This window comes from Chlorocebus sabaeus, chromosome 5, assembly GCF_047675955.1.
Source record: "Chlorocebus sabaeus isolate Y175 chromosome 5, mChlSab1.0.hap1, whole genome shotgun sequence".
NCBI classification, from domain to species: Eukaryota; Metazoa; Chordata; class Mammalia; order Primates; family Cercopithecidae; genus Chlorocebus; species Chlorocebus sabaeus.
In genome coordinates, this window is record NC_132908.1 from 27,225,936 (window position 1) to 27,296,404 (window position 70,469).

The window sequence follows — 70,469 nt, forward strand, 5'->3', positions numbered from 1 at the left end:
AGCTGTACATGGATGGGTGCAGCTTCACCAACCCCTGCAAAGTGACTCTGAAAAAGACGACAAGCCCTGCTCCAGTCACACCCAGAAGCTGACTGGTCCACGCACGGCCGAAGCATGAAGAAACTCATCGCGGGATTCATTTTCCTTAAAACTTGGACTTGTACTGTAAGGACTTCAACTGACCTTCCTCAGATTGAGGACTGTTCCCAGTATATACATCAAGTCACTGAGGTAGGACAAAAGATTGCTACAGTCCTATTATTTTATGGTCATTATAAGTGTACTGGGACTCTAAAAGAAACTTGTTTGTATAATGCTATTCTATCCAAGGTATGTAGCCCAGTCTCTAAATGTTATGTTTGTGGAGGAACTGTAATAGGAGATCAATGGCCGTAAGAAGCCCAAGAATTAGTGCCTACAGACCCAGTTCCTGATGAATTCCCAGCCCTAAAGAATCACCCTGATCATTTCTAGGTTCTAAAAGTCTCAATTATTGGACAATATTGCATAGCTAGAAAAAGGAAAGAATTCACTCATTCTGTAGGATGACTTAGTTGCCTAGGACAGAAACTGGATAATGGTACCACAAAAACAGTTACATGGTGGAGTTCAAACCACACAGGTAAAAATTCATCAGTAAATTTCCAAACTTGCAGACCGTTTAAGCCCACCCAGAATCCCACCGGGACTAGATGGCCCCCGACTAGGCTATACTGGATATGTGGACATAGAACCTCCACTAAGCTGCCTGATCAGTGGACAGGTAGTTGTGTTATGGCACTATTAAACCATCTTTCTTCCTACTGCCCATAAAAACAAGCAAACTCCTGGGCTTCCCTGTCTATGATTCCTGCAAAATGAAAAGCATAGCTGTAAAAAAATGGAAAAATAATGAATAGCCCCCTAAGAGAATCATACAATACTATAGGCCTGCTACTTAGGCACAAGATGGCTCATAGGGATACCAGACCCCCATTTACATGCTCAACCGAATCATATGGTTGCAAGCTGTTTTAGAAATCATCACTAATAAAATCGGTCAAGCCTTGACTGTTCTAGCCTGGCAAGAAACTCAGATGAGGAATGCCATCTATCAAAATAGACTAGCTCTCGACTACTTGCTAGCAGCTGAAGGAACGGTTTATAGAAAATTTAACCATACTAAATGATGTCTACACATGATCAGGGCAAGTAGTTGAAGGCATAGTTAAAGATATAACAAAACTGGCACATATGCCCGTGCAAGTGTGGCATGGATTAGATCCTAGGGTCATGTTTAGAAATTAGTTCCCAGCACTAGGAAGATTTAAAACTCTTATAATAGAAGTTATTATAGCAGTAAGAACTTGCTTACTGCTCCCTTGTTTGCTACCTGTGAACTTCTTCAAATGGTAAAAAGCTTCATCGCTACCTTAGTTCACCAAAATGCTTCAGCACAAGTGTACTATGTGAATCACTACCAGTCTATTGCACAAGAAGACATAAGTAGTGAAAATAAGAGTGAGAACTCCCACTAATAAAAAGTGAGAGTCTCAAAGGGGGAAATGAGGGAAGAGAGAGGCCCTCTTGTTGTTTTATACTCAGAAAAGGAAAGAGAAGCAAAATTAAAGGCAGGTAGCCTGGTGCCTAGGAACCAGACCTGAAACCAAGGAACCAGACCCAAAACTAGGCCTGGGCCTGCCTGACCTAAGCCTGGTAGTTAAAACTCGACCCCTGACCTAGCAACTGATGTTATCTATAGATTATAGAAAGACATTGTAAAATGTCCAGGTCTGTTCTGTTTCACTCTGACCATCGGTGCATGCAGCCCCTGTCATGTACCCCCTGCTTGCTCTAGTCGATCATGACCCTCTCATGCGGACCCCCTTAAGAGTTGTGAGCTCTTAAAAGAGACAGGAATTGCTCACTCGAGGAGCTCAGCTCTTGAGACAGGAGTCCTGCCGAAGTTCCTGGCTGAATAAACCTCTTCCTTCTTTAACTCGGTGTCTGAGGAGTTTTGTCTGAGGCTTGTCCTGCTACAATACCAATAATCTAAAAATGTATTCACTATAATCCTCCACCTAAAAGACTGTCAAACTGCAACAAATTCCCCTTCTGGTTCACAGCTTATTAAGAAAACTAAGTAGATCATGCAAAAAATAAAAATTAAATATTTTTTGATTCTTAGTGAGATTATAGTTAAGGGGCTTTTTTGAGACAAAGTTTCGCTCTTGTTGCCCAGGCTGGAGTGCAATGGTGTGATTTCTGCTCACTGCAACCTCCGCCTCCTGGGTTCAAGCGATTCTCCTCCCTCAACCTCCTGGGTAGCTGGGCTTACAGGCATGTGCCACTACACCCAGCTAATTTTGTATTTTTAGTAGAGATGGGGTTTTTCCATGTTGGTCAGGCTGGTCTTGAACTCCTGACCTTGGGTGATCCACCCACCTCGGCCTCCCAAAGTGCTGGGATTATAGGCATGAGCCACTGCACCTGGCCTCAGTTAAGGGACTTTTTACATTTTTATTAATAATTGCTATTATTATTATTATTTTTTTTTTTTGAGATAAAGTCTCGCTCTTATTCCTCAGGCTGGAATGCAATGGCACAATCTTGGCTCACTGCAACCTCTGCCTCCTGGGTTCAAGCGATTCTCCTGTCTCAGCCTCCCGAGTAGCTGGGATTATAGGTGCCTGCCACCATGCCTGGCTAATTTTTGTATTTTTAGTAGAGATGGGATTTCACCATGTTGGCCAGGCTGGTCTGGAACTCCTGACCTCAGGTGATTGGCCTGCCTCAGCCTTCGAAAGTGCTGGGATAACAGATGTGAGCCACCACACCTGGCCTTTATTTATTATTTTTGAGAAAGGGTATCTTTCTGTCGCCCAGGCTGGAGTGCAGTGGTGCAGTCACGGCTTGTTGCAGCCTCAACCTCCTGGGCTCCAGCAATTCTCCCACCTCAGCCTCCTGAGTAGCTGGGACTACAGGTAGGTGCACATCATCATGCCTGGCTAATTTTTAATTTTTTTTTGCCAAGACAAGGTCTCTCTATATTGCCCAGGCGGGTCTCAAACTCCTGGCCTCAGATAATCCTCCCTTTTGGGCCTCCCAAAGTGCTAGGATTATAAGTATGAGCCACCACCTCCAGCCTTTCTTTTTCTTTGTTTCTTTTTTGTTGCCTAGGCTGGAGTGCAGTGGCATGATCTCGGCTCACTGCAAGCTCCGCCTCCCGGGTTCACGCCATTCTCCTGCCCCAACCTCCTGAGTAGCTGGGACTACAGGCACCCGCCACCATGCCCGGCTAATTTTTTATATTTTTAGTAGAGACGGGGTTTCACTGTGTTAGCCAGGATGGTCTCGATCTCCCGACCTCATTATCCGCCCGCCTCGGCCTCCTGAAGTGCTGGAATTACAGGCATGAGCCACCGCGCTTGGCCTTTTTTTTTTTTTTTTTAAATGCGGAAAGCATGATCTGTATCCAACCTTTAAGAAGTCATTGTTGTCCAACTGGTATTGTCTGAATACCTGCATATATTGATATATTATTCCAATAAAGAGGCTTGTTTATTCCTTTGGTTAAAAAGTATCCAGCCAGGCACGGTAGCTCACGCCTGTAACTCCAGTACTTTGGGAGGCTGTGGTGGGTGGGTCACCTGAGGTCAGGAGTTCAAGACCAGCCTGGCCAATATGGTGAAACCCCATCTCTACTAAAAATACAAAAATTAGCCAAGTGTAGTGGCTCACACCTGTAATCCCAGCTACTTGGGAGGCTGAGGGAGAAGAATCTTTTGAACCCGGGAGGCAGAGGTTGCAGTGAGCCAATATCACACTATTGCACTCCAGCCACAGTGACAAGAGAGAGACTCTGTCTCAAAAAAAAAAAAAAAAAAAAAGCATCCAAAAGCCTGCTACGGTGGCTCATCGCTGTAATCCCAGTTACTTGGAAGGCCAAGGCAAGAAGATCACACTTAAGGAAAGGTGTTCAGGACCAGCCTGTGCAACACAGCAAGACCCCCATCGCTTAAAAAAAAAAAAAGGCCAGGCATGGTGGCTCACGCCTGTAATCCCAACACTTTGGGAGGCCAAGGCGGGTGGATCACGAGGTCAGGAGATCGAGACCATCCTGGCTAACAGGTGAAACCCCGTCTCTACTAAAAAATACAAAAAGTTAGCCGGGCGTGGTGGCAGGTGCCTGTAGTCCCAGCTTCTCTGGAGGCTGAGGCAGGAGAATGGTGTGAACCCAGGAACCAGAGCTTGCAGTGAGCCGAGATTGTGCCACTGCACTCCAGCCTGGGCGACAGAGCAAGACTCCATCTCAAAAAAAAAAAAAAAAGCATCCTAATATCTAGAATAATGCAACTTGTAGGATAGCTCCTTCTTGTTACTAAGGCTCCTGAATCTTTTAGCTAAAGAACTAGGAGAGAGGAAAGAGGTTATCCAAGGACCCACTGAACTAGAGGTATGTATTATGATTTCTTTGCCCTTAATAATTTTCTGGGGGTGCTGTACTAGGGTCCCATGATCTGAAGCACAAGGCATACCTGAAATAAACAAAGCCTGCATTGTCTGGCCTAAATCTGATGTGTACAGTGATGGATGGAGATGTTATTCACAGCCACACAGGCGGATTTTCTTCAGTACTTCAGTCTTACAATGCTGAGCTACTTAGGGCCTCCGGAAGCAGGTCTTAAATGTTGCTGAGTAATTGGCAAAACAATCCATTACTCAGGGAGTCACTGGAACAAAGTATAGAGGCGGTGAACATTTATATAATTTTACCCACCCGGTTGTCTTGAAGGGCTAGCCATAAATTAATGTATGTATCCACAGCATAATGCCACAGCGGAATTCTTTTAAAGAGCCGACGTTGAATTGTTCGCAGGTAGTTGGTTTGCTAAGAATGTCTCGGTGTTGTGTTTTTTGTTTGCTTGTTTTGGGTTTTTTGGGGGATAGAGTCTCACTCTGTCGCCCAGGCTGGAGTGCAGTGGCATGATCTGAGCTCACTGCAACCTCCGCCTTTGAGGTTCAAGTGATTCTTGTGCCGCAGCCTCCTGAGTAGCTGGGATTGCAGGCGCCCGCCACTAGGCCTGGCTAATTTTCATGGTTTTTTCTTTTTTGATACGGAGTCTCGCTCTGTCACCCAGGCTGGAGTGTAGTGGCGCAATCTCGGCTCACTGCAAGCTCCGCCTCCCAGGTTCACGCCGGTCTCCTGCCTCAGCCTCCCGAGTAGTTGGGACTACAGGCACCCGCCACCATGCCCGGCTAATTTTTTGTATTTCAGTAGAGACGGGGTTTCACCATGTTAGCCAGGATGGTCTCGATTGCCTGACCTTGTGATCTGCCCACCTCAGCTTCCCAAAGTCCTGGGATTACAGGTGTGAGCCATTGTGCCTGGCCTGTTTTTGTTTTTTTGAGACAGAGTTTCGATCTTGTTGCCCAGGCTGGAGTGCAATGGTGTGATCTCGGCTCACTGCAACCTACGCCTCCCGGGTTCAAGTGATTTTCCTGCCTCAGCCTCCCAAGTAGCAGTAGCTGGTACTACAGGTGCATGCCACTATGCCCAGCTAAGTTTATATTTTTAGTAGAGATGGGATTTCACCATGTTGGTCAGGCTGGCTTTGAACTCCTGACCTCAGGTGATCCACCTGCCTTGGCCTCCCAAAGTGCTGGGATTACAGGCGTGAGCCACCGTGCCTGGCCTTGCTGTTTTTAAATGCTTTTACCTTTCATGGCCTCAGCACACTAAAACTCATATCCACTGAGGCGACTCACTGTCATTCTGGTTTGACCTCTTGCCATCTTTGACCTCTAGATTGAGTGCCCCAGCTCTGGGCTTCTGTAACATCGGATGGTGGGTGGGAGGAGGGGTGGGAAGAGGGATGAGTGGATGGAAGCACAAGGGGTGGACAGGATGGGTCGGGAGTGGACAGGATGGATGGGGGGTGGACAGGATGGTTGGGGGTGGACAGGATGGATGGGTGTATTACCGAAACACCAGGGGTTCAGTCTAGGTCCCGTTGCTTACCACACAGAAAGCTGATCTGGGATCCTGGGACAATGAGTATTGCCAGGAAAGAAGGCTTTATTCAGGTGACATCAGCCAAGGAGACAGGAGATTAAGTCTCAAATCCATCTCTCCAACAAACTCCAGTTGGGGGTTTATATAGTGGGGAGCAAATGTAGCTGCGTGCGGAAAAACAGGAATTAGAAGGGGGTAAAGAAAAGGAGTTTCAGTTCCTTGATGATATCTAGGAGGCCTGAAGGTCAGTTTCCTGGGGAAGGAACTCAGATAAGGCAAATTTAAGTTTCAAGCTTTAGGACCAGGAAGGTCAATTTCTGTGTTCATACAAAAAAAAAAAAAAAAAATCTGTGGGACAATTTGGCCAGTTTCAGGTGGGCAGGACAGCAGGTGGAAGGGGCGCGGGTGGGTGGGTGAGGAGGAGGAGGACAGGCATCAGCTGAGCGGATGGATGGGGTTGGTGGGTAACCCAAACAGTATTACAGTATTTGGGAGGGGATGGGTGGCTGGGAGTGAATGTGAGTCGCTGGTGAATCTGGAGTACATGGGGCTTTGAAAAGTCACTGGGGTACCCTGGGCAGTTGGATGGGGGTCTGATGAGGGGATGAGACTGGAAAAATGGGTGGAGGAAAAATTGCTGCCAATGCCTCCTCGCACTCGTTCTTAAGTAGATGCTATGCAGGGTATTCATAGCCTCTCTGGCTATTTGGAATCCGGAAAGGGAGCTGGAATTAGAGAGGAACGGAGGGTCGCGTGGTTGCAGTGCCCTCTGGTGGCCATGAAGGAGTTGACAATTGGTGTCTGCATATTTTCCTTAAGTATTTTTTCATTGTCTATTCTTCCTGGCTCCCACCCCAACCCCAACATACAGACTCCCGGAGGACAGATATTTTTATCCGTTTACTCGTTGTATGTCTATTGTCTAGAATAGTACCTGGCACATAGTAGATGCTCAGTTAAATATTGAATGAATGAATGACACAATTCAAACTGCTCCACCACTTTTTTTTTTTTATTTATTTAATTTTTTTGTTTGAAACAGGGCCTCTGTCACCCAGTCTGGAGTGCAGTGGTGCAATCACAGCTCACTGCAGCCTCAACTGCCCAGGCTTAAGCGATCCTCCCACCTCAGCCTTCTGAGTAGCTGGGACTATAGGTGTGCACCACCACAGCTGGATAATTTTTTAAAAAATAAAAATGGAGTCTCACTGTGTTGCCCAGGCTGGTCTTGAACTCCTGGGCTCAAGTGATCCTCCTGCCTCAGCCTCTCAAAGTGCTGGGATTACAGGTGTGAGCCTCCGTGCCTGGCCTCCACCACTTTATTGATAAGTGACTCTAAGCAGCTCTCTTAACTTCATAAAGCCTCAGTTTCCTCTTGGGTAAGTGGAGAGGCTAACGCCCACCCCCACGAGCATTAACTGAGGGAAGGGGACCTGCATACCTTGGATGAAGGTGCTCCCTGCTAGTTCCCATCTCATGCAGTAGCCAGCATTGCTGGCACATCATGTACTCAAAACAGCACATCATTTTCATTAAACCAACTGCTAGGATGGGCACATCCCGCTGGGTGTGGGGCATCCTGGGGAAAATGATCCCAGCTTGGTCCTAGGCTGACCAGGCAAAGAGGAAGTGTAGCCAGATGGACAAGGGACTGGGAGGTGATGCATGAGAGTCCTCGCGTGCCATCCACGCCCCATTTCCCCACTCCCTCAGTCACACCCAACTCTTCCAACTGCCTTGAGCCATCGGACTCCCCTTGACTTCTGAGGCTCTGAAGACGCTATATCACTTCTCTCCAAACCCCATGGTCATGACCCACGCTCAAGTCCTCTTCCACAGCTCCTCCTGGCCTCCCTGCAGCCTCTCTAGCCCCCTCAAATGCATCCTTCTGCAACGGACTGGATTGAAGCTGTAAATAAGCTTATCTGATTTTCCAGTTTGATTTCCAGCTCACTCCTGGGACAGAGTCCAAATCCTCTGACCTACCATTTTGTGGTCTGGACCCAGCCCATCTCCTAGTCACCTCCTGATCACAGCCTCAAATCTTACAGTAGACAATTTGAGCCGTTTCCTACCTCTGGGCCTCTGCCCATGCGTCTCCCCTGCCTGGAAATCCATTTCCCTGCAAGGAGGGCGTGTGTTGCCCTTGAGTGCCCAAGATCCATTCCTTCTTCCCCCAGTAATGGAGTGCCCTCCCCAGCTCTCAGATCTGGAGGTTCCTGGAAGGCTAATCCATTTCTGGGCTCAGGGGGAGCTTAAGACTCAGCCAGGCAGGTTCCTTTTGCTTTTTTAATGGAATGCTGTGGTTGCAACGAGCATTTTCCAGTTGGCCACAGCTCACGCCCACTTTGTCTTATTCCAGTTCTACCCATTTATTTTATCCAAACGGGTCCTGGAGGCACTGAGTTTGCACCTCCTGGGACCCTCTCCTCACTTCTGCTCTATCAGGCCCCGGTGCCTGCCTGGATCCCACATGTTTTCCCTTCCGGTTCCCAGATCACCCCTGGGCTCAACTTTCCTCCCTTGATGCCCAGTGGTGCCCCTGATCCCATGGGGCTTCAGTTTCCCCAGTTCAGGCATGAGAAGCTGGGGTTCACCTGAGCGTGTCCATGTTTCTCCCAGAGGAAGGACGGGAGCAGGCAGGGTGGAGCTGGGATTAGAGGGGATGGGGCAGCCACAGGTGGCACCTCTGGGCTGTGTCCTGTTGTAGCAGGATGAGCCGCAGACAAAACTTCTCAGGCACCAGATTAAAGAAGGAAGAGGTTTACTCGGCTGGGAGCATCGGCAGACTTGCGTCTTAATAACCGAGCTCCCTGAAAAAGAAATACTTGGCCTTTTTAAAAGTTTACAACTCTAAGGGGTCCATGTGAAAGGGTCACGATATTTTGAGCAAGCGTGGGGAACGTGACTGGGGGCTACACACATCAGCTAACAGAATAGAAAGTTTTGCAATGCTTTTTCATATGATGTCTGGAATTTACAGATAACACAAGTAGTTTAAGTCAGGGGTTGATATTATTATTGTTACTTTTTTTTAACTACCAGGGCCCGGTGGTGGCGCCAGGGTCTTCTGGCTATTTATCTTACTTCTGTATTTTTTTTTTTTTTTTCCTAACATTTTGCTTTCTCTCTTTCCTCCTGTCTTGTAAACTAGGCAAGGTTGGGGGAGGAGGGCAGCAGGAGGAGTAGTGGTCTCCTTCCTTACTGTGGGACTGGCCCCTTTTGTTTAGGGTATCACCAAAGGCAGCATCCAGGTCAGCCCAGCATCTCTGCCCAGCAAACCTCCGTCTGCTGTGCATTCAGAGCTGGGTCATGCTGGTGTTTGGTTCAGGTTGGGTGCATGAAGGGTGCCGGATGGCCTGTCTGGGGCTTTTGCCTGCCTTTCTTCCTTTCTTTCCAACCTTCCTTTCCCTCCCTCCCTCTCTCTCTCTCTCTTTTTTGGAGACAGAGTGTTGCTCTATCACCCAGGCTGGAGTGCAGTGGCACCATCAGCTCACTGCAACCTCCACCTCCTGGGTTCAAGCGATTCTCCTGCCTCAGCTTCCTAAGTAGCTGGGATTACAGGCACATGCCACCACACCCAGCTAATTTTTCTATTTTTGGTAGAGATGGGGTTTCACCATGTTGGCCAGGCTGGTCTCAAACTCCTGACCTCAAGTGATCTGCCCACCTCAGCCTCCCAAAGCACTGGGATTACAGGCGTGAGCCATCGTGCCTAGTTGTCCTAGGTAACTTCTGACATTTGCTGACCCCTCACTATGTGCTCATATCACCGCAGAACCCCATGTGGTTGATCCTTTAGTAGACCTATTTTACAGATTAGGAAACTGAGATGAGCAGAGGTGAAGTCAGCCCTGCCGGGTCACAGGAGCAGCAGGTGGCAGAGCCAGAGTTGGGCTCAAGCTAATGCCAAGTGTGTCCCATTGGCCACTGACCCTAAAGATGTGTGACCCGGGCCGGGTGTGGTGGCTTACGCCTATAATCCCAGCACTTTGGGAGGCCGAGGCGGGCGGATCACAAGGTCAGGAGATCAACACCTTCCTGGCTAACACGATGAAACCCCATCTCTACCGAAAATACAAAAAATTAGCCGGGCGCGGTGGTGGACGCCTGTAGTCCCAGCTACTCAGGAGGCTGAGGCCGGAGAATGGCGTGAACCCGGGAGGCGGAGCTTGCGGTGAGCCGAGATCGCGCCACTGCACTCCAGCCTGGGCGACAGAGCGAGACTCGGTCTCAAAAAAAAAAAAAAAAAAAAAAAGAGATGTGTGATCTGGAGGGTCCTGGTGAGCCACGTTAACCCATGGCTGGTGTCATCCTCTTCCTGTTTAGGACCAGTGGATTTTGGGCACTGGAGCCGCCTCTTTGGCAAACAGCTTGAGGGAGAAATCAAGGGCTGGGGCCGCCTGGGTCAGCATCCCCATGGAGATGACATCTATGTGCGGCCCGCAGAACTGAGGGAGGTTGTCCAGGGTGATGCCCCCACTGGCTTCCACCGCCACACTTGGGAACTGGGCCTTCAGCGCGGCAGCCGTGGGGTGCAGCTCCTGCGGGACACAAGTGGAGGGGAGGTGAGAGCCCACCACAGACCCCTCCCCGGAGGCAGAGCCCAGCTCACCTTCGGCTTGAAGTTGTCCAGCAGGACAAGGTCGGCACCCGCCTCAGCCGCCTGCACGGCCTCCTGCAGGCTGCTGCATTCCACCTCCACTTTCAGAGCGAAGTCGGCTGCCTGCCGGGCAGCCCGCACCGCCTGCTGGGCAGCCGGGAGGACGAGGGTGAGGACTGGGCCCAGCGCCTGGCGCTGGGGCGCAGGGAGCTGGGAGGGCGAGGGTGAGGATAGGGCCCAGCACTGAAGCTGGGGCCCAGGGAGCCAGGACTGGCATTTGAAAAGCTCCGGATGGACCATGAGCTTGGGGTTAATAAGGAAACCAGACGTTGGGGTTTTTTGGTTTTGTTTTGTTTTGTTTTGTTTTGTTTTTGCGACAGGGTCTCATTCTGTCGCCCAGGCTGGAGTGCAGTGGTGCAATCATAACTCACAGCAGCCTCCACCTCCTGGGATCAAGTAATTCTCCCACCTCAGCCTTCCGAGTAGCTGGGACTACAGGTGCGTCCACCACACCCAGCTAATTTTTGTTATTTTTAGTAGAGAGGAGGTTTCACCATGGTGGCCAGGATGGTCTCTAACTCAGGACCTCGTGATCCGCCCGCTTCAGCCTCCCAAAGTGCCGGGATTACAGGCGTGAGCCACCAAGTGGCTGGGACTACAGGGGCTTGCCCACAAGCATGGCTAATTTTTTCATATTTTGTAGAGACAGAATCTTGCTATATGGCCCAGTCTGGTCTCAAACTCCTGCCTCAAGTAATCCCCCCACCTGGGCCTCCCAAAGTGCTGGGATTACAGGCATGAGCCACTGAGCCAGGATGTTTTATTGTAGGCCAAAATGACCACTTTTGTGGGTCAAAAAGCGGAAGAATATCAGCAATATTTGGCATTTGGACCTGAGTTCAATTTGACTCAGAATATTAAAATTAGAAGGGGTCTTTAAGGACATTTCACAGATGGGAAATTAGGTGCAGAGGGCTAGAGAGATGGGCTCAAGGCTGTGGTGCCAGTGACACTGGCTTCCCCCGGGTTGTCCTTTGTTCTCGAACATTACACCATGCAGCAGCAGAAAAAAGATAAAGAATCAATTCCAAAACCAGGTGTGGTGGCTTATACCTATAATCCCAGCACTTTGGGAGGTCAAGGTGGGAGGATCTCTTGGGTCCTGAAGTTTGAGACCAGCCTGGGCAACATAGTGAGACCCCATCTCTTAAAAAGAAAAAAAGGCGGCTGGGCACAGTGGCTCACACCTGTAATCCCAGCACTTTGGAAGGCCAAGGCAGGTGGATCACCTGAGGTCAGGAGTTTGAGACACGCCTGGCCAACATGCTGAAACTCTGTCTCTACAAAAAAATACAAAAATTAGCTGAGCGTGGTGGCTGGCGCCTGTAATCCCAGCTACTCGGGAGGCTGAGGCAGGAGAATTGCTTGAACCCAGGAGGTGGAGGTTGCAGTGAGCCGAGATTGTGTCACTTCACTCCAGCCTGGGTGAAACAGTGAGACTCCATCTCAAAAAAGAAAAAGCAAAAATTAGCCAGTGGGGTGGAGCATTCCTGTATATCCAGCTACTGGAGAGACTGAGGCCCCATCTCCAGAAAAAGAAAAGCAAGCCCAGCTCCCCATTTAGCTTAGCTGGATGAGCTCAACTGAGCCCAGCTCAGATGGAGGAGCTGAGGTAGGAAGAGTCTTGTGTTGCTGACTCCAGGCCATGGCTGTTCACCAGGTCATGGCTGGAGGCTCTGGGGAGGGGAGGGGAGGGGAGGGGTGTGCTGAGGGTGAGGTTGGACCAGGGACAGGCAGGACCAGCACCTTCTCCACACCACCGGCGGCCACCACATGGTTGTCCTTCACCATCACCAGTCCTCCCAGGTCGTAGCGGTGCGAGGCGGCCCCGCCCACCAGGAGCCCGTACTTCTCCACCAGCCGGAAGCCTGGTGTGGTCTTCCTTGTGCCGGCCACGTGCCCAGTCCAGCCGGCCCCCCTGGCAGCCTCCACTGCAGCGGTGGCAGCACTGGCAATGCCACTGCAGCGGGCCAGCATGTTGAGGGCCACCCGTTCCCCCAGCAGCAGGCTGTGGGCAGGGCCCCGGACCTCGGCCACTCTGGCCACCGGCACCAGCTTCGATCCCTCAGGGAGGAACCAGGAGACTTGGCAGTTGAGTTGGGTAAAGATGGCATCGAAAAAAGGCTGCCCTGCCAGTACCCCAGGGGATTTGGCCCACAGCACCGCCTGCGAGGGGCCTGCCCCGCTGACCAAGGCTGCGTAGTTGAGCCCTGGGCAGTCCTCTCGGAGCCAGCTGTCCACCAGGGCTGCCAGGGTGACGGGCGGCAGCAGCAGTGCCAGGCCTGGGGGGAAACAGAGAACAGCTGTTGAGTTTGGCTGCCTCTGCTGCTATCAGGGATTATTGTCAAAATATTTAACAACCAGTGAAACTGGGCACTGGCCCATCAGCCTCAAGATCTAGGGGTTCCAGTGGAGGGACTGCAGGGAGGAAAGGGGGTGTGGGGGGAAGGGGGGTTGTGGGGGCGAGGATTGGGGAGTGCTGTGGGCTGGACGAGGTCACTGGGCACCTAGTTAAATTTAAACTTCTGGGCCGGGCGCAGTGGTTCATGCCTGTAATCCCAGCACTTTGGGAGGCCGAGGCGGGCGGATCATGAGGTCAGGAGATCGAGACCATCCTGGCTAACATGGTGAAACCCCGTCTCTACTAAAAATAAGAAAAAATTAGCCAGGCATGGTGGTGGGCGCCTATAGTCCCAGCTACTCAGGGGGCTGAGGTAGGAGAATGGTGTGAACCTGGGAGGCAGAGCTTGCAGTGAGCAGAGACTGTGCCACTGCACTCCAGCCAGGGTGACAGAGCAAGACTCCATTTCAAAAAAAAAAAAAAAAAAAATTTAAACTTCTGGTCAGGTGTGGTGGCTCATGCCTGTAATTCCAACACTTTGGGAAGCCAAGGCAGGCAGACCACTTGAGGTCAGGAGTTCGAGACCCACCTGGCCAACATAGTCTCTACTAAAAATACAAAAATTAGCCAGGCATGGGGGCGGGCACCTGTAATCCCCCCGTATCAAACTATGATAAATAAACATAGTTTGTTTATCCAATACTCATGAGTTGTAGCATTCAAATTCACTTTTAAAAAAAATCAGTCTGGCCAGGAGCGGTGGCTCACGCCTGTAATCCCAGCACTCTGGGAGGCCATGGCAGGCAGATCACCCAAGGTCAGGAGTTTGAGACCAGCCTGGCCAAAATGGTAAAACCCTGTCTCTACTAAAAATACAAAAATTAGCCAGGCGTGGTGGCAGGCGCCTGCAATCTCAGCTACTCGGGAGGCTGAGGCAAGATAATTGCTTGAACCTGGAAAGTGGAGGTTGCAGTGAGCCGAGGTCGCGCCACTGCAATCCAGCCTGGGTGACACAGCAAGACTCTATCTAAAAAATAATAATAATAAAAATAAAAAATAAATAAAATGAGGATGATGGGGCTGGGCACAGTGGCTCATGCTTGTAATCACAACACTTTGGGAGGCTGAGGCAGGTGGATCACCTGAGGTCAGGAGTTCAAGAACAGCCTGGCCAACATGGCGAAAACCTGAAAAAAAATTAGCCGAGTGTAGTAGGGCATGCCTGTAACCCTAGCCACTGGGGAGGCTGAAGCAGGAGATTCACTTGAACGCAGGAGGCAGAGGTTGAAGTGAGCTAAGATCGTGCCACTGCACTCCAGCCTGGGGTGACAGAGCAAGACTTTGTCTCAAAAAAAAAAAAGGATGATGATGGGAAGGTGGGGAATGTTAATAGGTACAAAAAAGAAAATAGAAAGAATGAATAAGACCTACTATTTGCTAGCACAACAGGGTGACTATAGTCAACAATAACTGTACATTTCAAAATAACTAAAAGAATGCAATTGGATTATAACAGAAAGGATAAATGCTTAAGGGGATGGACACCCCATTCTCCATGATGTAATTTTTTTTTTTTTTTTTTTTTTTTTTTTTTTTTGAGACAGAATCTCATTCTTGTTGCCCAGCTGGAGTGCAATGGAGTGATCTCGGCTGGCTTCAACCTCAGCCTTCTGGATTCAAGCGATTCTCCTACCTCGGCCTCCCAAGAGGCTGGGGTTACAGGCACCTGCCACCACACCCGGCTAAAATTTGTATTTTTAGTAGAGACCGGGTTTCACCATGTTGGCCAGGCTGGTCTCGGACTCCTGACCTTGTGATTCGCCTGCCTCTGCCTCCCAAAGTGCTGGGATTACAGATGTGAGCCACTGTGCCCGGCCTAACCTGATTTTTATTTATTTATCTATGTTTTTGAGACAGAGTCTCGCTCTGTCGCCAGTGTGGTGCCTGCAGTGGCCTGGCGACTGCAGAGGTGCAATCTCGGTGTGAGCCACCGTGCCTGGCCCATGATGTTATTATTATGCATTGCATGCTTTATCAGTATGCACCCGGCCGGGCGCGGTGACTCAAGCCTGTAATCCCAGCACTTTGGGAGGCCAAGACGGTCGGATCACGAGGTCAGGAGATCGAGACCATCCTGGCTAACACGATGAAACCCCGTCTCTACTAAAAAATACAAAAAAATAGCCGGGCGAGGTGGCGGGCGCTTGTAGTCCCAGCTACTCGGGAGGCTGAGGCAGGAGAATGGCGTAAACCAGGGAGGCGGAACCTGCAGTGAGCTGAGGTCTGGCCACTGCACTCCAGCCTGGGCGACAGAGCAAGACTCTGTCTCAAAAAAAAAAAAAAAAAAAATGCACCCCATAAATATATACACCTACTATGTACCCACACTTTTTTTTTTTTTTTTAAATAAGGATGGTGGACATGGGGAAGGTCCCTCACGCCCTAGGCATAGTCCGTGATGGGCCCTGCATGGCTGTGGGCAGAGGCAAACCCAGGCGCGGTGCAACAGCGCCATCTATCTGCGGGGTGAAGATCTGCAGCCTCATGGGCCTTCACCGTCCGTGGACTTGGCTTCCCCTTGAGGGGGACACAGAGCCAGCGAGGGTGTTTGATTTAGCGCGCACACACGTGCACGCACACGCACATACACGAGCACACAGCACACTTCTGCTCCAAGTGGAAGTGAAGGCCAGACATCCTGGCTTGGTCTGCTCTCCGAAGCAGGCCCTCTCTTGTCTACTTCCCCAGAGCCAACCTGCTGAGTCTCCACTCACCCCACCTCCCCTCCGAGCCACAAGCCTCCTTGACTGCACCGGGCTCTCCTTCGCCACGTTCTCTCCCACATCTGCCCCAGATGGCTCCTGCCCCTCCACTAAGAGCCAGCTACATGTACTGAGGCTGGGCGCTGTCTCTGTTGGTCACATCCAGCTACGGAAAAGGCCTGGGAGCAAACGGCCGGGAGTGAGAGCCTAATCCCCCACTCCCACTCCATTCAAACTAGGTGCAGTGCAGTGGCGCGATCATGACTCACTGCAGCCTCAACTGCCCAGGCTTAAGCAATCCTCTCGCCTCAGCTTCCCAAGGAACTGGGACTACAGGCACACAGCAACCATGCCTGGCTAATTTTTGTATATGTTTTGTTGTAGAGATAGGGGTCTCACTATATTCCCCAGGCTGGTCTTGAACTCCCAGGCTCAAGCAATCCTTGCACCTCAGCCTCTCAAAGTCCTGGGATTACAGGAGTGTGCCACTGTGCCAATCCTGACTTTTTTTTTTTTTTTTTTTTTGATCCAGAGTTTCACTCTTTTGCCCAGGCTGGAGTGAAGTGGTGTGATCTTGGCTCACTGCAACCTCCATCCTCCATCCCCCGGATTCCAGCGATTCTTCTGCCTCAGCCTCCCAAGTAGCTGGGATTACAGGCGCCCACCACCATGCCAGGCTAATTTTTTATTTTTAATAGAGACAGGGTTTTACCATTTTGGCCAGGCTGGTCACAAACTCCTGACCTCAGGTGATCTGCCCGCCTTGGCCTCCCAAAGTGCTGGGATTACAGGCGTGAGCCACCACACCTGGCCAGCCTGATTTTTTTTTTTTTTCAGGCTGATTTTTTAAAAGTGAATTTGAATTCTGCAACTGGTAAGTATTGGTTAAACAACCTGTGATGCAGGCTGGGCACCATGGTTCACACCTGTAATTCCAGTGCTTTGTGAGGCCAAGGTGGGCGGATCACAAGGTCAGGAGTTCAAGACCAGCCTGGTCAACATAGTGAAACCCCATCTCTATGAAAATACAAAAACTAGCCAGGCGTGGTGGCACGCGCCTGTAATCCCAGCTACTCGAGAGGCTGAGGCGGGATAATCACTTGAATCAGGGAGACGGAGGTTGCAGTGAGCTGAGATCATGCCACCGCACTCCAGCCTGGATGACAGAGTGATAATCCATCTCAAAAAAGGAAGAAACCTACTACTGATACACACAACAATAGGGACCTGTCTCAAATGTATCATTCTAACTAAAAGGAGCCGGATCCAAAAGGCCGTATGATCCCATTCACGCAGCATCCTGGGAAAGGCAAAACTGTAGGCACAGAGCAAATCACTGTTACCTGGGGAGTGGGAGGAGTTGACCACTGAGATCTGGTGAGGTTGCAGAGAAAAAGGAACACTTATACACTGTCGGTGGGAGTGTAAATTAGCTAAACCATAGTGGAGGACAGTGCAGCAATTTCTCAAAGACCAAAAACCAGAAATACCATTCGACCCAGCAATCCCATTACTGGGTATATACCCAAAGTAAACCATTCTGTTATAAAGACACATCACAGCACTATTCACCATAGGAAAGACGTGATTCAACCTAAATGCCCATCAGTGGTAGACTGGATAAAGAAAGTGTGGTACACATACACCATGGAATACTATGCAGCCATAGAAAAGAATGAGATCACGTTCTTTGCAGGGACATGGATGGAGCTGGAAGCCATTATCCTTAGCAAACAAATGCAAGAACAGAAAACCAAATATCACATGTTCTCACTTATAAGTGGGAGCTAAATGATGAGAACGCATGGACACATAGAGGGGAACAACACATACTGGGCCCTATCAGAGGGTGGAAGTTTGGAGGAGGGAGAGGATCAGGAAAAATAACTAATGGGTACTACACTTAATAGCTGGGTGACTAAATAATGTGTACAACCCCCATGACATAAGTTTACCTATGTAATAAACCTGCACATGTATACCCCTGAACTTAAGATAAAAGTTAGATTTAAGGCTGGGCATGGTGGCTCACGCCTGTAATCCCAGCACTTTGGGAGGCCAAGGAGGGTTGATCACCTGAGGTCAGGAGTTCAAGACCAGCCTGTCCAACATGGCAAAACCCCGTCTCTACTAAAAACACAAAAATTAACCAGCCGTGGTGGCAGGCACCTGTAATCCCAGCTACTTGGGAGACTGAGGCAAGAGAATCGCTTGAACCCAGGAGGCAGAGGTTGCAGTGAGCTGAGATTGCGCTATTGCAATCCATCCTGGGTGACAGAGCGAGATTTGGCCTCAAAAAAAAAAGTTAAATTTAAAAACAAACAAAAAGCTGAGTGCAGTGGCTCATGCCTGTAATTCCAGCACTTTGGGAGACTGAGGCAGGCGGATCACCTGAGGTCAGGAGTTTTAGATCAGCCTGACCAATATGATGAAACCCCGTCTCTACTAAAAATTCAAAAATCAGCTGGGCATGGTGGCATGCGCCTGTGATCCCAGCTACTCGGGAGGCTGAGACAAGAGAATCGCTTGAACCCAGGAGGCAGAGGTTGCAGTGAACTGAGATTGCACCATTGCACTCCAGCCTGGCCAACAAGAGCGAAACTCAATCTCAAAAAAAAAAAAAAAAAAAAAAAAGAATAAAAACAAACAAAAAATTAGCCTGAGGTCAGGAGTTCAAGACCAGCCTGTCCAACATGGCAAAACCCTGTCCCTACTGAAAACACAAAAATTAGCTGGGTGTGGTGGCAGATGCCTGTAATCCTAGCTCCTTGGGAGGCCGAGGCACGAGAACTGCTTGAACCTGGGAGGCAGAGTTTGTGGTGAGCCGAAATAGCACCACTGTACTCCAGCCTGGGTGACAGAGTGAGACTCTGTCTCAAATAAATAAATAAATAAAGTAAGTTTGATGGGCTCACTCGGACAGAGGTTCTGTTTATAACCAAACCTCACTCAGGTTCCCTCAGCTCTTTTCCAGTTAGGCCTTGGACTTCCGTGTTTACCTCTGCATTGTCCAATTTTAGCAAGAATCCTGCTAAGTCAGCTTAGCCAGTCCTTCATCCTCCACATCTGATTGCCCCTTGAACCCTGATGGGGGTCCTCATCCTCCACCCTCCCCCAGGCGCTGTCTGACCACCTTGGCCTGCCTTCAGCAAGAATCCCTTTAGGTTGTTCTTGCCAGAATCCCCCCAGCCCCCAGTGCTTTCTTGTGGTAATGTCCCATCCACTGTCCCCCACTTTGCTCATTGGCTATAACCCCCATGGTGTACTCAGAGTTCAGCTCAGTTCTGATCTAAGGTCACTCTTCCCCTACAGCAATAGTCTGGAATGCAATATGTTTTAGTTATTTTAACAACTGTCTAGTTCTGGTTTTCTTTGATCACTCTCCTGCTGAAAACTAATCTTTCACAGTTTCAGTTCCAGTTCTCTTGACTTTTTTCTTTCTTTTTGAGACAGAGTGGACTGCAGTGGTACAATCATGGCTCACTGCAGCCTTGAATGCCTGGGCTCATATGGTCGTCTCACCTCAGCCTCCTGAGTACCTGCTCCACCATGCCAAGGTAATTTTTTTTTTTTTTTTTTTTTTTTGGTAGAGACAGGGTCTCAAACTCCTGGCCTTTTAAACCTTTTTTTTTTTTTTTCTTTTTCTAGAGACAGAGTCTCACTTTGCTGCCCAGGCTGGAGTGCAATGGCATGTGATGGAAAAGGGATGGAGCCCTGAGCTTTGGCAGTAACTGTAGACTCACTGCAGTCTCCGCCTCCTGGGTTCTCCTGCTTCAGCCTCCTGAGTAGCCGGGATTACAGGCACGTGCCACCATGCCTGGCCAATTTTCGTATTTTAGTACAGATAGCATTTCACCATATTGGCCAGGCTGGTCTTGAGCTCCTGGCCTCAAGTGATCCACCCACCTGGGCCTCCCAAAGTGCTGGGATTATAGGCGTGAGCCACCATGCCCAGCCTCCAACTCCTGGCCTTGTCTTCCTCCCACCCTGGCCTCCCAGAGTGCTGGGATTAACAGACATGAGCCTCCACACCTGGCAACTTATTTCCATTTTTCACTGATTCTCTGACACATCCTCATCAGCACCTGCACTGTGCGGGGCGTTAATAATTGCTAGGCATGAAGGCAACAGCGTGGGCAGCTCTTTCTCTTACCTGTCAGGCTTTAGCCTATGCTGTTGCAGGACTGTACCTCGGCCTGGAAGTCCCTTCCCTTGTCCCCAGTCTCCCCCTTCAGCTCTTATTCCACTTGCAGGTCTTCCCTTAAACATCACTTCCTCAGCAGGGGCCTCACAGACACCCCACCCCCCATATTCGATCCTGGTCCCTCTCTGCTTCCTGTTCTTCCCCCATCATCACAGTCTACAGCTGTTTCCTCTCGATGGGCAAAGACTGTGTCTGGCCATTGAATTTTCTGCTATATTCAAGTGCTTCGCATACTGAACCATACAACCATTGCTGCTTTTATTGGTCAAAACGGCCAAATATTGGCAATTTTATATTGTTTCGCTTCATAGTATGCGAGCTAGGATACTTACCTATCAGAGAGGTCGTATAGCACAGTGAATCAGAGCCTAGGCTCTGGGACCGCACACCTCAGGTCCAGCCCTGGCTCTGCCACTTGTCACTAAGTGATTGTGGACCAGAGACTCAACCCTCGGGGGCCTTGGGCTCCTCATCTGTGACAGGGATGACAATAATGACCTCCTCGTGCTGTTATAAAAACAAGAAAGTGGCCAGGGGCAGTGGCTCATGCCTGCAATCTCAGCACTTTGGGAGGCCAAGGTGGGTAGATCACGAGGTCAGGAGTTCAAGACCAACGTGGCCAAAATGGTGAAACCTCATCTCTACTAAAAATACAAAAAAAAAAAAAAAAATTAGTCGGGCACCTGTAATCCCAGCTACTAGGGAGGCTGAGGCAGAAAATTGCTTGAACTTGGGAGGTGGAGGTTGCAGTGAGCCAAGATTGTGCCACTGCACTCCAGCCTGGGCAACAGAGCAAGACTGTCTCAGAAACAAAAAACAAAAGACTTTATATTTGAAAACCCTTAGGAACACTGTCTAGCACAGGGTAGGCGTGTTCACTAAGAAATGAAACGTTTCTCAAGTGTGGTGGACTCACAGAATAAATGACTAATAATAAATGTCTCTGAGGACGGGTGAGTGATGTTTGCCAGGCAGAGGTGTGGGGTGGGGCCGACAGTTGGGGCTGAGAAAACTGATCTGTTCACCCGCAGACAGTGGCGGGGTGGAGCAGTGTGAGATTCACAGGTGACATGGTGGGAGAGGAGGCCACAGGGAGAAAAAACTAAACTGTTTAGCTGAGGAATTTGCCAGATCGCAGGAGCCATCATAAAATTTCATTTTATTGGCCAGACACAGTGACTCATGCCTGTAATCCCAGCACTTTGGGAGGCCGAGGTGGGCTGATCACCTGAGGTCAGGAGTTCGAGTCCAGCCTGACCAACATGGTGAAACCCCATCTCTACTAAAAATACAAAATTAGCCGGGCATGGTGGCACATGCCTGTAATCCCAACTACTCAGGAGGCTGAGGCAGGAGAATCGGTTGAACCCGGGAGGCGGAGGTTGCAGTGAGCTGAGATCCCACCATTGTATTCCAGCCTAGGCAACAAGAGCAAAACTCCATCTCAAAAAAATTTTTTTTTCATTTTATTTTATTATTTTTAAGTAGAGATGGGGGGATCTCGCTATGTTGCCCAAGCCGGTCTTGAACTCCTGGGCTCAAGCAGTCCTCCCACTTCGACCTCCCAAAGTGCTGGGATTACAAGTGTGATCTACCATGCCTGACCCATCACAGAATTTTAAAAGAGATTATGGTTTTACTCCAGAAGGGTCACTTCAGCCACCAACTGGAGACAGATTGGGAGGCAAAAGAAGGCTGAGGTAGTCTTGGCCAGACAAAAAGTATCTCTAAATTAAACATTTTTTAATCGAAAAAATAAAGTTAAAGAAAGTTTTAAAGGCTTAAAACATATACTAACTAATCACAAAGTGTAGATTCTACTTAGATCCTAATTCAAACAAACCAAAAGCAAATTAGGCTATTTATGAAACCATTGGAATCTGGACACTGACTGAATGTTTGATAACACCACGGAAATTTTTAGAGTTTAGTTTTGACAACAGTATTGTGGTTGTAGTAAAAAGAAAAAGTCTTTATCTTTTAGGAAAAAAACATGCTGAGTCTGGGCACAGTGACTCACACTTGTAATCCCAGCACTTTGAGAGGCCAAGGCGGGTGGATCACCTGAGGTGAGGAGTTCAAGACCAGCCTGGCCAACATGGCAAAAACCCATCTCTACTAAAAAAAAAAAAAAAAAGGTAAAAAAATTAGCTGGACATGGTGGTGGGCACCTGTAATTCCAGCTACTTGGGAGAGTGAGGCAGGAGAATCGCTTGAACGTAGGAGGCAGAGGTTGCAGTGAGCCAAGATCACGCCATTGCATTCCAGTCTGGACGACAAGAGCGAAACTCCATCTCAAAAAAAAAAAGAAAAAAGAAGGAAAACATATGATCACATATGAAAAGATTTGAGCCAGGCATGGCGGCTCATGCCTGTAATCCCAACATTTTGGGAGGCTGAGGTAGGAGAATCGTTTGAGGCTGGGAGTTTGAGACCAGCCTGGTCAACACAGCAAGACCCCATCTCTAAAGAAAAAAAAAAAAAAAATTTAAATTAGCCAGGTGTGGTGGCACACGCCTGTAGTCCCAGCTACTCCACAGGCTGAGGCAGGAGGATCGCTTGAGCCCAGAAGTTGGAGGCTACAAACAGTGAGCTATGATCATGTTACTGCACACCAACCAGCCTGGGCAACAGAACAGGACCCCATCTAAAAAACAAAGAGGCTGGGCGTGGTGGCTCACACTTGTAATCCCAGCACTTTGGGAGGCCGAGGTGGGGTGGATCACCTGAGGTCAAGAGATCGAGACCAGCGTGGCCAACATTGTGAAACCCCATCTCTACTAAAAAAATACAAAAATGAGCCGGGTGTGATGGTGCGGGCCTGTAATCCCAGCTACTGGGGAGGCTGAGGTGAAAGAATCACTTGAATTGAGGTTGCAGTGAGCCAAGATTGTGCCACTGCACTCCAGCCTGGGTGACAGAGCGAGACTCTGTCTACAAACAAACAAACAAACAAAGAGTTCGAAAGCTGGTTTGCTTTAAGATAATACTGGAAGGTAGAGGGAGGGAGGGTGAGACTGGGCTAGCCGCACATTGATGCTTTTTGAGGTTGGTGGTGGTTTCGTGGGGGTTCACCATGCTTTTCTATCTACTTTTGTGTATGTTTGAAATTCTCTATAATAAAAAGTGAGAAAAATAAGGAAAGGAGAGAGAGGGTCCCCACTTGAGACTGGGTCATGGAACGTTATTTTAGGGTGACGTAGATTAAAAAACCAACAGTGGGCCGGGCGCGGTGGCTCACGCCTGTAATCCCAGCACTTTGGGAGGCCGAGATGGACGGATTACGAGGTCAGGAGATCGAGACCATCCTGACTAACACGGTGAAACTCTGTCTCTACTAAAAATACAAAAATTAGCCGGGCGCAGTGGCGGGCGTCTGTAGTCCCAGCCACACGGGAGGCTGAGGCAGGAGAATGGCATGAACCCGGGAGGCGGAGCTTGCAGTGAGTGGAGATTGCGCCACCGCACTCCAGCCTGGGCGACAGAGCGAGACTCCGTCTCAAAAAAACAAACAAACAAACAAAAAACAAAAAAAAAAACCAACAGTGTTTCTTTTCTGTATGTTCACTCAACACAGAACGCTTCTGCGACCAGTGGTATGGCATTTCTTTTTCCCACATCAACCAATTCTCCAACAGTAGCTGCGTGTCCTACAATTCACTTCAACTGTGACCATAACCAGAGTTAGTGCAGACTTCATAGCAAAAGGGCTCAGTCCCACAAGACTGTCCCCCACTTCAGACGTCAGCCTCAAGTAGTAAGAGATTCCCAGGCTACCCACAACTTCTGTGTGACTTGGCTACAAATCAGACGTTCCCATGACTCCTGCTTGTATTTGATCTTTTTTTTTTTTTTTTTTTTTTTGAGACAAAGTCTTGCTCTGTGCCCCAGGCTGGAGTGCAGTGGCGCAATTTCGGCTCACTGCAAGCTCCGTCCCCCCGGGTTCACGCCATTCTCCTGCCTCAGCCTCCCGAGTAGCTGGGACTACAGGCGCCCGCCACCTCGCCCGGCTAATTTTCTTGTATTTTTAGTAGAGACGGGGTTTCACCGTGTTAGCCAGGATGATCTCGATCTCCTGGCCTCGTGATCCGCCCGCCTCGGCCTCCCAAAGTGCTGGGATTACAGGCTTGAGCCACCGTGCCCGGCCTTATATTTGATCTTTACTAAAGCAGTGATCCCAGGAAAACAGTTTACTTACTATTGCTGGTGTATTACAACACTTTTTTTTGTTTGTTTTGTATTGTTTTGTTTTTTATGTGTTTATTTATTTTTGAGACGGAGTCTCACTCTGTTGCCCAAGCTGGAGTGCAGTGGCGCTATCTCAGCTCACTGCAACCTCTGCCACCCAGGTTCAAGCGATTCTGCTGCCTCAGTCTCCCGAGTAGCTGGGATTACAAGTACACGCCACCACACCCAGCTAATTTTTGTATTTTTAGTAGCAATGGGGCTTCACCATGTTGGCTAGGCTGGTCTCGAACTCCTGACCTCAAGTGATCCACCCGCCTCTGCCTCCCAAAGTGTTGAGATTACAGGCGTGAGCCACCGCTCCCAGCTTGTTTTGTTTTTTGGACAGTGTCTTTCTTTGTTGCCCAGCTGGAGTGCAGTGGATATTCACAGGTTCGAGGATAGCACACTACAGGAGCACTCTTGAGCTCCTGGGCTCAAGTGATCCTCCTGCCTCAGCCTCCTGAGTAACTGGTACTATAGGTGCGCTGCCACACCTGGCTTACAAAGGCATTGTCAAATGACACAAATGAACAGTCAGCTGGAAGAAATGCATAGGGCAGGGTATGGGGGAAGGGGCTTCCATGCCCTCTCCTGGGTACCACCCTCCTCCTGGCACCTTTATCTGTCCTATAACACAGGAGCTCTCCTAACATCTTATTTCAGGGATTTCTATGGAGGTGTCATGTCACAGGCATGATAGTTAAATCGATCTCTAGCCCCTCTCCCCTTCCCAGAAGATGAAGGATACTGCTGAGGGTACCAAACTTCTAATCATTGCAGTAGTATCTCTCTGGTGACTGGCCCCCTTCCAGAAGCCCACCAAGAATCATCTCATTGGAACAAAAGACCCTCTGATCAGCCAGAAATTCCAAGGGATTAGGAGCTCTGTCAGGAACTTGGGTCAAAGATCAAGTATTAGGCCCAGTGTGGTGGCTCACATCTGTATCCCAGCACTTTGGGAGGCTGGGGAGAGGGAGTCGCTTGAGGCCAGGAGTTCAAGACCAGCCTGGCAACATGGCAAGAGTCTATCACCACGTACATTTTATTTTGTTTTATTTTATTTTTTGAGACGGAGTTTTTGTTCTTGTTGCCCAGGCTGGAGTGCAATGGCGCAGTCTCAGCTCACTGCAACCTCCGCCTCCCGGGTTCAAGTGATTCTCCTGCCTTAGCCTCCCAAGTAGTTGGGATTACAAGCGCCCGCCACCATGCTCGGCTAATTTTTGTATCTTTAGTAGAGACGGGGTTTGACCATGTTGGCCAGGGTGGTCTCAAACTCCTGACCTCAGGTGACCCTCCCCCCTCGGCCTCCCAAAGTGTTGGGATCACAGGTGTGAGCCACCGTACCTAGCCAACTACATAAATTTCAAAAATTAGGCATCATGGTGGCTGACGGCAGTAATCTCAGTACTTTGGGAGGCCGAGGCAGGCAGAACACTTGAGCACAGCAATTCAAGACCAGCCTGAGCAACATAACAAAACCCCTTATCTACAGAAAAATTAGCCAGGTACAGTGGTACACACCTGTAGTCCCAGCTACTCAGGAGGCTGATGTGGGAGGATCCCTTGAGCCAAGGAGTTTGAGACTGCAGAGAGCCGTGATCACACCACTGCACCCCAGCCTGGATAGCAAAGTGAGATCCTGTCTCAATTTTAAAAAGCCAACAACAGCCGGGCACGGTGGCTCACACCTGTAATCCCAGCACTTTAGGAGGCCAAGGCGGGTGGATCACCTGAGGTCAGGAGTTCGAGAGCAGCCTCAACTTGGAGAAAGCCCATCTCTACTAAAAATACAAAATTAGCCGGGCATGATAGTGCATGCCTGTAATCCCAGCTACTCAGGAGGCTGAGGAAGGAGAATTGCTTGAACCTGGGAGGCGGAGGTTGTGGTGAGCCGAGATCACGCCACTGCACTCCAGCCTGGGCAACAAGAGCAAAACTCTGTCTCAACAACAATAACAACAACAGCAACAACAACAAAAAAACAAAGATCAAATATTAGAACAAAGGATTCTCCTTGCCCCTCTATTGTTCAGGAAGTTTCAAGGATTCCAGGAGCTCTATGCCAGGAACCAAGGATAAAGAGTAAAATACATATTTCTTATTATAAATCATAACACCATTGGGTAGAGCAGTGGTTCTCAACCTCTGCTGCACAATGGAATCATATGGGGGAGCTCCAGTTCCCATCCCTAGAGATTCTGATATAATTGGTCTGAAATATGGCAAAATAATTCTAATTTGTAAAAGAATTGAGAGCTTCTGAGCCACAGGAAGAAAATAATAGCTACCATGCATTGGTGCCTACTGCGTGCCTGGCGCTTATCATACCTCCTCCCAAACCTCACCTACAGGGCCTCAAGGTGGATGCCGTTTGTATTTATAGGTGGAAAACCAAGACCGGGCGTGGTGGCTCACGCTTGTAATCCCAGCGCTTTGGGAGGTCGAGGTGGGTGGATCACTTGAGGTCAAGAGTTCGAGACCAGCCTGGCCAACATGGTAAAACCCCATCTCTCCTAAAAATACAAACAAACAAACAAACAAAAATCTGGCGAGGCGCAGTGGCGCACGCCTGTAATCCCAGCTACTCAGGAGGCTGAGGTAGGAGAATTCCTTGAACCTAGGAGGTAGAAGTTCCAGTGAGCCGAGATCACGCCATTGCACTCCAGCATGGGCGACAGAGCAAGACTCCATCTCAAAAAATAAAATAAAATAAAAATAAATAAAAAATATAGGTGGAGAACCATGGCTCAGAAACATAAAGAGGAATTATCTAAAGAATAGAGCTAGAAAATGATGCAGCTAGACAATGGTAAATATGAGCCCAGGTCCTCCCTTTCCATAGCTGGGTACTGTAGAACATCACAGCTGCTGGCTGGGCATGGTGGCTCATGCCTGTAATCTCAGCACTTTGGGAGGGCGAGGTGGGTGATCACTTGAGGTCAGAAGTTCAAGACCAGCCTGGCCAACATGGTGAAACCCCATCTCTACAGAAAAACACAAAAATTATATAATATAAAATTAGCCATGCCTGGCTAATTTTGTGTTTTTCTGTAGAGATGGCATTTATATATATTTATGTGTGTGTGTGTGTGTGTGTGTGTGTGTGTGTGTGTATTAGCCGGGCATGGTGGCATGCACCTGTGGTACCACCTACTCGGGAGGCTGAGGCGGGAGGATTGTTAGAGCCCAGAAGGTTGATGCTGCAGCAAATCGTGATTGCGCCACTGCACTCCAGTTTGGGCAACAGAGGGAGATGCAGTCTAAAAAAAGAATAATCAAATACATAAAATTAAAATTTAAAAGATTAGCCAGGCATGACGGCGTGCAGTTGTAGTCCCAGCTACTCTTGGGAGGCTGAGGCAGAAGGATCACTTGAGTCTAGGAGGTTGAGGCTACAGTGAGCTCGGATCGCACCACTGCACTCTAGCCTGGGCAACAGAGTGAGACTCTGTCTCAAAAAAAAAAAAAAAAAAAGAACCTCAAAGCTGCTTCCATGTGCAGGGGTTCCCCCCTTTCCCCCTTCTTGGAGCTCAGTCTTTCTGACTGTCTAATAGAGAGGGGAACAGTTACACATTCCATGTTCTATTTGTGAAAAATAAATAAACACATCTGGGTGTTTTTTTTTTTTTTTTAAGGCCCTGACTCTCTCACGCATTTCCAACAAGAGGAATTCCTGTGGGGAGCTTTGAAAATACGGGGCTCCACTAATTAGCAGCTGTTACTGAAAGGCACTTCAGAGAGGGGAAGCAGCTTTTACAGCTGGCAAGGAGAGAGTTGGCCCATCAGAGAAATGCCAGGCAGGCTGCCACGTGCATGGAGGAGGCAGCTGCACCCTCCCTGTCCAGCAGCCTCCTAGCCTTGTGGCTAGGCATGTAAAAGGTCGCCCAAGATGCCTGGACTTCAGAGATTAGAGTTTTATTCTGTGGGATGTAACCTTGATCCCTCAAGGCGATCCCTTCTTAATTGGTTGTCCAGAGTTAATAAAACTCTAATAAAATTGGCATATTTAAGGCTGGGCACAGTGGCTCATGCCTGTAATCCCAGCACTTTGGGAGGCCAAGGTGGGCAGATCGCTTGAGGTCAGGAGCTTGAGACCAGCCTGACCAACATGGTGAAACTGTCTCTACTAAAAATACAAAAATTAGTCAGGTGTGGTAGCGGGCACCTGTAATCCCAGCTATTTGGGAGGCTGAGGCAGGAGAATCGCTTGAACCCAGGAGGTGGAGGTTGCAGTGAGTTGAGCCTAGGTGACAGAGCAAGACTTCATCTCAAAGAAAAAAAAAATTGGCTCTCTGCTCAGAGGGGATCAGGGTGTCTTGGGATATTATTTGCCATCTTCTCTCTTTTCAAATCATGTAAAGATACAGATTACTGAAAACTCTGGCATAATAGATAAAGATATTCCCCCCTCTGGCACTGTTGCTGTTCTATTCTGGATTGTTTACTGATTTGTTGTTGTTGCTGTTTACTGTTTTTTGTTTTTGTTTTATTTTTAGAGACAAGGTCTCGCTCTGTCACCCAGGCTGGAATGCAGTGGTGTGATCACGGCTCACTGCAGCCTCAACCTCTTGGACTCAAACGATCCTCCTGCATCAGCCTCCCTAGAAGCTGGGGCCACAGATGCACGCCATCATGCTCAGCTCTTTATCGTGTTTCTATGCTACACCTAACCTACAGGCTGGGTGACTCCAGCAAGGCGCTAACCTGCCTGAGTGTCAGTTTCACATGGAAATTCCAGGGCTGCTGGGAGGACCAAAAGAGGCAATTCACATAAAGCGCCTGAGTCAGTGCCTGGCCAGAAGCCTCAACCCAGGGGTCTGACTCTGGGGGCTCTGTTCTTCCATCTGTTCATTTGTTGACTCATTTGGCAAACACCAGGTGGAGACAGAGGCTGGTCAGCACCTCAGGTCCCGGATAAATGTCCTTTTCCCCTCCGTTCACTCCCTGGAGAAGAGAAGTGACCTCCAAATATGGCCAAATGTGACCGCCCTGCACACATACGGTAGAATGAGCCACAGAGTCTGAGTATGGATAAGAGAAGCCAAAAAGCCTGGTTCTGAGAATGGGCTGGAATTGACAGGAGAGGACGGCTCGCCAGGCAGAGAGAACAGAGAGAGCACAGGTCAGGCAGCAGAGGCACAGGGTATATGCAGGTGACGGTGCCCAGTCTTGGGCATGGGGAAAGAAGGCCACGTCATAGGATGGGGCCAGACTGAGCAGGCCGTGGTTGAGAGGAAGAGTTAGGCTTCTCTCACTAGGCAATGGGAAGTCACTACAAAATTTCTATCAGAAGTCACACGATCAAAATGAACTGCGCTGGTCCAGTGGCTCGCGTCTGTAATCCCAGCGCTTCAGAAGGCCAAGTCAGGAGGATTGCTTGAGCCCAGGAGTTCAAGACCAGCCTGGGCAACATAGAAAGACCCCGTCTCTACAAAGAATTTTTAAAAAATAGCTGGGCATCGTGGGGGCACCCCTGTTAGTCCCAGCTACTCAGGAGGCTGAGGCAGGAGGATCTTTTGAGCCCAGGAGTTGGAGGCTGCAGTGAGCTATGATCTTGCCACTGCACTCCAGCCTGGGCAACAGAGAAGGACCTTGTCTCTTTGGAAAAAAAAAAAAAAAAAAAACTTTGAAGTTTGTTTATTTTATTTTAGTTTTTTGAGATGGAGTCTTGCTCTGTTGCCCAGGCTGGAGTGCAATGACATAATCTTGGCTCACTGCAACCTCTGCCTCTGGGGTTCAAGTGATTCTCCTGCCTCAGCCTCTTGAGTAACTGGGACTATAGGCGTCCATCACCATGCCCGGCTAATTTTTGTATTTTTAGTAGAGACAGGGTTTCACCATGTTGGCCAGGCTGGTCTTGAACTCCTGACCTCAAGTAATCCGCCCACCTTGGCCTCCCAAAGTGTTGGGATTACAGGTGTGAACCACCACGGCCAGCCAACTTTGAAATTTAAACATTTAAACTGTGTCTGGAGTTCTTGATGGATACAAGATGGAAAGCTGCTGTGAGTCAGGGTGAAGTGTAGGAAAAGGCCACCTGGACTCCATACCCATAAGATGATGGGACTGACCCTGCTGCCCACACCTGGCCCCTGGTGGACCACTCTGCCTCTGCCCACTGGCCTCACATTGGTATGTACCCACGCTGGACTCACCCGTCACTTCCCAGCCTCTGCCCCATCCCCGGGCTTGTCTCTTCTCTCCTGGGTCCATGATCCCAGTGCCAACCCTCCTGGCCCAGCCCAGAGTTCCGCATCAGCTGTCATCACGTGCGTGAAGGCAGCAAGAAGAAGGAGGCTTCAAACAGGCTGCTCCCGCAGAGGGAGGAGGTGTGGAAACAAAGGAAGAGGGTCAGGCGATGCCATGAAGGTAAGTCCAAGGAACATGTGGGGACTCTTTGGATCCTGGGGTACAAGGGAGAGTGAATAGTCAAAGATGACCTTGAGGTTTCCAGTCTGAGTAGGAGGCTGGTGAGGCAGGAACAGAAATGGAGACATCAGGCCGGGCGCTGTGGCTCACGTCTATAATCCCAGCACTTTGGGAGGCCAAGGCGGGCAGATCACTTGAGGTCGGGAGTTTGAGACCAGCCTGGCCAACATGGTGAAACCCTATCTCTACTAAAAATACAAAAATTAGCCAGGCATGGTGGCACACGCCTGTTATCCCAGGTACTTAGGAGGCTGAGGCAGGAAAATCACTTGAACCAGGGAAGCAGAGGTTGCAGTGAGCCAAGATTGTGCCATTGCACTCCAGCCTGGGTAACAGAGTAAGACTCTGTCTTAAAAAGAAAAATAAAAAGAAAGAAATGGAGATGTCAGAAGGAAAAGCTGGTGGCAAGAGAGGATTTTGAATGTGACACATCAGAGAGATGTCAGGTGGAAATGGACAGTCAGGGGTTTTAAAAACAGAACTGGAAACCAGGCACGGTGGCTCATGCCTGTAATTCAACATTTTGGGAGGCCAAGGCGGGTGGATCACGAGGTCAGGAGTTCGAGACCAGCCTGGCCAAAACGGTGAAACCCTGTCTCTACTAAAACTACAAAAAAAATTAGCTGGGTGTGGTGGTGTGCACCTGCAATCTCAGCTACAGGAGGCTGAGGCCGGAGAATTGCTTGAACCTGGGAGGCGGAGGTTGCAGTGAGCCGAGATTATGCCACTGTACTCCAGCCTAGGCAACAGAGCTAGACTCCGTCTCAAAAGAAAACAAAACAGAACAGAACTGGAGCCTGGGGAGGGCTCAGAGCCGGAGAGACAAATGTGAGGAGCCAATAAAATCAATAGCAAAACCATTGCCAAGTGACAATTTTTTTTTTTTTTTTAAATACAGGGTCTCATTCTGTTACCCAGGCTACAGCGTGGTGGCACAAGCATGGCTCACAGCAGCCTCAACCTCCCAGGCTCAGGTGATCCTCCCACCTCAGCCACCCGAGTAGCTAGGACCACAGGCATGTGCCACCACGCCTGGCTTATTTTTGGATCTTTTTGTAGAGATGGAGTCTCACCATGTTTTCCAGGCTGGTCTCGAACTCCTAGGTTCAAGCAATTCTCCTGCCTCGACATCCCAAAGTCCTAGGATTACAGACGTGAGCCACTGAGTCTGGTTCACCAACTGATTTTTGTCTGTTAGGTGCCAGACACATATCCTCTCATTGAATCCTCACCACAATCCTATGGGAAGGCACACTCACACTTTTTCAATGAGGAAATCAAGGCACAGCAAGGCTAAGCATCTTGTCCAAGATCATAAAGCTAGCAGGTGGCAGAAATGGGACTCGGACCCAGGCATTTGACTCCAGGGTCATTTCTAAACTACACAGTGGGCCAGTCATAGTGGCTCATATCTATAATCCTAGCATTTTGGGAGGCCAAGGCAGGAGGATCGTTTGAGCCTGGCATTTCAAGAGGCTGAGGCGGGAGGATCACTTGAGCCCAGGAGTTCTAGATTGCAGTGATCCTGCCACTGCACTCCAGCCTGGGCCACAGAGTGAGACCCTGTCTCTAAAAAACAAAAACCCAACAGAAGAATTACATGGTGGGAAAGCCACAAGTTGGGTATGTCATCCCTGAGCAACCCTGACATGTTTTTTTCTTTTTAGAGGCAGGGTCTCACTATGTTACCCAGGCTGGTCTCAAACTCCTGGCCTGCCTCAAGGTATCCTCTTGCCTCAGCCTCCCAAAGCACTGGGATTACAAGCGTGAGCCACTGTGCCCAGCTTCCATCCTTGACTTTTTGAGGTTTTCATTTACTCTGTTAAGAATCTGGGCCGGGTGCAGTGGCTCATGCCTATAATCCCAGCACTTTGGGAGGCCGAGGCAGGCGGACCACAAGGTCAAGAGATCGAGACCATCCTGGCCAACATGGTGAAACCGTTTCTACTAAAAATACAAAAATTAGCTGGGCGTGGCAGCACGCACCTGTAGTCGCAGCTTGTGAGGCTGAGGCAGGAGAATCATTTGAACCCGGGAGGCGAAGGTTGCAGTGAGCCAAGATCACGCCACTGCACTCCAGCCTGGTGACAGAGTGAGACTCCATCTCAAAAAAAAAAAAAAAAAAAAAAAAGAATCTGGATCTGCTAGCCTGGCCAACATGGTGACACCCCATCTCTATTAAAAATACAAAAATTAGCCGGGCATGGTGGTTTATGCCTGTAGTCCCAGCTACTCATGAGGCTGAGGCAGGAGAATCGCTTGAACCTGGGAGGTGAAGGTTGCAGCAAGCCGAGATCATGCCACTACAATCTAGCCTGGACGACAGGGCGAGACTGTCTCAAAAAAAAAAGAATCTGGATCTGATGAAAATTATGCATCTCCTTCCCAGAAAAATGCATAACTGTGTTCTCACAAAGACACGCAATTTCACGTGCAAATTCTGGGGTTCATGAACTCCCCCAGAGCCCATCCATGATCCCTCAGTAAAGAATCCTGGCTCTGAAGGAACCAGGTCCAGACTCCTTGACATCTGCTAAGGTATTTAATCCTCATTACAACCCCGTGAGACCAGTGCCACCAACTCCATTGTCCAGATGTGGAAACTGGGGCTTCCAGATGTGGAAACTGGTGAAAACCAGAGATTCCACCGCTGCTGAGTGGCAGTCAGGATTCACATCCAGGTTGGTGTTGTCACAAAAGAGAAAGACACAATGGAGATTGAAATGTGTTTGGCATGCATCCTGCATGGGACCCCCGAGAGCTGGTTCCACAGTGGAGCCAGAGGGACCGGGTGTATGGTGTCAACAGGCACACCAAACGTGGAGGAGGGTCTAGGCACCCGTGCCTCCCATCCTCTGTCCTCCCCACAACCTTGTGATCAGGGAACTTTCTGTTTTTTCTTTTTTTCTTTTTTTTTGAGATGGAGTCTCGCTCTGTCACGCAGGTTGGAGTGCAGAGGCCTGATCTCTGTTCAGCCTCCACCACTGAGGTTCAAGCAATTCTCCCGCCTCAGCCTCCCAAGTATCTGGGATTACAGGTGCGCACCACCACACTCAGCTAATTTTTGTACTTTTAGTAGAGATGGGGTTTCACCGTGTTGGCCAGGCTGGTCTCAAACTCCTGACCTCAAGTGCTCCACCCGCCTCAGCTTCCCAAAGTGCTGGGATTACCGGCGTGAGGCACCGTGCCCGACCAGATCAGGGAACTACGATTGTCCTTTTACAGATGGAAGAAAATGAGGCTCTGAGAAGCCGGGACCCACCCACGGTCACACAGCCCCATCCCTGGTGGAGCCTTCTGAGTGCAGAGCATGGCCCCCTGGGTTTGTGCTGGTGGAAGGGTTTATTGGGTGCCAGTTTAGTCAGCCACCCCTGTGTAGGACACCTATGGTGTTCCATAGAATGCTCTGGGCTGAAACACTCCCTTGAATCTTTGGAATGTGACCAGACATCCTGGTTCCTTGTAAAACCCACTCCCACCAGCTGCAGCCCGGTAAGTTCAAGATCATCTTAGTTGGCCTGGCATGGTGGCTCATGCCCCTAATCTCAGCACTTTGGGAGGCCAAGGTGGGTGGATCACGAGGTCAGGAGATTGAGACCATGCTGGCTAACACGGTGAAACCCCATCTCTACTAAAAATACAAAAAATTAGCCAGGCATGGCGGCAGGTGCCTATCTCCCAGCAGGAGAATGGTGTGAACCCGGGAGGCGGAGCTTGCAGTGAGCCGAGATCACGCCACTGCTCTCCAGCCTGGGAGACAGCGAGACTCCGTCTCAAACAACAACAACAAGAAGATTATCTTAGTAGTTAGACATATGCTTTGAGCTTAAAGGAAATTCACATAAACCACCACTGCTATACATCTTTCAAATGACGCATGCACCCCCGCCTTCACTGTTTCACCCCGTACCATCTGCTTCTTAGATCAAAAGCTTGTACTCAATAAATTGTCAGGCAACCAGGGCTCTGCAGCCTTCACTTTAGCAACTAGCCCCCTGGACCTGCTTTAAATCTTAACTTGTCTTTTCTCATTCCTTTGTGGCCACTGAACTTCAGGTACCCATGGCCAGGGGTTGGGCTGATCACCCCAACGGTTTGCATACAGCTCCTTCCATGCAGGGAATCACGGGACTCAAGCCCCCTCCCCCACCCGGCTACAGACGGGACAGGACTTTGTCTCTGCTTCTCCCCAGCTACCAGCGAGAGCAGAAGTCCACGCTGCTCCCCCATCCAGCCTCCCACTTCCGGCCCCCACTGCCCCCAGGAGACGCTACCTCCTCCAGGCCGCCCTGCCCCCCTTTTCTAGGGCTTAAGCCCCTTCCTTCCCCAGAGCTCCTTGGGGACTCAACACAAGAGAAAGAAGAGTGAGAAGGGGCCTCTGGGGGTTGAGCGAGGCTGCAGGGACATGGGGTAGGTAAGGGAGTCGATGGCAGGACCAGAGGAGAGATGGCTCCAGAGGAGGTGATGAGGGGCTGAGACAAGCCAGGATGGGGGCAGGGGTAGGCAGTGGGGGGATGGGTGCAGGGACACCGCGGGGAGAGTGTCCCTTTACCTTCAGCGTCCATGGTGACTTGCAGCCGTCTGGGCTGGTGTATTGGCTGCTCAGGACCAGGGCTCCCAGAGGCCTCAGGCTGGGGGTGGGACTGTGGAGGAGGGGAGGGCCCATAGAACTGTCAGCCAGCCCTTCCCAGGCTCCCCAGGCCTGCCTCCTGTCCTCTGCCAAGCCTGCAGATTCCTCAGCCGGCCCCTGAAAGTCAGAGGAGGGGCTCTGATGGGGAACTCAGAAACCCTGCCCCAGCCAGTGAAAGAACTGGAGGCCCTGTTCTCATCCTACACCCAGCCCTCCTGGCGCTAACCCAGGGTCCAAGACTGTGAATGTAAGCGTGTGCTCCCTGGTGAGGGCAGGCAGGCATTTTGGATGGTGTGCTGGGAAAATCACGGTCCCTGGACCTGGGTTCAAACGCTAACTCCATCCTTTTTGATCTCACGTACCTTTTTACCTTTTTCTGTGCCTCAGTTTCCTGAGCTTTAAAATGGCATAACAGGGCCGGGCGCAGTGGCTCACGCCTGTAATCCCAGCACTTTGGGAGGCGGAGGCGGAGGCAGGTCGATCACCTGAGGTCAGGAGTTTGAGACCAGCCTGGCCAACATGACGAAACCCCATCGCTACTAAAACTACAAAAATTAGCCAGGCATGGTGGCAGGGGCCTGTAATCCCAGCTGCTCGGGAGGCTGAGGCATGAGACTCATTTGAATTAATTAATTTATTTTAAAAATGCATCACAGGCTGGGCACAGCGACTCATGCCTGTAATCCCTATGCTTTGGGAGGCCAAGGCAGGAGAATCGCTTGAGGCCAGGAGTTTGAGACCAGCCTGGGCATCATAGAGACATATAGAGATCCCATCTCTCCCAAAAAAAAAAAAAAAAAGCAAAAGAAATTAGCTAAGTACCGTGGTGCACACCTGTAGGCTGAGATGGGAGGATCACTTGAGCCCAGAAGTTCAAAACTGCAGTGACCTATGATCGTGCCACTGCAGTCCAGCCTGGGTGACAGACAGAGACTCTGTCCCTAAAGAAACAAATTTTTTTTTAATGGCACAACATCTACCTCATGGGTTCAACTGAGAATCAATGAGAAAACTCTGCAAATGAAGCAGAGTAGGAACCCACCTAATATTCACTTCCCTTCCCTTCCCTCTTTCCAAGGAACTTTAAGGGCACAGACAGCTTAGAGCCCAGCTTCTGAACCAGAAAACCAGGAAATGACCAGTCACTGGGACTGGGACTTCAGGCAAGTTCCTGTCCAAGAACTGCCAGGGCCTTCCTTTCTTTCTTTTCTTTTCTTTTATTTTTTTGTCTCTTTTTGATGGAGTTTTGCTCTTATTGCTGAGGCTGGAGTGCAATGGTGTGATCTCAACTCACTGCAACCTCCGCCTCCCGGGTTCAAGTGATTCTTCTGCCTCAGCCTCCCGAGTAGCTGGGATTATAGGCATGTGCCACTACACTGGCTAATTTTGTATTTTTTTTTTTTAGAGACAGGGTTTCTCCATGTTGGTCAGGCTGGTCTTCAGCTCCCGACCTCAGGTGATCCACCCGCCTTGGCCTCCCAAAGTGCTGGGATTACAGGCGTGAGCCACCGCGCCCAGCCCAGGGCCATCCTTTCTTCATTGGAAACCCTTCTTGCTACAGCTGCTCACAGGGACTTCTAGCTGCTAAAGTCACTTGCATCTTCCCAGCCTTCTCCCTTTTCTTTCTCTGCCGCACCTGACTGCTGGCAGGTGATGGATGAAGGCACCCAAGGCACAAAATTTAGGGAGGTTTCACCCTCCAGCTCACTTTTTTTCTTTTTGAGACAGGATCTTGCTCTGTCACCCAGGCTGGAGTACAGTGGCACAGTCTCGGCCCACTACAACCTCCGCGCCCCAAGCTCAAGTGATCCTCCCACCTCAGCCTCCTGAGTAGCTGGGACTGCAGGCGCCTGCCACCACGCCCAGCTAATTTTTGTATTTTTAGTAGAGATGGGGTTTCCCCGTGTTGGCCAGGCTGGCCGGGCTTGCTTATCACCCCAGCACCTTGCTGGCCTTAATTTAGTCCTGGGCCTGCTTCTGAGGCTGCAGTGAGCTATATGCAGTGAGCTTTTTTTTTTCTTTAGAGACAGGATCTCCAAATGTCATTTTTCTCCTGGTTTTTTTTTTTTTTTTTGGATACAGGGTTTTGCTCTGTCACTCAGCCTTAAGTGAAGTGCAGTGGCCCAATCATAGCTCACGGCAGCCTCAAACTCCTGGCCCCAAGCCTCCCGAGTTGCTGGAACTATAGGTGCATGCCACCACCCTAGGCTAATTTTTTATTTTTATTTTTTGTACAGATAGGACCTTGCTATGCTGCCCAGGCTGGTCTCAAACTCCTGGCTTCAAGCAATCCTCTTAAAGGCTCTTTCCTATCTTTGGCAGGCGCTTCCTATATCCAACCCTCAGATTTTGGTGTTGCCTCAGTGTGGCAGGGACTGCTTCTCTTTTCCTTCTGGGCACCCTACTAAACTACATTTCCTAGCTTCCTCTGCGCTGTCTTGTTCTGGCCAATGGAGTGTGAGCAAAAGATATTTCAAGACCTGACCCTAGAAGTCTTCACAGGATCCTACTCTGCCTCTCCCCTCCCATCAACTGGTCAAAAGCGGAGCACTCAAAGGCCCTAGGAGGATGACAGAACCGCTAGATGGAAGGAGACTGGGTCCCGGAATAACGTTGTGGAAAGTCATGCTCCAAATGTCAGGAAATAACTGTCATAAGAAGGAAAAACCTTCTTTGAGTTATACCACTGAGATGTGGAGGGGCTGTTGGTTACAACAGTTAGCCTGCCCTGACAATTACACTCAGATTCTCTCTACAGCTCTCTTATCAATCTACCCAGTGAATGATGTAATTTATGTATCTGTCCATCTATATCACTATTTATTTGTTTACTTATTTATTTTTATTTTTATTTTTTTGAGACGGAGTCTCACTCTGTCACCCAGGCTGGAGTCCAGTGGCACAATCTTGGCTCACTGTAACCTCCACCTCCCGGGTTCAAGTGATTCTCCTGCCGCAGCCTCCCAAGTAGCTGGGATTACAGGCGCCCGCCACCATGCCCAGCTAATTTTTGTTATTTTTGATAGAGATGGGATTTCGCCATATTGTTCAGGCTGGTCTCAAACTCCCGACCTCAAGTGATACACCCACCTCGGCCTCCCAAAGTGCTGAGATTACAGCCGTGAGCCACCACATCCAGCCGACTCTTAAATCTATATCTTCTATTCTGAGTTCCCTCTCAAGCTCCAGGCCTCTGCTCTTTTTTTGTTTTTGTTTTTGTTTTTGAAACAGGGTCTCACTGTGTCACCCAGGCTAGAGTGCATTGGCATGATCACAGCTCACTGCATCCTCAACATATAGGGCTGAAGTGATTCTCCTGCCTCAGCCATCTGAGTAGCTGGGACTACAGGTGCATGCCACCACGCCCATCTGACTTTTCTATTTTTAGTAGGGACAGGGTTTCGCCATGTTTAAAGGCTGAAGCAATCCTCCTGCCTCGGCCTCCCAAAGTGCTGGGATTACAGGTGTGAGCCACTGCACTCGGCCAATAAATCTATTTCAAACCCAACCTCTTTCACCTTCCAGACTGCCACTGTATCCATCGTGGGTTAGAATAATATTATCATTTCACACTTCCTCAGAACATCCTCCTGGATGACAAGGTCAACTCAAAGGACAGCACTGGGCCAGGCACTGTGGCTTGTGCCTATAATCCCAACAGTTTGGGAGGCTGAAGCAGGAGGATCACTTGAGTCCAGGAGTTTGAGACCAGCCTGGGCAACAGAGTGAGACCCCATCTCTACGAAAATAAACAAATAAGGCCAGGCGCGGTGGCTCACACCTGTAATCCCAGCACTTTGGAAGACCAAGGCAGGCAGATCACCTGAGGTCGGGAGTTCGAGATCAGCCTGGCCAATATGTTGAAACCTTGTCTCTACTAAAAATACAAAAACTAGCAAGGCGTGGTGGCAGGCACCTGTAATCCCAGCTACTTGGGAGGCTGAGACAGGAGAATTGCTCAAACCTGGGAGGCAGAGGTTGCAGTGAGCCAAGATCGCACCACTGCACTCCAGCCTGGGCGACAGAACAAGACTCCGTCTCAAAAATAAATAAATAAATAAAACTGTTCTTTGTACATGAATTTATTCATCCCTCCATTCAGTAAACACATATGAGGTAGCTACCGCGTGCCGGGCCCTGGGCTCTGGAACCACAAAGAGGGCACGTGGCCTCGGAGGGGCTCACACCCTCACATCACCACAGCCGGATTATTCATGCTGTCGCAAGGGGCGCTGCAGGAGCAGAGAAGGAACACAAAGTCTGCGTGGGGTGGGGCGGTGAGGGCAGCTGCACAGAGCCGGTGATATTTGAGCTGAATCTTAACGGTTGAGGAAGAGTTGGCGGGAAGTCAAGGCATTTATTGCCAGCCAGCTCGGGGAGGGCTGGCTTGAGGCAGAGCTCAGGCAACTGAGGGAGAGTCGGTGATTCTCTCCAAGGTCAACGCGGAGCCTGCACGGCTTGCCTAGGACCCTGGTTCAGCTGAGCTGGTGATGGTGCAGTGGGGCAGGCAGGCTCTGAGCTCCAGACTGGGCTGAGCACACAGGCACCTGCTTGCAGCTCATTTTGGGGAGCAAGTTGACTGTCTCCAAAATAACCTGGGTTTCCATTGTCTAATGGCCCTGCCCCAAACCTCCCAGAACTTGGTGGTCACCACCGGGTGGGCTCCTCAGTCTAAATAGCCTTTTAGGGTTTGAAGATTTTCTCTCTACTTTTGTTTGGGTCTGCTTTTGTTACCGCTTTGGGAATTTAGAAACTTTTGATTACATTCCTCTCTCTCTCTCTCTTTTTTTTTTTTTGGAAGACAGGGTCTTGCTCTGTTGCCCAGACTAGAGTGCAGTGGCACAATCATAGCTCACTGCAGCCTCGACCTCCCCGGTTCAAGCTGTCCTCCTACCTCAGCCTCCCAAGTAGCTGGGACTACAGGTGTGCATCACCCGACCCAGCTAATTTTTTTCTTTTTTTGAGAGACGGGATCTAGCTATGTTGGCCAGGCTGGTCTCAAACTCCTGGGGTTAAGCAATCCTCTCACCTCAGCCTCCAAAAGTGCTGGGATTACAGGTATGAGCCACTGTGCCCTGTGTTGTCTTGTTGATAGTGCTGTGTGATCTGTCTCCTGCCACACGAGTCTGAACTTGGTGGCTCAGAGATAGGGTCTGTTTCTGTTCTGTTCCCTCTGCCCAAGGGCTAAGGGCTCAGAGCTCACAGGAGTCACCTCTATCCGCAGCCCTCAGGTAGCCCATCCTCCCTTCCCCGGCTTCCCCTTCCCACTCGAACATGGTCAAGGGTCACAAATGGGGATGCAGGCCGGGCTCTGTGGCTCACGCCTGTAATCCCAGCACTTTGAGAGGTTGAGGCGAGAGGATCACTTGAGCCCAGGAGTTCAAGATCAGCCTAGGCAACATGGTGAGAACCCATCTGTACGAAAAATACAAAAATTAGCTGGGTGCTGTGGCGTGTGCCTGTAGTCCCAGCTACTTGGGAAGCTGAGGTGGGAGGATCACTTGAGCCCAGGAAGCGGAGGTTGCAATGGGCCGAAATTGCACCACTGCACTCTAGCATCAGCGACAGAGGAAGACCTTGTCTCGAAAGAAGGGAAGGGAAGGGAAGGGAAGAAGGAGAGGAAAAGTGGGTGGAAATGTACATTTTCAGAAATGGAATGTCTTTAGAACCATATTCCTGTCTGCAAAAGTGAACTTCATTCACAGATTTCTCAAGACCTTCCCCATCCAAATCTTGCCATCTAGATTTTTCACTTTGGATGACAAGGCTTTATTTGTAAACACGATCTTAATGTGTACTTTTAAGAAAAAAGATGGAAACATTTTAAAGTATAAGATGAAATATAATACAGTGCATGTGTGTGTGTGTGAATTCTGTTATTTAAGACTCTGTTGGCCAGGTGCAGTGGCTCATGCCTGTAATCCCAACACTTTGGGAGGTTGAGGTGGGTGAATCACCTGAGGTCAGGAGTTTAAGACCAGCCTGGCCAACATGGTGAAACCCCGTCTCTACCAAAAATACAAAAATTAGCTTGGCGTGGTGGCACGTGCTTGTAGTCCCAGCTACTCGGGAGACTGAAGCAGGATAATCACTTGAACCCGGGAGGTGGAGGTTGCAGTGAGCCGAGATTGTGCCACTGCACTCCAGTCTGAGGGGCACAGCAAGACTTTGACTCAAAAAAAAAAAAAAAAAAAAAAAAAAAAAAAAAGGAAAAGAAAAAGAAAAAAAAAGGTATGCAATGTGCTGATAATTAACTTTTGCAAAACAGGAAAAAATGTTATTTTACTGTCTGGAAAAAATAAATATTTCAACATGTTAAACTACACTTCTTCACCCCTCACCTCCAAATAAAGTGCATAGCATATTTAGGGAGCAATAGTAATTTGATGGGGCTGGATAGCAAAGACTGTCTGTACCAAGGGCTGACCAGGCAGGGGTGGTCAGAGGAGAGATAGGGTCAGGTCCCAAGGGTCTTATTTGCCATGCTAAGGAAGCAGGGTTCCACTCTGACAGCCTTGGGGATACAGGAATATCACCCAGACAGAGCAGTCTTTTATTTTATTTTATTTTTAAATTTTATTATTATTATATTTTGAGACAGGGTGCCACTCAGGCTGGAGTGCAGTGGTGTGATCATGGCTCACTGCAACCTGGACCTCCTGGGCTCAAGTGATCCTCCTACCTCATCCTCCTGAGTAGCTCGAACTACAGGTGTGTGCCACGATGGCCAGCTTTTTTTTTTTTTTTTTTTTTTTTTTTTGAGACAGAGTCTCATTCTGTCCCCCAGGTTGGAGTGCAATGGCGTGATCTTGGCTCACTGCAACCTCCAACTCCCAGGTACCAGCAATTCCCCCGCCTCAGCCTCCCGAGTAGCTGGGACTACCGGTGCACACCACCACGCCCGGCTAATTTTTGTACTTTCAGTAGAGATGGGGTTTCACCATGTTGGCCAGGCTGGTCTCGAACTCCTGAACTCAGATGATTGGCCCGCCTCAGCCTCTCAAAGTGCTGGGATTACAGGCGTAAGCCACTGCACCCAGCCCATAGTGACCTTTCAGAAAGGTCCCTGGGACCATCACTAGCAGAGAGTGGAAGGAAATCAAAGGGGAAGTGTCAATAAGATCCTGGTGAGGTGCGATGAGGACTGAAGAGAAGGAAGGGATGCAAGGGCCAGTAAAACAAGAGCCAGGGACTTGGCACCTGGAGAGCAGGAATGGGGAGAGAGTGGGGCTGCATGGTGGTCCTAAGGTGTTTTCCTGGGACACCGGAACAATGCTACTCACCACTCTGGGGACCAGAAGGGAGGAGAAGAGCAGACTTAGGTGTGTTGACTTCACCACTACTTCCAGAATGCAATTCAAACTCTCCGCAGAGCACGGTGGCTCATGCCTGTAATCCCAGCCCTTTGGGAGGCCGAGGCAGACGGATCACAAGGTCAGGAAATCGAGACCATCCTGGCTAACATGGTGAAACCCCATCTCTACTAAAAATACAAAAAAATTAGCTGGATGTGGTAGCGGGCGCCTGTAGTCCCAGCTACTCGGGAGACTGAGGAGAATGGTGTGAAACTGCACGCCACTGCACTCCAGCCTGTGCAACAGGGCGAGACTCCTTCTCAAAAAAAAAAAAAAAAAAAAAAAAAACCACCTCAGAACTCAATTCAAACTCTTGACTTTTCATAGCACGGCTCCAGCCTCCACTTGCAACCTCATCCCCCACCACTCTCCTCAAACCAGACACCCCCAGGTGACCCCCTTGAACACCTTTTTGACCACTATTTTTTCATACTGTAAAAGTAACAGATATTTATTGTATGAAATTCGGAAAACACAGAAGAGCATAAACAAAATAAAAATCACACATAAACTCACCACTTTCGAGATAAGCATGGTAAACATTTGGAATGGTTCCTTTGTTTCCCTATAAGTGCCTATATGGTTAGGAATTTTTATTACAAAACTAGAATCATACGTATTTACAGAGGAGTAACTTGCTTTTTTCCCCACTTAGCATTATATTGCTGGTATTTTCCAAAGTCATTACATAATTTTCAAAAACATGACTTTTAGTGACTGTAAGTTCAATAAGTCATTTACAATTATTTTCATAACTAATATATTTAATCTTATACCATATTTTATATTTTCTTTTTTAAAATTTTTTTCCGAGATAGAGTCTTGCTCTGTCGCCCAGGCTGGAGTGCAGTGACACGGTCTCGGCTCACTGCAATCTCTGCCTCCTGGTTTCAAGCAATTCTCCTGCCTCAGCCCCCCAAGTAGCTGGGATTACAGCTACATGCCACCATGCCTGGCTAATTTTTGTATTTTTAGTAGAGACAGGGTTTCACCATTTTGGCCAGGCTGGTTTCAAACTGGCCTCATGATCTGCCCGTCTCGGCCTCCCAAAGCGCTGGGATTACAGGTGTGAGCTACCACACCTGGCCATTTTCTTTCTTTTGAGACAGAGTCTCACTCCGTTGCCCAGGCTGGAGTGCAGTGGCATGATCACAGTTCACTGTAGCCTCAAACTCCCGGACTCAAGCAATCCTCCCTGCTTCAGCCTCTTGAGTAGCTGGTACCACAGGCGCACACCACCACACCTGGCTAATTTTTCATATCTTTTGTAAAGATAGGGATCTCATTATGTTGCCCAGGCTGGTCTCCAACTCCTGACCTCAGGTGATCTGCCCGCCTCTGCTTCCCATAGTACCACCGCATAGCCACCGCACCCATGATCTCGGCTCACTGCAACCTCCACCTCCTGGGTTCAAGCGATTCTCCTGCCTCAGCCTCCCAAGTAGCTGGGATTACAGGCACCCGCCACCACGCCCAGCTAGTTTTTTGTATTTTGAGATGGGGTTTCACCATGTTGGTCAGGCTGGTCTTGAACTCCTGACCTCAGGTGATCCACCCGCCTCGGCCTCCCAAAGTGCTGGGATTACAGACATGAGCCACCATGCCCGGCCTCCTCTATCTCCTTTTTTTGTTTTCCTTTTTAGTCTTAAAATATCCACTGCTGCTTTTGCTTTGCTTTTTCCTCCAGAGAATTAAAAGACATCTACTGCCAGGCGCGGTGGCTCATGCCCGTAATCCTAGCACTTTGGGAGGCTGAGGCATACGGATCAGCAGAGGTTGGGAGTTCAAGGCCAGCTTGACCAACATGGTGAAACCCCGTCTCTACTAAAACTACAAAATGATCCGGGCTTAGTGGCGCATGCCTGTAATCCCAGCCACTTGGGAGGCTGAGGCAGAAGAATCGTTTGAACCTGGGAGGCGGAGGTTCCGGTGAGCCGAGATCATGCCATTGCACTCCAGCCTGGGCAACAAGAGTGAAAACTCCATTTCAAAAAAAAAAAAAAAAAAGACATCCATTTCATGTTTGTTCAAAAAAGACTGCATTGAACTGCTCCACTTTAAAATATATATACAAATGTTTACTTTTTGTAGAGACGGGCTCTCACTATGTTGCACAGGCTGGTCTCAAACTCCCGGCTTCAAGCAGTCCTCCTGCCTTAGCTTCCCAAGTAGCTGGTACTATAAGCACGCACCACCATGCCTGGCTAATTTTTTTATGTTTTTGACAGGGTCTTGCTATGTTACCCAGGCTGGTCTTGAACTCCTAGCCTTAAGCAATCCTCCCTGCTCTGCCTCCCGAGTAGCTGGGACTACAGGCGCTCACCACCGCGCCCAGCTAATTTTTTGTATTTTTAGTAGAGACTGGGTTTCACTGTGTTAGCCAGGATAGTCTCCATCTCCTGACCTCGTGATCCACCCGCCTCGGCCTCCCAAAGTGCTGGGATTACAGGCGTGAGCCACCGCGCCTGGCCAATAAAAATACTTTTTAAAGGGAGGAATCAAGCAGTGGATATGACAAAGGCCACGACACACTCTCAGGTGAAGCCTTCCAACCTTTCCCCAGGGCAATGTGAGTCCTTCTCGGCCGCTGGAATCCCTTCCTCAAAGTCTCCCTTGCTGCAGTACACATGCATGTGTGAACATGCACGCACACAAGCATGCACACATGCACGTGCACGCACATACGCACACAGGCACATGCATGCGCATGCACGCACATGCACACGCACACACATACTCATGTACACACACGCATGGCTTGGGAGGCTTCACCTGAGAGTTATGAACGTACCATTTTCCTTGGTGCATTCAGAACACTCTGTTTTAGCCTCTCTTTTATTTATTATTTTTATTTTTATTTTTTTAGACAGTGTCAGTTTGTCACCCAGCCTGGAGTACAATGGCACGATCTCAGCTCACTGCAACCTCCGCCTCCCGGGTTCAAGCGATTCTCCTGCCTCAGCCTCCTAAGTAGCTGGGATTACAGGAGCACACCACCACACCCGGCTAATTTTTGTATTTTTAGTAGAAACAAGGTTTCACCATGTTGGCCAGGCTGGTCTCAAACTCCTGACCTCGTGATCTGCCTGCCTCAGCCTCCCAAAGTGCTGGGATTACAGGCATGACCCACTGCACCCGGCCTGTGCCTCTCTTTTAACACTTACATTTTGGTATTTTCTGGATTGTGAAAGCCCTGTTGGGTGCCTTCCTTAGGATTCGCCCAGGACCTGGCTAAAACTAGTCCTGGCTCAGAAAGCAACCATATCTGTCAAAGGAAAGGGAGGTGGAACTGAGGACAGCGGCATTCAGTGACAGTATTTTCTAAACCTGATATGGGGGCACTTATTTAAACAACTCTAAGACAACAGTGTCTCTAAGGGACTTTTGGACGTGGCCTCTGTCATTCTGCAGCTGCAGTGAGTCCAAATGGCAATCAGAAAAGGCCACCAGATGCAGCCCAGTGGGTGCCCAGCCTGGCTGATAGAAGCCGATTCCATCCCAGCTCAGCTCTTCCCACCCACTAAGCAAGCACCTTTCTGCCACCTCCCTCCCTCTCCTCTCCCACTGCACGAGCCCATCTCCCACCTGATTCTTTTCCCCATCTCCTGCTCAGGCCACAGAGCAAGGCTGTCACACTCACATGCTTCCCCTGTCTTTTTTTGCAGGTCAACCTGTCTGCTCTCAGCCACTGCAACCTCTAACTCAACAACTTCCTCTTTGAAAATTTCCTCTTTGCCCTCAGGAAATACCAACTGCCCTGGCCCATGTGTGCTCCCAGGCTGTAGGCTGGGCTGGTCTCAAAGGCAGCACCATTGGGTTCTCTCCTCTCCACCCAGGCCTCACAGGGGAAGTCCCTGGCTCTGGGCCCGCCCGCTTCACTCACTCTCACTGGTTCCTCTTGGAGGATAGAAGGGGCTCAGCCCCTGGGATGGAAGAGGAGAGACAGACAAACTAAACCTAGAAATGTGCAGGGGGGAAGCGCCAGCAAGGCCAGTCCCCACGACCAGGGCAGACCCCTCGCCCCCTGCCTCAGTTCGCGCGTGCACGTGTATATGTGTGTGTGTGTGGGTGGGTGGGTGTGTGTGTGTGTGAGAGAGAGAGAGAGCACATGCATGTGTACTGCAGAAAGGGAGACTTCAAGGAAGGGATTACCGTGGTTGAGCTGAAGAACTCACATTTGGGTCACACATACAATCTTTCTAGGAAGCCGGGCTTCCTTTTTGTTTTCTTTTTTGAGACAGGGTCTCGCTCTGTTGCCCAGGCTGGAGTGCAGTGGTGCAATCACAGCTCACTTCAGACTCGAACTCCTGGGCTCAAGCGATCCTCCTGCCTCGGCTTTCCAAAGTGCTGAGATTAAAAGCACCAGCCACTGTGGTCACCCTGGCGTGCTGTATGGGGCTATAGACAGAGTTAGATTTTCTGCTTTGTCTACCCCATCAGAGCAAAGATGGCACACATGTTCTCAGCAGTCCTTGTGCCCCCATGCTCAGGTTGACCCTTTTCAGTCTCTGCACCACTTCCCACTCCCACACTGTCTGTACCCGCCACTACCCCTCCTAAGCATCGCCAAATCCTCAGCTCTTGCACACAAACCACACCCATGAGTGGACGCACGCAGGCACTGGGGTTTCTGAGAACTACACACCCAGACAGAAACTCAGAGGAGAAACCGCGAAGCCTCTGGCTGCCTCTGTCCCTGGGTGGGGAGAGTGTGGTGGCATGGGCCAGGGCCAGCCTTGAGTCCAGGTGCCCTGGGAAAGATCACAGGCCTGCCTGAGAGCATAGGCCGGTGGCCCCACCCAGCCATGCTCCTGGCTGGCCTGGGGGACCCAGAGCTAAAGGTGGTTGCGGGCTGCCCAGGTTCCACAGCCCTTGCAGCTACGGGGCAAGGGTGCTTTACAAAGTTAATCCTAGGAGGGAGTTTGCCATGTTCTCTTCTCCTTCTTCTTCCCAGACTCTGGTCAACCCAGGGTGGGGTCTGGGGGAAAAGGAGAATTCTCAAATAAATCACAGGTCAGATAAATTTGGAGACTCAGCAGCCGTTTCCAAGAACAAGAAAGAGGGGGAAATCCTGATGGAGATAAATAGGGGTGGATGAAGAGGGTTTATTAATTCGGTCCACAGACGTTGAGAGGTGCCGGCCTTGCCCTGCCCAGGTGCTTATTGCAGGTGCTGGGTGAGGATGCCAGCAGGAAATCTAGGGCTGAGAAGCCTGATGAGGATTCAGAGTGAAGAGGCGGGTGAGGAGGCAAGGCGCAGTGGCTCACGTCGGTAATCCCAGCACTTTGGGAGGCCGAGGCAGGTGGATCACCTGAGGTCAGAAGTTTGAGACCATCCTGGCCAACATGGTGAAACCCCGTCTCTACCAAAAATACAAAAAAGCAGCTGGGCGTGGTGGTGGGCACCTGCAATCTCAGTTACTCGGGAGGCTGAGGCAGGAGAATCTCTTAAACTTAGGAGGCAGATGTTGCAGTGAGCTGAGATCATGCCATTGCACTCCAGCCTGGGCAACAAAGCGAAACTCTGCCTCAAAAAAAAAAAAAAAAAAAAAAAGAGAGAGAGAAAGAGAGAGAGATTCGGGTGAGGATCAGGATGCCAGGTGGAAACGTGGGAGTGAGGGGGCAGTGTGATGGTGAGACGGAAGGTGCTGGAGGCTGGCTGAGATTCCGGCCTCCAGCCTTACTATTCGCCAGCACTTAAGGGGCAGCCCTGTCTCCCACTTCAGGGTCATCAGGAGTGGGGGCATCCAGAGCCCCATCCTCGCTGGCCACCAGCGGCTCCTCCTCCCCTTTGAGGTTAGAGCCTGACCCAGACTTCAGCTCCTCCATCACCAGGGAGCCCTGGCGAGACTTCCGTCTGCCAAAGAAAGTGGTGAGCGTGGGCCGCCGGCCAGACCCCTCCCCGTCGGGGACCCCAGAGCCCTTGTCGCCCCCGGACCCTCCCACGGTCACTGTCATGGCCCCCTCCTCAGGGACCTGGGCTGGCCCAGCCCAGGCGTCCACCACCCCGTTACGCTTGCCGCCTCTGCTCAACACCAGGGCCCCTGTCCGCCGTTTCTGCCGCCGGCGCCACAGCAGGAGCAGAGCCACGAGGACTATGACCACCAGCAGGGCCACAAGCACGGCCACTGGCAGCATGCCTCCTGAGTTCTCATCTGGGTTCCGAAAGGGCACAGTGCTTGCGTTGGTGGAGGTCGTTGGAGTCATCATCGTGGATAGTTTTACACTAGAGACCTGGGGTCCACTGGCCCCACTGGAGGGCTCCAGAGAGCCAGTTGTCATGGTAACAGAGGGTCCAGTGGTCACATTGGAGGGCTCCAGAGAGCCAGTTGTCATGGTAACAGGGGGTCCAGTGGTACCAGTGGAGGTCTCCAGAGAGCCAGCTGCTATGGTAACAGGGGGTCCAGAGGTGCCATTGGAGGTCTCCAGAGAGATAGTTGCCATGGTAAGAGGGGGTCCAGAGGTGCCTTTGGAGGTCTCCTGAGAGCTAGCTGCCACGGTAACAGGGGCTCCACTGGTCCTACTGGAGGTTTCTGGAGAGTTCGTTGTCATTATTCCACCTGTCATGGTGTGGGATCCTAGAGAGTTTGCCGTTATGGGAACATCAGAATGACTGGTTGCATGAGGGTTTTCCTGGGGCATTGGTGACATCTTGAAGGGAACATTCTGTAAGGTTGTTGGCTCAGGTAAGGGGGAACCAGTGCTGGCACCAAGGGAAGTCCCAAGAGGGGATCCCTCATTGACAGAAGTTGAGGGAGGTAAGGCTGAGGTCTGGTCCCCAGTGCTGTCAGCCTTAGGGTCACTTGTTATTGAAGCAGTGTACATCTTTGAGTCGATGCTCGGGTATTTGCTAGTAGAGACCAAAGGACCAGAAGTCTCTCCGGGCATGGGTGTCTGCACAGCTGTCGTGTCCCCCAGAGCCTCTGGGCTTACCACAAGCACCCCAAGGAGGAGGAGAAGCACGGCCATTTCCAGGCAAACAGGCAGGAGCTGGGACCTGCAGGTGGGCAGCCGGAGAAGCAGAACACGCGGGAGTTGCCGGAGGACCTGGCCGGGCCTCCCCTCTGCCCACTTCCCTACCAACGGCCAGGCCCAACCTGCGGTTTAACGGTTTTTTCCATCCTGGCTTTTACTGTTATCAGAAATGACAGAGGAACAGATGCTGGCAGCTCCCCCATCAGCCCCATCCCAAGGCTCCCTCCAGCCTCGGCAGCTCAGACTCCAGCAGTGGCCACCCTCTCCTGGCCTTCCCTGACCCTGTGCAGCCCAGTGGCTCCAAATCTCTTCCCATCATCACCTGTCAGAGTCTTTTCAAGCCACAGGCACATTTCCAGGTCCACTGAGGCCCCTACCCCACCAAGTCTCACCCTCTTACCGGCTCAGCTGATAAGGACGCAGCGCTGGGGCCAGGTCACTCCACCACCTCCCGAGGCTGGGGCAAGACTGGGGAGGACAGGGCCCCAAGGGGAAAGGAAGTGGGCCCTGGCTCCACCCACCCCACCCACCCCTCCATCCTGCCCCACCCGCCCTGCTCCCACAGCTGCTGGGCGAAGACAGCACCATGACCTGCTCCTTCAGGGGCCAGTAGGGTGTCTGGGGGTCTGGGGCTCACCTGAGGCAGGCAGGGAAGTGCGGGATCTGGAATCTGGATTACTGGCTCTTGGCTGAGGAATGGGATGGAAGGGGTGATGCTAGGGATGGCTGGGCTCAGAAGTGGGTGGTGGGAATATGAGCCTGAGAACTCAAGGGTGCGGAGGAGGAGGAGGTGGGAGGGGAGGGTGGTTTCCTTTGCATTTGTGGTCCCCAAGCTGTTAGGCCAGGAGCTGAGTGGTGCCATTTCCTGCTCTCAGAGCTCCCAGGAAGTAGCAGGGCAAGAAGAAGCCCCCGAGTCTGGCTTGGGGCCGTGAAAACCTTTGCAAGCTGGTGAGCTCTTGACTCCCTCACAGGGAGCTGGGGGTCACCCCAGTGGCCCCCAGTCAGGGAGGCTTGGCTAAACCAAGGTGGTTCCTACACACTGCGTATGCTTGGATCTTATTTCAGCAAACTAGTAAAAATGTGGGAATCTTTTTATTTTTTATTTTATTTTATTTATTTATTTATTTTGAAGTGGAGTTTAGTGCAATGGCATGATCTTGGCTCACCGCAACCTCTGCCTCCCAGGTTCAAGCAATTCTCCTGCCTCAGCCTCCCGAGTAGCTGGGATTACAGGCATGTGCCACTATGCCCGGCTAATTTTGTATTTTTAGTAGAGACGGGGTTTCTCCATGTTGGTCAGGCTGGTCTGGAACTCCTGACCTCAGGTGATCCACCCACCTCAGCCTCCCAAAGCGCTGGGATTACAGGCGTGAGCCACCGCGCTCGGCCAGGTGCGGGACTCTCTATGGAAAAGTGTCTGGAAAGATATCCACTAAGGCATTCACCTAATTGTCTTTGGATAGGTGAGAGTAGGAGGCCGAGGCATTTTCTTCTTTGAATGGTTCCCATTTCCTGACTTAAAACCTCTAACTAGCAAGCTTTGACTCTTGGTTTGTATATGTCTTTGGTTTTTGTTCTTTAAAAACGAAAATCAGTCCCGGGCGTGGTGATACATTATGCCTGTAGTCCCACCAAGGCGGGAGGATCCCCTAAGCCCAGGAGTTTGAAACCAGCCTGGGCACCACAGCAAAAACCTTGTCACTAAAAAAAAATGCGTACGTTTTTAAAATCAAAACTGATTTGTATATTTTAAGAGCAACATGTGCACAATAGAAGATTCTAACAGGTCCTTGGGACTGTGCCCTTTCCACAAGCTGATGAGTTTGTCTGACCCAAAGACATGAGACTCCAGGGTGAGAGCCGCAGGAATTAATTGCTCACACCAAGCAACAGCAGCGTGATGTTTGCGTCAGTTCCCCTTACCCCAAGTCCCACAGAGGCAACATGGAAGGACCCAGACTGACACCGCGCACATAGTGGGCCTGTACCGCAGCCATAGAGCTCTGAGCTTGAGAGATTCCCCTCCTCTAGGGCCCCTGGTAAGCCCAGTGTCCCACAGGGAGACATGTCTTCATCCCTCGGGGGTGCTCACTGCAAACACAGCACTGGGAAATGGCTTGAGTACAAAGTGTTCAGAGGCTGGATGAGGTGGCTCACGCCTATAATCCCAGGACTTTGGGAGGCTGAGGCAGGCTGATCACTTGAAGTCAGGAGTTCGAGACCAGCCTGGCCAACATGCTGTCTTTTCTACACACAGTGGCTCACAATGGTAACGGGGTGCCCATTCTGCAGGGGGGATGAGGGACGCAGGAGCAAAGGAGCGTAGCCTAGAGGACAGCAGAATCAGGCCTAACGGACTTCCTGTCCTACCACCACCATCTTCCGGCTGCATGACCTTGAACAAGTCACACACCTTCTCCAATGCCCTAGGACCACCACCCTCTTCATCAAGTGACTGCAAGGATTAAATGAGATAATGTTAAGTGCACAGAAAAGCGGTTACCAGCACAGGACTCTGGGTTCCTGTCCTACCTCTTGCACTCGGGCAAAGGACTTAACCTCCTTATCCCTCTGTTGCTTTGTATAAAATGGGGATAATTATGGTAATACCACATAGTTTGTTTTGATGATTAAGAGTTAATACATATAAACGACGGGGCACGGTGGCCCATGCCTGTAAGCCCAGCACTTTGGGAGGCTGAGGCAGGTGGATCACCTGAGGTCAGGAGTTCGAGACCAGCTTGGTCAACATGGTGAAACCCCATCTCTACTAAAAATACAAAAATTAGCTGGGCATGGTGGCGGGCACCTATAATCCCAGCTACTCGGGAGGCTGAGGCAGGAGAATCGCTTCAATCCAGGAGGCAGAGGTTGCAGTGAGCAGAGACTGTGCCATTGCACTCCAGCCTGAGCAACAGAGTGAGACTCCATCTCAAAAAACAAACCAAAAAAAAAAGTGCTCAGGACCTGGCATTCTTGATACACCCAAGATATCACACAAAAAGACTCCACATCCATCACCTCCAGACAAACATTCCTGATAGTGTCTGTGTCTACACAAGCATGTATTCATCCATTTTAGTGTTTTGCACTTTTCACATTCCCCATAATAAAAAAGTTTAAAACAGGCCGGGTGTGGTGGCTCATGCTGGTATTCCTTTTTTTTTTTTTTTTAGAGATGGCTTCTTGCTGTGTTGCCCAGACTGGTCTTGAACTCCTGGGCTCAAGCAATCCTCTCATCTTGGCCTCCAGAAGTCCTGGGATTACAGGCATGAGCCATTGTGCCTGGCTTCTGTAGTATTCCCAGTAAAAAATGTATAACCTGCCTGGGTGCAGTGGCTCACTCCTGTAATCCCAGGACTTTGGGAGACCCAAAAGGGATCGCTTGAGTTCAGGAGTTCAAGGTTGCAGGGAGCTATGATTTTGCCACTGTACTCCACCCTGGGTGACAGAGTGATAACTTGTCTGTAAAAAAAAAAAAAAAAAGAAAGAAAGAAAGAGAGAGAAAGATCTAGAATCTGATCCCTGTTCGCCCCTTCACTGCTACCTGCTGGCCTGACCCTCCGTCTTCCCTGGCCTGGACTCCCTATGTGAGATCTCATCCTCCTCCGGGCTGTTTTCCATACAGCAGCCAGAGGGACCCGGATGAAACATCTGATCCCACCCCTCCTCTGCTCGGAACACTGAGACCATGCCCACTCCACTCAGGGTAGAAGCCAAGTCGGCCACATCCGATCTGACCGCTGCTTACCTCTCTTACCCACGTTGCTTCTGCCCCTCCACCCAAGGCCCTGCCATCCATGCCCGCCACCCCGACCTCTGATGTGTCTGTCCCTGGAGAAGGCAAGCCCAGGGCCTTTGTGCCATCTGTGGCGGCTACCCCAGGGCTCCCCACCCAGATGTCGCTTGGCTCCTTTCTCATTCTTCGCTCAAATGTTACCTTCTCAGGATGGCTGTGCCTGGCCAACCTATTTACTTACTTATTTGTTTTAGACACAGGGTCTCACTGTGTCACCCAGGCTTGAGTGCACTGGTACAATCATGACTCATTGCAGCCTCGACCTCCTGGGCTCAACAGATCCTCCCGCCTTGGCCTCCCAAGTAGCTGGGACTACAGGCACGTGCCACCATGCCAGTCTAACTTTTAACTTTTATTTTTTGAGATGGAGTCTTGCTCTGTCTCCCAGGCTGGAGTGCAGTGGCACAATCTCGGCTCACTGCAACCTCCGCCTCCCGAGTTCCAGCGATTCTCCCGCCTCAGTCTCCCAAGTAGCTGGGATTACAGTTGCGCACCACCACACCTGGCTAATTTTTTGTATTTTTATTTTTATTTGTATTTTTGAGATGGAGTTTCACACTCTTGTTGCCCAGGTTGGAGTGCAATGGCGCGATCTCGGCTCACCACAACCTCCACCTCCTGGATTTAAGCTATTCTTCTGCCTCAGCCTCCTGAGTAGCTGGGAATACAGATGCCTACCACCAAGCCCAGCTAATTTTCTTCTTTTAGTAGAGACAGGGTTTCACCGTGTTGGCCAGGCTGGTCTTGAACTCCTGACCTCAGGTGATCCGCCTGCCTCGTCCTCCCATAGTGCTGGGATTACAAGCGTGAGCCACGGCGCCCAGCAGTTTTTTGTATTTTTAGTAGAGACAGTGTTTTACCATGTGGGCCAGGCTGGTCTCGAACTCCTGAGCTCAAGTGATCCGCCCTCCTAGGTCTCTCAAAGTGCTGGGATTACAGGCATGAGCCACCATGCCCGGCCTAATTTTTAAATTTTTTATACAGATGGGGTCTTGCTTTGTTGCTCAGGCTTGTTTCAAATTCTTAGGCTCAAGTAAGCCTCCCACCTCGGTCTCCCAAAGTGCTGGGATTACAGGCGTGAGCCACCGAGTCCAGCTGGCCACCCTATTTAAAATCGCACCCCCGGTGGGCGCGGTGGCTCACGCCTGTAATCCCAGCACTTTGGGAGGCTGAGGTGGGTGGATCACGAGGTCAGGAGATCGAGACCATCCTGGTTAACACGGTGAAACTCCCTCTCTACTAAAAATACAAAAAATTAGCCAGACGTGGTGGCATGCGCCTGTAATCCCAGCTACTCGGGAGGCTGAGGCAGAAGAATCGCTTGAACCCGGGAGGCGGAAGTTGCAGTGAGCCAAGATTGCACCACTGTACTCCAGCCTTGGTGACAGAGTGAGACTCCATCCCAAAAAAAAAAAAAAAATCGCACCTCCTCCCTCTGGACTATAACCCCCCTCCTTGCTTTCTCTCCATAGCACTTCTTGCCTTCCAATGCGCCATGTAATGAACTTTCTTATTTTGCTTCTGTCACTCTCCCCACACTGGAGCGTCAGCCCCATGGCCTCACGGCTGTGCGTGTGTGCTTGCACGGTGCCCCAGCACCCATGAAGTGCTTGGTACATAGTAGGCACTGGATGATGTTTATTAACTGAAGACTTCTCTGTTTGAGACAAGGAAGAGGGTAGCAGGCTGCAGAACTGTGGACAAAGGCAAGGAGGCCAAAGGGTGGAGGGCAGAGAGGGGAGTGATGAGGCCAGGGACGGGGAGGCTGGGTGTGCCTGGAGCTGCTGTGAAGGCCCTGCCCACCCCGCCTTGAGGTCATCAGAGGTCACCAGAGGTCACCAGAGGTTTGGTTTGCCTGCTTCTCCTGAGATAATAGCTGTACCCTCCCCAGGCCCCAGTTCCCCCTTCCCCCTACAGGTTTTTTTTTTTTTTGAGATGGAGTCTCACTCTGTCGTCCAGGCTGGAGTACAGTGGCTCGATCTCAGCTCACTGCAACCTACACCTCTGGGGTTCTCAATCAATCCTCCTGCCTCAGCCTCCTGAGTAGCTGGGATTATAGGTGCCCACCACCACACCCGGCTAATTTCTGTATTTTTAGTAGAGACAGGGTTTCACCATGTTGGCCAGGCTGGTCTCAAACTCCTGACCTTGTGATACGCCCTCCTCAGCCTCCCAAAGTGCGTGCAGGCGTGAGTCACCGTGCCCGGCTCCCTGCAGGTCTTTGAGGAGCCGTTCCTACACCAAGGTAGACAGGAGCTGGCAGAAACCTGGGGGCAGGGAAGCCACAGAAGGGGAGGAGTACCTGAGCTTGACTCCTGCCTGCATTGAGACCAGCCTGGCCAACATGGTGAAACCCCGTTTCTACAAAAAAAAACACACAAAAAAACAAAAAAACTAGCTGGGTATGGTGGCACACGCCTGTAATCCCAGCTACTCAAGAGACTGAGGTAGGAGAATTGCTTGAATCCGGGGGGTGGTGGTTGCAGTGAGCCAAGATCGTACCACTGCACTCCAGCCTGGGCAACATAGCGAGACTCTGTCTCAAAAAAAAAAAAAAAGCCAGGTGCAGTGGTATACGCCTGTGGTCCCAGCTAACTCAGGAGGCTGAAGTAGGAGGCTGGCTTGAGCCTGGGAGTTCGAGGCTGCAGTGAGCCGTGATTGTGCCACTGCACAATCTAAGCAACAGGCACAAGCCTGGGCAACAGATGGAGACCCTGTCCCTCAAAAAACTAATTAACTAAATACCCAAATCACCTCTGCACAAATCAGAACGGAGCTCAGCTCTTTCCCCTACTGCGGGTAGTTACTGAATAAAATCTGTTTTCACCACCGTAACTAATGTCTGGCTATGTTTTTCTTTGACACTCAGTTACCCCTTCTGATCCTCCAGGGCCACGGGATTGGGGCTTGCTTGGAGCCAGGGGCCCTTTCTTCCCATAAAAAGCACCGACAAGTCATACCACCCTCGTCCTCTGGGGAATTTCCGTCTGGTCAGAAAAGTTTACATATTTATTCATTGAAAAGCACCAGGCCGGGCATGGTGGCCCAAGCCTGTAATCCCAGGGCCCAGAGCGGAAGGATCTCTTGAGCCCAGGAGGCAGAGGTTGCAGTGAGCCGAGATCACAACACTGTATTCCAGCCTGGGCGACAGAGCAAGACCTTGTCTCAAAAAAACAGAAAAGTGCTGTTTCCTAAGCTAATGCATGTTATAAGCACAGAAGTGTTTTTCATGAACAATAAGCTTTCCCTTTCCCCACCAAGTCATGGTCTCAGAAAGAGACCACTTCTAATGCTTTTAACTTTTTCTAGTCTCAATTCTACTGGTGGGTTCACATTCCTAAAAAGTATGCTAATTCTGTTATTCCTTTTATTATTATTATTACTAAGTGGAGATACTATACTTTTATTTCTCCATGTATCCATTTTGCCCGGCATAATCATAGGTGAGTGACCCACTGGCCCTGCTCCAGCCGCATTCCACATTGCAGGGCAGTTCAATCCCTCTCTTCAGGTCCTTTGTAAGGAACTAAAGTTGCTTTTGTAACTTTATGTAGTTATGTATGGGTTTTTTGTTGTTGTTGTCGTTTTGTTTTGTTTGAGACAGGGTCTCACTCTTTCTCCCAGGCTACAGTGCAGTGGCCTGATCTCAGCTTACTGCAACCTTGGGCTCAAGTGATCCTCCCACCTCAGCCTCTGAGTAGCAGGAACTACAGGTGTGTGCCGCCGCACCTGATTACTTTTTTTTTTCTTTTTGAGACGGAGTCTCGCTCTGTCGCCCAGGCTGGAGTGCCGTGGCATAAGCTCAGCTCACTGCAAGCTCCGCCTCCCGGGCTACCATTCTCCTGCCTCAGCCTCCCGAGAAGCTGGGACTACAAGCGCCTACCACCACGCCCAGCTAATTTTTTGTATTTTTAGTAGAGACGGGGTTTCACCATGTTCGCCAGGATAGTCTCGATCTCCTGACCTCGTGATCCACCTGCCTCGAAAGTGCTGGGATTACAGGTGTGAGCCACCACGGGGCAGGGCCCTCACCTGGTTACTTTTTATATTTATTGTAGAGACATTGTTTCGCTATGTTGCTCGGGCTGGGATCAAGCTCCTGAGCTCAAGCAATCTGCTCACCTTGGCCTCTCAAGGTGCTGAGATTATAGGCATGAGCCACTTCACCTGACCTATTTATTTATTTTTAAAGAGATGAGCAGCCTCGAACTCCTGGGCCCAAGCAATCCTCCGACCTCAGCCTTCCGAGTAGTTGGGACTACAGGTGTGCACCATCATGCCCAGCTAATTTTAAATTTTTTTGTAGAGACAGGGATCTCATTATGTTGCCCAGGCTGGTCTTGAACTCCTGGGCTCAAGCAATCCTCCTTGCCTTGGCCTCCAAAAATACTGAGATTACAGGCATGAGCCACAGCTTCTGGCCTAAATTCTTATCACTTTGTGACATGAAGATAGTGGCTTTCCTTTGTCTCTCTTCTGCTCATTTCCGTTACCTGTACATTTACTTTTATGTTGTTAAATGTAGATAATATTGGCATTCTCTCGTTCACATTGCTTAGAGCTGCGTTGCCTAATATAGAAGCCACTGGCCACAGCAGGCTACTTTAACTTAATTAAAACATAATGAGATTTAAAACCCAGTTCCCTCAGTTGCAACTAGCTAGTTACATTTCAAGTGCTCAGAAACCACATGTGGCTAGTAGCTATCAAATTGAATAACACAGATAAAGGATATTTCTATCACCTCAGATAGATCAGCGTTGTCTGGTCCAGAGTTTGAGTCTAAAATAGAAACCTATTAATTTTCTTCCTTTTTAAGATTATGGGGCTGGATGTGGTGCCTCATGTCTGTAATCCCAGCACTTTGAGAGTCCAAGGCAGGAGGATCACTTGAGGTCAGGAGTTCGAGACCAGCCTGGGCAACAGAGCAAGGCCCTATCTGTATGGAAAAAAAGAAAAAAAGTAGCCAGGCATGGTGGCACATGCCTGTACTTCCAGCTACTCAGGAGGCTGAGACGGGACAATCACTTGAGCCTCGAAGTTCAAGACTGCAGTGAGCTATGATGACGCCACTGCACTGCAGCCTGGGTGACCAAGGGAAATCATGTCTCTTTAAAAAAAAAAAAAAAAAAGGCGGGCTGTGGCAACTCACGTCTGTAATACCAGCGCTTTGGGAGGCCGAGGCAGGTGGATTACCTGAGGTCAGGAGTTCGAGACCAGCCTGGCCAACATGGCGAAACCCTGTCTCTACTAAAAATATAAAAATTAGCCAGGCATGGTGGCGCGTGCCTGCCATCCCAGCTACTAGGGGGACTGAGGCAGGAGTATCACTTGAACCCGGGAGGCGGAGGTTGCAGTGAGCCGAGATTGTGCCACTGTACTCCAGCCAGGGTGACAGAGCAAGATGCCACCTCAAAAAGAAAAGAAAAGAAAGAAGAAAGAAAGAAAGAAAGAAAGAAAGAAAGAAAGAAAGAAAGAAAGAAAGAAAGAAAGAAAGAAAGAAAGAGCATTATGTTAATTTTGTTCAGTGCACAGCCAAAAATTTACTATAATACATCTTTTAATTTTACCTAGAGTTTCTAATTGCTTCTCTAATTCCTTGCTCCAGTGTGACCTACCTCCTCCCCTCCCACTCCCTGTTGCTACATGGCTACATCTTGGGACCAGTGATTATTTCTCTCTTGGGTGGGATCTCCTATTTCCTATCGTCTGCACCCTTCTCTTTTGCGGTTTACCCCCTTAATTTTGCAGGAGCACATTTTCAAGCCACATCCACAGAAAGTGAGCCCCCTAATAAAAAGGTGAATTTTTTTTTTTTTTTTTTTTTCTTTGAGACAGGGTCTCTCTCTGTCACCCAGGCTGGGGTGCGGTGGGACAATCTTGGCTCACTACAACCTCTGCCTCCCGGGTTCAAGCGATCCTCCTGCCTCAGCCCTCCTAGTAGCTGGGATTACAGGCATGCACCACCATGCCTGGCTAATTTTTGTATTTTTAGTAGAGACAGAGTTTCGCCATGTTGGCCAGGCTGGTCTCGAAATCCTGACCTCAGGTGATCCTCACCCTTTGGCCTCCCAAAGTGTTGGGATTATAGGCATGAGCCACCATGCCCAAAGTAATCTTGCACCTAGATAAGTCTTTAGTTGATTCTCACACTTGATATGAAAGTCAAGCCCTCAAGTTGGAAAGCTCTACTCCAGTACCACAAGCCCCAGTCAGTCTTTTATTGGCTTACTCTTAAGTATGATGGGACTTGAAAAAAATACCAACTTTTTTTTTTTTTTTTGAGACAGGTTTTCACTCCTTCACCCAGGCTGGAATACAGTGGCGAGATCACAGCTCACTACAGCCTCAACTCAACTTCCTGGGCACAGGTAATCCTCCCAGTGGGCACCACTAGGCCTGGCTAATTTTTGTAGAGACGGGGGTCTCCCTATGTTGCCCAGGCTGGTCTGGAACTCCTGAGTGCAAGAGATTCCAACCACCTCAGCCTCCCAAACTGCTGGGATTACAGGCATGAGCCATCGTGCCTGGAAGAAATATCAACAACATTCAAAGAAACCTTGCGACATGAAAGGAAAGCACCAAGATAAACCATCCTCAACGTCCATTCTGCCTCCTTCTTTCCTAAAAGTACCCCGATTTGTTCAGGTGCCCACCCCCATACACACCCTGAGCACTGACCCCTTCCTTCTTCAGCTCCAGCAAAGTCTGACCAACCTAAAGTAACCACTCCCCTTTTGCCCACGATGCATCAGGAAAGGGAACATGCCCCAATTCTAGCCACTGAGATAAAAGGAAGGGAGGCTTCTTAGAAAGGCTCCTTCCTTTTAATTAAAAGAGAACCCAGCGGCAGTGACTTCTGCCTCCCACCAGCCATGATTAAGGATACATCCTCTAACTCTGAGAGGAATAGGCCCCAGGACGGAAACATTGTAGGATTGCAGAGGAGGAGTCGGAGGAAGAGCACGGGATCCCAAGACGCGGCAAATGTCTGATCAACGGGCCCTGAACCCCAGCCACCCCCTTCTGTGAGCTTCCTGTAAGTCGGATGTTTAGTTATTTGTAACCAAATGCATCCTAAGTACATTAAAAAAAAAAAAAAGTAAAGAAGAAAAAGAAAAGTAATCCTGGAGGAAACAGTTTATGTAAAGAAAAAGAAAAAAAATCTGGTATTCTTAGAGACATTTGAGAAAATGCTGCTTCAGGCCGGGAACGAGGCTTACCCCTGTAATCCCAGCACTTTGGGAGGCCAAAGCGGGAGGATCGCTTGAGACCAGGAGTTTGAGACCAGCCCTGGCAACATAGTGAGATCCTGTCTCTACAAAAAAATTAAAAATTAGCTGGGTGGGGCTGGGCACGGTAGCTCATGCCTGTAATCCCAGCACTTTGGGAAGCCGAGGCCGGTGGATCACCTGAGATCAGGAGTTCGAGACCAACCTGGCCAACATGGTGAAACCTCATCTCTACTAAAAATACAAAAATTATCCGGGTGTGGTGGCGGGTGCCTGTAATCCCAGATACTCGGGAGGCTGAGGCAGGAGAATCGCTTGAACCCGGGAGGCAGAGGTTGCAGTGAGCCAAGATTGCACCACTGCACTCCAGTCTGGGTCACAAAGTAAGACTCCATCTCAAAAGGAAAAAAAAAAAAATTAGTTGGACGGGAGCCAGCTGGACCCCAGTGAGTGCACGCTAGACCACGGCTCCAAGCTCTTTTTCCGGCGCCTCTGACCTGGGCCACCTTTCCCCACCCCCACCGAAGCCCCTAATAAATGAAGCTGCTGCCTCCAAAAAAAAAAACAAATTAGCTGAGCAAATTAGCTGGGCAGGGTGTGGTAGCATGTGCCTATAATTTCAGCTGCTCTGGAGGCTGAGGTGGGAGGATCACTTGATCTTGGGAATTTGAGACTACAATGAGCTGTGCTCATGCCACCGCACTCTGGCCTGGGTGACAGAGCAAGACCCATATCAAAAAAAAAAAAAAAAAAAAAAAAAAAAAAATGGGCCAGGCGCAGTGGCTCACGCCTGTAATCCCAGCACTTTGGGAGGCCAAGGCAGGCAAATCATGAGGTCAGGAAATCGAGACCATCCTGGCTAACACGGTGAAACACCGTCTCTACTAAAAAATACAAAAAATAAGCTGGGCGTGGTGGTGGGCACCTGTAGTCCCAGCTACTTGGGAGGCTGAGGCAGGAGAATGGCGTGAACCCGGGAGGCGGAGCTTTCAGTGAACCTAGATAGCACCACTGCACTCCAGCCTGGGTGACAGCGAGACTCCATCTCAAAAAAAAAAAAAAAAAAAATACAAAAAATTAGCTGGGCATGGTGGCGGGCGCCTGTAGTCCCAGCTACTCGGAAGGCTGAGACAGAAGAATGGCCAGAACCCAGGAGGCAGAGCTTGCAGTGAGCAGAGCTTATGCCACTGCACTCCAGCCTGGGCGACAGAGCAAGACTCTGTCTCAGAAAAAAAAAAAAAAAGATATTGCTGGCCAGGTGCAGTAGCTCACACCTGTAATCTCAGCATTTTGGAGGCCGAGGTGGGCTGATCACCTGGGGTCAAGGGTTCAAGACCAGCCTGGCCAACATGGTGAATCCCCATCTCTACTAAAAATACAAAAATTAGCTGGGCATGGTGGCAGGTGCCTATAATCCCAGCTACTCGGGAGGCTGAGGCAAGAGAATCATTTGAGCCCGGCAGGCGGATACTGCAGTTAAACCGAGATCCACCACTGCACTCCAGCTGGGCGACAGAGCAAGACTCCGTCTCAAATAAAAAGAAAATTGCTGTGCTATATTACAATAAAAACAGGGTGCTATAAAAAAGAAATAGAGACCAGGCACGGTGGCTCATGCCTGTAATTCCAACACTTTGGGAGGCTGAGGCGGGTGGATCACCTAAGGACAGGAGTTCGAGACCAGCCTGACAAACAAGGTGAAACCCCGTCTCTACTAAAAATACAAAAAAAAAAAAAAAAAAAAAATTAGCCAGGTGTGGTGGCAGGCACCTGTAGTCCCAGCTACTCTGGGGGCTGAGGCAGGAAGATTGCTTGAACCCAGGAGGAGGAGGTTGCAGTGAGCCAAGATCATACCACTGCACTCCAGCCTGGGCAATAGAGTGAGACTCCATCTCAAATAAATAAATAAATAGAGCAAAGACTGAATTCTTAGAAATTAAAGTCATGATACAGAATTACAAAAAGCATTAGAATAAAGAAGCTGGGCACAGTAGCTCACTCCTGTAATCCCTGCAGTTTGGGAGGCCAAGGAGAATGGCTTGAGGCCAGAAGTTCAAGACCAGCCTGGGTAATATAGCAAGGCCTCATCTGTACAAACACAAACAGAAAGTGTTGGAATAAAAAGTTAATAAATTATCCCAGAAAACTGCCAGGCGTGGTGGCTCACGCCTGTAATCCTAGCACTTTGGGAGACCAAGGCAGGCAGATCACCTGAGGTCAGGAGTTTGAGATCAGCCTGGCCAACATAGCGAAACCCCATCTACTAAAAATACAAAAATTAGCCTGGTATGGTGGCAGGCACCTGTAATCCCAGCTACTTGGGAGGCTGAGACAGGAAAATCGCTTCAACCTGGAAGGTGGAGGTTGCCGTGAGCCAAGATGCTGCCATTGCACTCCACCCTGGGTGACAGAGTGAGACTCCGTCTCGAGAATAAAAAATTTAAAAAATAAAGCTGGGCGCAGTGGCTCACGCCTGTAATCTCAGCACTTTGGGAGGCCAAGGCAGGTGGATCACGAGGTCAGGAGTTCGAGACTGAGGAAGGAGAATAGCTTGAACCCAGGAGGCAGAGGTTGCAATGAGCCGAGCTCGCTCCACTGCACTCCAGCCTGGGACAGAGTGAGATTCTGTATCAAAAAAAAAAAAAAAAAAAAAGAAGAGATGTGTCTGCAAAAAGCAAATAAATAAATAAACAAAAGACGAGACATGTTCAAGTGAAGTGGTGGTAGTTAGGGAGGCAGCTCTGCTTCTCTCATCGTTCAGGGACCAAGGTCCCTTCCTCATCACTGTTCTGCCATCCAGTAGGGCACCGTTTGTCACCTGCACGTTTGAATCTGTTGTGAGGATCTCCAGCCAGCAGGAAGGGAGAGTATGGAGCTGGCCTACTTCCTAAGGCGGAAGACCAGAAGTCACACACATCACCTCCTCACATTCTATTGGTGGAAACTTAGTCACATGACCACAGCTTTGTTAGTCCATGGGATTCCCCATGAACATTGCATGGCTGACTCCCTCTCTTCCCTCACGTCTCCCCTCAGATGTCCCCTTCTCAGAGACATCAGCCTGTAGAAAGGAGCACTTCCTTCCCCCACTTTCCCGCATGATGTTTCTCCATGATGCCTGCTTCCTACATATGCAGAGTCTGTGTCACTCCAGAGAAGGCTACCTCCAAGAGGACAAGTGACTGGCCCTTGATTTCATTCATTGTCACAATCCTATGCTGGACACATGGTTGGTGTTCAACAACTATTTGTGGAATTAAGGAACAATTTAATAATGCTGTGAGATACATACTCTATGCCCATTTTTCTTTACTTTTACTTTTTAATATATTTTTTAAATCTAGAGAGACAGGGTCTCCCTATGTTCCCCAGGATGGCCTCAAACTCCTCCCGCCTCTGCCTCCTGAGTAGCTGGGATTACCGGACTGTGCCACCATGCCTGGTTCTTCTTTTTCTTTTACTATGCCCATTTTAAAGGTGAGGAAAACTGAGACTCAGAAATGTTCCCAAGGGTACACAGTGAGTGGTGGCTGCCTTCAGGCTGGTCTGTCTGACTCTAGCGCCCAAGCCATTCCTCAGGAGTGGTGTGTTGCCCATCAGCCATTATATCCATGACATCAACGGGCATGAAATATGTTCTTATATGAAAATTAGTTTTAGAAGTGAGTGTCAGGAAATATCGACCTTCTCTGAGGAACTACCGTGTTTCTTTCTTTTTGACTACAAGTACTTATTGGTGGAAACTTAGTCACATGACCACGGCTTTGTTAGTCTGTGGGCTTCCCCCTGAACACTGCATAGCTGACTCCCTTTCTTCCCTCAAGTCTCCCCTCAGATGTCCCCTAAACTGGGTCCTGCTTGGAGTGTTCTGGGAAGCCCAAGGAGGTCAGTATGGCTGGAGCAGAGTGCATGAAAAGCGAGGTCAGAGAGGAAAGGCGGCCATAGGGCATGCTTTCGGTCATTATTAGCACTTTCGCTCTGAGTCAGTGTGTAGAGTTTAGAGAGCTTCAACTTTGTTTTGTTCTGTTTTCTAGAAACAGAGTTTCGCTCTGTGGCCCAGACTGGAGTGCACTGGTGCAATTATGTATGGCTCACTGCAGCCTCAACTTCTGGGCTCAAGCGACCCTCCCACCTCAGCCTCCTGAATAGTAGCAGGGACCACAGGTGTGTGCCACCATGCCCAGCTATTTTTTTGTTTTGTTTTTTTTTGATACAGAGTCTCGCTTTGTCACCAGGCTGAAGTGCAGTGGCACGATCTCAGCTCACTGCACTTGTGATCTGCCTGCCTCGGCCTCCCAAAGTGCTGGGATTAGAGGCATAAGCTACCACGCCCTGCCACTAATTTTTGTATATTTTGTAGAGACAGGGTCTTGCTATGTTGCCCAGGTTGGTCTCAAACTCCTGGGCTCAAGTGATCACTAGGGTTTCTTGACAGATTGGATTTGGGGCTGTGTGAGAGAGGATTGAGGGCAACACCAAGGTTTTCGGCCACACCAACTGTAGGCGTAGAATTGTTGTATTCAGATAGGGGAAGGCCGCAGGAGGAGCAGGTATGGGGGAGAAGATAAAGAGTTCGTTTTGGGGCCGGGTGCGGTGACTCACACCTGTAATCCCACCACTTTGGGAGGCAGAGGCGGGCAGATCGCTCAAGCTCAGGAGTTTGAGACCAGCCTGGCCAACACGGTGAAACCCTGTCTCTACTAAAAATACAAAAAAGTAGCTGGGCATGGTGGCACGCACCTGTAATCCCAGCTACTCGAGAGGCTGAGGCAGGAGAATCACTTGAACCTGGGAGGCAGAGGTTGCAGTGAGCCAAGATCAGGCCACTGCATTCCAGACTGGGCAACAGAGCAAGATTATGTCTGCAAAAAAAAAAAAAAAAAGTTCATGTTGGGACATGTTAAGTTTGTGTTGCCTGTCAGACACCCAAGGGGAAGTTTCAAGTGAGCAGTTCTGAAGCTCACAGAAGGGGTCTGCAGTGAAGATGAAAACTTGGGGGACATCAACATTTGGATGATATTTAAAGCCAGGGATCTATGTGAACTCGAGTGAGTGTCACCAGGCACTGTGGCTTATACCTGTAACCCTAACACTTTTGGAGGCTGAGGTGGGAGGACCACTTAAGTCCAGGAGTTTGAGACCAGCCTGGGCAACACAGCAACACATTGAGTCCCTATCTCTACTTAAAATTTTAAAAATTAGGCCAGGCACGGTGGCTCAAGCCTGTAATCCCAGCACTTTGGGAGGCCGAGGCAGGCAGATCACGAGGTCAGGAGATCGAGACCATCCTGGCTAACACGGTGAAACCCCGTCTCTACTAAAAAATACAAAAAAACTAGCTGGGCGAGGTGGCGGGCGCCTGTAGTCCCAGCTACTCGGGAGGCTGAGGCAGGAGAATGGCGTAAACCCAGGAGGCGGAGCTTGCAGTGAGCTGAGATCCGGCCACTGCACTCCAGCCTGGGCCACAAAGCGAGACTCCGTCTCAAAAAAAAATAAAAAAATTAAAAAAAAAATTAGCCAGGCACGGGGGGACGTGCCTGTGGTCCCAGCTACTCGGGAGGCTGAACTGGGAGGATTGCTTGAGCCCAGGAGTTTGAGTTTGTAGTGAGATAGGATTACGCCACTGCAATTCAACCTGGGCGACAGAACAAGATCCTATCTTAAAATTTAAAAAAATGGGTGTGTGTCAGTTAGGAGAAGAGGACCAACAAGAAGTGGGTGCCACTGGCTAGGCGCAATGGCTCAAGCGTATAATCCCAGTACTTTAGGAGGCAGAGGTGGGCGGATCATGAGGTCAGGAGATCAAGACCATCCTGGCTAACACAGTGAAACCCCGTCTCTACTAAAAATACAAAAAATTAGCCTGGTGTGGTGGCAGGTGCCTGTAGTCCCAGCTACTTGGGAGGCTGAGGCAGGAGAATGGCGTGAACCCAGGAGGCAGAGTTTGCAGTGAACTGAAATCTCGCCACTGCACTCTAGCCTAGGCGACGGAGCAAAACTCTGTCTCAAAAAAAAAAAGGAGTGAGTGCCACTTCACTTACAGAGAGGGTAGTGACAGCTCAGAGAGACTCCGTGTCTTGCCCAAGGTCACACAGCTGGCAAGGGGTAGGATCAGAATTCACAACGAGGTCCTAGTTCAGATCTTTTTGCACTCCATTAGAGTAATCCATATAGACTTCTGTTGATCTAAGTCGACCAGTGGCTATAACTGGAAATAGTTAGAGGACTTAAGGAGTGTTCACTCAGCCCTCAAGCGTTGAGAGAGAGTCTCACTCTGTCACCAAGGCTGGAGTGCAGTGGCACGATCTCGGCTCACTGCAACCTCCGTCTCCTGGGTTCAAGGGATTCTCCTGCCTCAGCCTCCTGAGTAGCTGGGACTAAAGGTGCCCACCGCCACACCCAGGTGGGTAATTTCTGTACTTTTAGTAGAGATGGGGTTTCACCATGTTGGCCACACTGGTCTCGAACTCCTAACCTCAAGTGATCCGCCCGCCTCGGCCTCCCAAATTGCTGGGATTACAGATGTGAGCCACTGTACCCAGCCAGCAGCTGGGCTTTTGAGAAGATCTGGAGAATCAACAGTCCACAATTCTTGATTCTCAGTGTGGGCCTGGAGGTTGCATGGGATTGCAACACATTGAGTCTGGGCAGATGTGAGCACCCAGCAAAGCCAGAGGTGGTAGCAGCCATTACAGGTTTCCAGAGCTGGGGCCCTGGCCACCTAAGTATCGGCCAGCACAGACACAACATTAGATCTGCCCCAGCCCTTGAACAACTGATAGGACACTCAGTATCACACCTCAATCGGCCTCCCTCCATTGGAGGACTGACTCCATCCCTCAATGGCTAAGTGCCACGGACTGTCCCTGTCCCAGCTCTAAAGTAAAGGTAATGGTGCTGCCCTCTCCAGGACACTCATAAAGTTAAACAAGAAAATAGTGAAATTACCCAGCTCACGACAAAGCTTGTCAGAGTTTACTGTTTTTCTTTTCCCGTCTCAGCCTTTAAGAACTCAGCAAAGGCCGGAAGCGTGGCTCACACCTGTAATCCCAGCACTTTGGGAGGCCAAGGTGGGCGGATTACCTGAGGTCAGGAGTTTGAGACCAGCCTTGCCAACTTGGCAAAACCCTGTCTCTACTAAAAATACAAAAATTAGCTGGGCGTGGTGGTAGGCACCTATAATCCCAGCTACTAGGGAGGCTGAGGCAGGAGAATCGTTTGAACCAGGGAGGCAGAGGTTGCAGCGAGCCAAGATCATGCCACTGTACTCTCCAGCCTGGGTGACAGGGCGAGACTCAGTCAAAAAAAAAAAAAAAAAAAAAAAAGAAAGAAAGAAAGAGGAAAGGAAGAGAGAGAAAGAGAAAGAAAGAAGAAAAAGGAAAAGAACAGAACTAAGCAAAGATTCTTCAGAAGGGACCTCCGGAGTTCCCTCCGCCCTCGTATCTGTTCAGTTCCATTTCCATTTAGTTAGATGTGTCCCACCTAGGAAGTAGTTTCAGACAGGGTTCCTCAGAGCCTTGGGGTTCAGAGGTGATGTTTTGGGGTTTGTGGCTCTGGGCTGGTCATCATCTACCCTCACTCCCAGACCTATTCTTAGCCCTACCCTCTGCCCTGGAGGTTCCCCCACCCTCTGTTTTTTGTTTTGTTTTGAGATGGAGTCACGCTCTGTCGCCCAGGCTGGAGTGCAGTGGCAGGATCTTAGCTCACTGCAACCTCCGCCTCCCTAGTTCAAGCAATTCTTCTGCCTCAGCCTTTCAAATAGCTGGGATTACAGGCGCCCGCCACCACGCCTAACTAATTTTTTGTATTTTTAAATAGAGACGGGGTTTTGCCATGTTGGCCAGGCTCGTCTCAAACTCCCCGCCTGGGCCTCCCAAAGTGCTGGGATTACAGGGGTGAGCCACCGTGTTGGCCTGGATTTCACCTGAGTTTAGCTAAAAGGAGGACCGGCTGGAGCTGCAACGGGGAGGATAGTCGGGACATTTCTATTCTGCTCCCTTCCTGCTGTGCCTCACGTCTCTGGCAGTGGCTTCATCTCCCCACCCACATCAGAGCACCTGTCAGGTGGTCCCTTCTGCTACATCCCCAGGTTTTAATGAGTTTCAGTAACAGTTTCTTCCTGTTACCCCATCAGTCCTAGAAACAGTAACAGGCTCCCACAGTTGCTAGTCTCTAGGGCTTCAGCGTTCCTTGTAGCCTCCTTTAACCATACCCATTTCTCCATAAGGAGTCCCTATATTAAAGCCTCTAGAACTGCGTGTTCCAATAGATAACCACTAGCCACATGTGGATACTTAAACTTAAATTAGAGCTAGATGTGGTAGCTCACGTCTGTAATCTCAGCTACTCAGGAGCTGAGGCAGGAGGATTTCCTCCTTTTTTTTTTTTTTTTTGAGACAGAGTCTTGCTCTGTTGTCAGGCTGGAGTGCAATGAAGCAATCTCGGCCCTCTGCAACCTCTGACTCCCTGGTGCAAGCGATTTTCCTGCCTCAGCCTCCCAAGTAGCTGGGATTACAGGCCCGTACCACCATGCCCAGCTAATTTTGGTATTTTTAGTAGAGACGGGGTTTCACCACGTTGGCCGGGATGGTGTCCATCTCCTGACCTCGTTATCCGCCCGCCTCTGCCTCCCAAAGTGCTGGGATTACAGGCCTGGGCCACTGCGCTTGGCCTCTTTTTTTTTTTTTTGGAGACAGAGTCTCACTCTGTCACCAGGCTGGAATGCAGTGGCGCCATCTTGGCTCACCGCAACCTCCAACTCCCCTAGTTTTTTTTTTTTTTTTTTTTTTTGGAGACGAGTGTCGCTCAGTCGCCCAGACTGGAGTGCAGTGGTGCGATCTCGGCTCACTGCAAGCTCGGCCTCCTGGGTTCACGCCATTCTCCTGCCTCAGCCTCCCGTGTAGCTGGGACTACAGGCACCTGCCGCCACGCCCGGCTAATTTTTTGCATTTTTAGTAGAGACGGGGTTTCACCGTGTTAGCCAGGATGGTCTCGATCTCCTGACCTCGTGATCTGCCTGCCTCGGCCTCCCAAAGTGCTGGGATTACAGGCGTGAGCCACCGCGCCCGGCCCTGACTCCCCTAGTTTAAGCGATTCTCCTGCCTCAGCCTCCTGAGTAGCTGGGATTACAGGCACACACCACTACGCCCAGCTAATTTTTGTATTTTTTAGTAGAGACAGAGTTTCGCCATGTTGGCCAGGATGGTCTCGATCTCCTGACCTCGTGATTCGCCCGCCGTGGCCTCCCAAAGTGCTGGGATTACAGGCGTGAGCCACCATGCCTGGCCTTTTTTTTTTTTTTTTTTTTAAGAGTAAGAGTAGACTTTATTTTATTTTATTTATTGTTTATTTTATTTATTTATTTTGAGACGCAGTCTCCCTCTATGGCCCAACCACTGCCTCCCATGTTCAGGCAATTCTCCTGCCTCAGCCTCCTGAGTAGCTGGGACTACAAGTGCATGCCACCACACCCAGCTAATTTTTTATTTTTAGTAGAGACAGGATTTCATCACGTTGACCAGGCTGATCTCAAACTTCAGGTGATCCACCCACCTCGACCTCCCAAAGTGCTGGGATTACAGGCGTGAGCCACTGCATCCGGCCTTATTTATTTATTTTTGAGACAGGATCTCACTCTGTTGCCCAGGCTAGAGAGTAGTGGTGCAATCTCGGCTCACTGAAACCTCCACCTCCTAGGTTCAAGCAATTCTTCTGCCTCAGCCTCCTGAGTAGCTGGGATTACAGGCACCTGCCACCATGTCCGGCTAATTTTTTGTATTTTTAGTAGAGATGGGGTTTTACCATGTTGACCAGGCTGGTCTTGATCTCCTGACCTTGTGATCCACCTGCCTCAGCCTC

General features: G+C 49.9%; 2 protein-coding genes across 4 annotated transcripts; both read right to left on the minus strand.

Moving 5' to 3' along the window:
- Positions 1-9,058: 9,058 nt before the first annotated feature.
- Positions 9,059-35,359, minus strand: QPRT (quinolinate phosphoribosyltransferase). 3 transcript variants are annotated; one of them, XM_007989941.3, is made up of 4 exons: positions 35,174-35,291; positions 12,405-12,940; positions 10,611-10,742; positions 9,059-10,539 (listed from the first exon to the last, which is right to left on the minus strand). In XM_007989941.3, exons 1-4 carry the CDS (start codon positions 35,184-35,186, stop codon positions 10,321-10,323), a joined length of 900 nt encoding a protein of 299 aa, XP_007988132.1. In that variant the 5' UTR covers positions 35,187-35,291; the 3' UTR covers positions 9,059-10,320. The 3 variants fall into 3 exon arrangements, with proteins under 3 accessions (XP_007988132.1, XP_007988125.1, XP_072871408.1); XM_007989934.3 differs by having other exon boundaries at positions 10,611-10,745; XM_073015307.1 differs by lacking the exon at positions 12,405-12,940 and having other exon boundaries at positions 35,174-35,359.
- A 10,458-nt stretch (positions 35,360-45,817) lies between these two features.
- Positions 45,818-50,062, minus strand: SPN (sialophorin). The gene is made up of 2 exons (XM_007989950.3): positions 49,981-50,062; positions 45,818-49,602 (listed from the first exon to the last, which is right to left on the minus strand). Exon 2 carries the CDS (start codon positions 49,572-49,574, stop codon positions 48,303-48,305), a length of 1,272 nt encoding a protein of 423 aa, XP_007988141.2. The 5' UTR covers positions 49,575-49,602; positions 49,981-50,062; the 3' UTR covers positions 45,818-48,302.
- Positions 50,063-70,469: the final 20,407 nt, after the last annotated feature.

Coding starts and splice junctions, on each gene's coding strand:
- QPRT (XM_007989934.3), bottom strand. Junction 10,746..12,404: donor CCGCCGGTGGTGTGGAGAAG/GTGCTGGTCCTG, acceptor CCGGCTGCCCAG/CAGGCGGTGCGGGCTGCCCG. Junction 10,540..10,610: donor TGGACAACTTCAAGCCGAAG/GTGAGCTGGGCT, acceptor TGTGTCCCGCAG/GAGCTGCACCCCACGGCTGC.
- SPN (XM_007989950.3), bottom strand. CDS start 49,574: ATGGCCGTGCTTCTCCTCCTCCTTGGGGTGCTTGTGGTAAGCCCAGAG.